Here is a 72089-nt window from a genome sequence, read left to right on the forward strand (position 1 = left end):
GAGCCCAGTGCCGGCAACTGGAATGGAATCCCAAACCTCAGAGGCTGGAGGGTGCCAGTGCCACCACTTGGGGAAACTGGGGCCTGAGGCCAGCTCTGGTGCACACTGAGTAGCTAATGCCAGCTACCAGAGAGACTCATTTTCCATGTGTGAGTACAGATTTCACTGGTGGAGGCCAATGCTGATCAGCAGGAAAGGAATCATACTGTTCATGTGTGTGTGAGCACTGTGTGTGTGTGTGTGAGTCTATGCAGGTGTAGGCACAGTGTAAAGGCACTGCTCTCTGTGTTCATCCGTGGCTGGCAATGTGTGTGTGTGTTTGCGTGCGCTCATGTGTGTACCCCCTGGTAACACGTTCTCAGCCTTGCTGCAGGCTGAACCTGGAGCAAGGAGGTGCAGTAACCTTGCATCAGCTGGATGGTGGCAGGAAGAAACCCCCAGGGTGCTGTAGCCATGGGATCTGGCTACCCTTGATAAAACAAGACAAGAAAAATGTACACTGCTACTTGTGCAAGCACAGATTCAAGGTTTAATGCTGTACAACTTTGTCGATGCTGCCATATGGTGGGGACTTGGGTTACTGACAGCAGAAGACTCTCAGGTCATTGAGAGCTGTGTCATCCCTATTTCCCTGGGGCCCCTCCACCTTTGTTTGGAGCCCACAGATAGCCCCAGAGGTGCAGTTGCTGCTCCATGGGCCAAAGTGACCCCCTGAAAGTCCCCAGCCCTCCAGCTTTGTTCCGTTTGAGCAGGCGAACCTCACATTGTTGACTGCTGTGTTGTCACGAAAGAACTGCCACTTTTCCACACGCAGGGAGAAGGAAACCAGCTTGTTGCTGGAGCAGAGCTGGGCCTCAGTCCAGTTTCCCCACCTGCCAGAGAAGAAAACAACTTGCCAAGACTTTGTTCAGCCTCTGCTGTGCTGCAATCAACACCACAACGTGCTTGGGATCCTGGCAGTCCTGGGGCAATCCTGCACCCCCACACAGAGATGGCAGGTTTCTAGGAGCACCTGTTTCTCTCTGCTTCTCCATCATTCCCTGGATGCCCAGACACCATCAACCCCAGGCTGCTCTGTTCCTGCACAACCCCTTGGCAATTTCAGCTGCTTGCTTTGTCCCTGTTACTTGATGCCCTTTTCAAAGTAAGCGTTTGAGGAAAAGGAGAAAGTACAGGTTTAAGAACTGCATCTTTTTGAACTCTCCTTCATCTTTGACAGCACTGTTCCTTTCCCTGGGACCAGATCTTTTCCGTAAGACCTTCACACTTTGTGGTCAAGGGGAACTCACCCACCTCTGCAAGCAGGTGGTGAACCACCTTCACAGGGGAATGTGGGCTACGCAGAAACCACTTGCTGCTTTTCCTTCATGCTTCCCAGAAGCTGCTGCCCTGAAGGAGGATGAGAAAGTGAAGATACTCACCATCCCACGGAGGACTCAATGACTGTGCCATCTGTGCAGAGCAGGCGGATGCCATTTAGAGCCGTGTCGTCGGCAAACAGCCAAAACCCCTGGTAGGGCTGGACCTTAGAAGAGGGGAAGAAAATAGGAGAGGTCAGTACCATCCCCCATTTAAAAGAAGTGATGAGGTGAACCCTCATGACAAGGGTTTGTAGGAGGCTTTGTGTACAGAGCGAGACAATGCAGCTGGGCAGGGCTGTGAGGCAGCTCCACAGCATTTCTCAGGAAGGTCTTTTTGCTGTTGCCCACCTCTTTTTTTCTCCAAATGGTGGGTCAGAGGCTCTGGACACAGGAATGCTGTGTGGCTGCTGTCCCAGGTCATGCCCACACTCTCACCATGTGCTATGATACCCAAAGCTGTTGTGCTGTTAGGTGGGACTTCTTCCACACACCCAGGAACAGGATCTGCTGAACTGACTCCAGGTCTTTTTTTTACCCAGTGGACTCCTCTGCTAAGAAATCATTTACTGGCAGGGAGCCTGGAGAGCTACTCCATGCTGGAGAACTCTTGCTGAGAAACCTGCATGAGAAATGCAAATACAATGCAAACTGCTGCGATGGGACAAAGTGTTGTGGCCAGCCCCGCTAGGACCAGAACAAAATAACATTGTTTCACAGCAGGTTTTTTCCCCCCTGAAGAAGAAGTGAAATCTTACCTTCAATTCAAATCCCCTAGCGTAGCCACTGGGGCAAAACTGTTTGTGCCCCCAGGAGCCCCAGGGGCCTCCGTTTGGCACCATGAGCACTGACTCATATTGTCGTGCCTCTGTGCCCTGAAGGCAGCAGGAGCCCAGCAGGCAGAGGACGGCTGGGACAAGCAGCTGCATTGCAGGGAACCTGCTCAGTGCCTCGCTACACGGAGGTGATGGCACAGGGGAATTTATTTGCCAGGAGAATGGGTGGGAGTCCTTGGGGAGTGTCTACAAAGCTCCTGGGGAGTGCTCCTTGTTGCTATGTACTGCTCCTGGTGACTGCCTGTCCCTCAGTGGTGAGGCCACCTTTGCCAGGTGGAAGGGCTGTCACTGGTATGCACTGGTCATGGGACTTGCAGGGCTGTGAAAACTTGTGGATGTGAGGAAACGGAAGGGGGTCAGAGCTGAGACTATTTCCCAAGGGAGTGCTGTGGTTGGAAGAGGATCCTGACAATGCTACCAGGAGGATGTTGGAGAGAGGGAGGTAGGAAGAGCAGTGGTGGACTGCAAGGGGAAGAAACCTCTGAAGGGGCTGAGGCAAAATTTGAGATGGAGCAGTCTCAGGGTCCTTTGCCTTGTGGAATCCTCACTTGTTTCCTCTTTGCTTTCCTTCTCTCCTCACCATCCCACTGAGACTGAGGAAAGTGCCTGCACAGGAAGCCATTGCATTTTGCTCTGGGACAGGCATTAAGTGTAAGTGACTAAGTGTGTCAAGCCCTACTCAGAGTGAGTGCTTCAGCAACCATCCATCTCATGGAACCTTTGCTGAATTTAATCCAGGTTATTCACATCTTTCTTGCACCAGGGACCAGAGAATGGGAGCAAAACTGCATGCAGTCACACCATCCCATGGAGCTGTGCAGATGCAGCTCCCAGCTGCTCACGTGTATCTTTTGGAGATGTGAGCATCCAGAGAGGTGAGAGTGTCCAGCAGAAGCAGCCCCTACTTCTCCTGTTGTGCCTCTCTCAGGTGTGAGTTCCTGTTGCATTCATTGGTCCTCCAAAGGAACTGGGTAGAGAAGCAGCAATATTGACAGCAATATTCAAGGTATCCTGTGAGTAGTTGCAGAGTAGGATGAGCTGCTCCTAGTCCATTGAAGAGTCAGTGATGATGCCACCTGGAGATTTGTCTTGTGAGGTTTATATCACCATTATATCAGAATATGTGAGTAGTGTATATATATATATATCAGTATATACCAGCACTATAAGTGTAGCTAATACAGGGAGAAAGAGTTATTCCAGGTTTCAGTCAATGAAGAATGGAATAGCCTGCTTCTGTAAGAGCTGTTTTGTGCAGGTGCAGGAGGAAGTGTTGCTTTCAGCTGAAACCCTCTAAAGTTACCTTTTGGGTATAATTGTAAAAGTTCAGATAGTCACAGCATCTCAAAGGAGACAGTGAGAACAGAAATGTGTCATTGTATCTCATACACAGCATGAACATGTCAGGAAGAAGACAACAGCAATGAAAGGCTGGGTCCTGGTCAGGAGAATGGATAGCTCATAGATATTTTGTTACTTCTGGTGACATAGGACTTTTTAAGCTTGAGGTATTGGCTGGATTTCCTCATAGGAGTGGGAGCAACCACAGCAAGAGCAATGGGCCCTTGCCAGGTTCCATGTGCAGTGAAGAACTATGAATAAGTGATATTATCAACCCTCTTCATTAACCATGCTGACTGCAGGGTGAGGCTTTAGGGTATGTGGAAAGTTACAGCTTTGGGGTGGAGCAGTGTCAGAGACACCGTACAAGGATCTTAAAGAGAAGCAGTGAAGAGGAACTAGGTGGAGGAGGACATCCTGAGCTGGCTGATACCAAAAAAGTAGAGATGTTTCACAGTTTGTAGTTACATCCACAGAGCTGAATCTTGCTCTGTTTAAGTCCCTCTTACTGATAGGGCCTGTTTTCTCTGCCTTCCACTTTCACACATCTTTTCCTGTTTCCTCTCTGTTAATCAGTCTGGGTTCCAGCCCCAACAGGCCTGCCACTGCTGGTGGGAGGACAAAGATTCTGGCTGAAAAAAGACCCTGCTCAGCATCTTTCCTCATTTTTGGTTGTTGTTTTTGGCTGCCTGGTTAGGAGGTGGCAGGCAGTGGCACTGGGTCAGTGGTCATGGGATATTCCAGCAGCAAGCAATGAAAACTATTCACACAAGTAATTAACTGCCTGTGGGAGAAAGAGAACATTGTATGCATTTCTATAACTTCACAGTGGGAAGCAAGAAAACAAATAAAGAACTAATCTGAGCTTTATATTTCTCTCTCCTGTCTCATTGATTTTTGACTCTTCCAGAGTGATAAATCTTCTTCTCGAGTCAAAGAATTTCCCCTCCATCCTGCCATCCACCCCCCGCCTTTTCCCTACAGAAAACCTTCCCAGGTCTAGGAGGGGAATAAGGAATGGACTGAAATGAAGACAATGGTATCAGTATCAGCAGTTGAATTTGTGCTGCTGGAGTGCAAGGCCAATGAGTATTTTTGGGTAGATCTGCTCATATGCTGAGCTCCCCTGAGTATCCAGTGATGTTCCTAATATCCCTGTTAATCAGTATTCTGTTGTCTGAGGAAGCTCTCTCTCTTCACCCTGTGCTTGTTTTTCCCTTCAGTTAACCTCTGGTCCTCCAATCGGGTGGGAAAAGTACCAGGCTGCAAGTGCAGAATGGGTGGATTTTTAATTATGTTACATTGAAAAGCTGGAGTTTGAACTCAGTGAGTCTAGCAACTTCTATGCTGGTTAGGTATAGCCGCTAGTTGTAGGGTCATGTTATGTGACATATCCCATCTTCTTTTAATCAAACTATTGGAAGGCAGGATAGCATTAGACTCAACAGAAGCAATAGAAGTGAAGATATGATGGCTAATGCAGACCAAAGATCAGTTCTGTGTTTTTCAAACATATAAATTAAAAGGAAATATTTGGTTTTCTTTTTGGACAACTTGACTCCTTCTCCCTATGACAAAAAAGAGCTGTGAGTTACAATGAAGACAAAATACTTGAGCAGTGCAGGTGATCGAAATAATCAGAAATCAGCAGAATAGAAAAAGGTGATCACAGAGCCAAAACATCAAGATGAAAGAATGAAGTGCTTGCATTGCATGTATACATTTACATTGTAGATGCCTAAGTGCAGATTAGGTGACTCCCACTTTCTGTAGGCCAGAAGGTATTTTGTTATTTACTGCCCATTTATAAGATGAGGGGGCTTTCCAGGAGATGTGTTCTCAGTTGAACTTCTCTAGCAACATAAACCTTCTTAGATGGTGGTGAGAAATAGCTACTTTAAGTTGTGTGTGGGCTGAAAACATTCTTGCAATGGCCCTTGTGCTGTTACTGGAGATAAAGCCAGCTAAATTGTTCCCACAGCTGAAAACTAAAGATAGTTTTTTTGATAAAGGACCTAATATCAAGAACTCTTTGATGCTGCCAAGGGGGTCAGTCAGTCTTTGAAACTGACCAGCATATTACTCCTGTTGTTGTCATGTCAGTTTAAAAACAGATGTGGTGGCTCAAAAGGTATTTGCTCTCCCGTGGTCTCCATGGCTGCAGGGGCACAGCTGCCTCACTACGGTCTGCACAATGGGCTGCAGGGGAATCTCTGCTCCAGTGCCTGGAACACCTCTTCTTCCTCCTTCCTCCTTTCTTGGTGCCTGCAGGGCTGTTTCTTTCACTAGTCTCACTCCTCTCTCCCAGTTTCTGTGCAGCATTTTTACCCTTTCTGAAATATATTATCACAGAGGTGCCACCAGCATCACTGATAGCAGTCACTGGAGCCAGCTGGTGTTGGCCCTGTCTGATATGGGTGGAGTTCCTGGCATCTTCTCACAGAAGCCACCCCTGAAGTTCCCCCACTACAAAGACTTTGCCACATAAATCCGGTACACATCGAGAGACCCCACTGTAGTATCTAAGCTGCAATAAGAGGCCCATAGTTACTCAGATCAATCTTCAAGCAAATTTTTAAAACTGACCACTGTATAGCTTTCCAGTAATTTTAAATGACGTTATCCATCACTGCTATGACCTTAGCTCTTCCATTTTAGAGACATCTTAGACCTCTCGAGTACTTCTTATCAGTTCTACTCATTCCTTGCTATTCACTCTGTGATTTTTTTATCTCTCCTCCAAAGTAATTTTGATTTCTACCTAATCTTTCTTATGACCCCTATCCCCTAAGAATGACTGGAACTGTCTAAACACGAAGTTTCTTCCACTATGAACGTTGAGCAACTAAATAATTTAAAATAGCCATATCTGCTGTAATCTTCTTTTATACTGTCAGCTGGTTCTACAGATTTTCTGATAGTCTCCTGAATCTTTGATGTGAAGAAACATTGATAGTGTTAATTCCCTTTGCCATTTGTTCCTCAAAGTGCTTTTTGTCTACTGTGTTTTCACATGCAGCCTGTCACCAGATATGTTACTTCTATTTTTTCCATCTGGCCACAATTTTAGCACTCACTGTCTCCGGCAGCCTCTCTTGCCTTGTGGTTTGACATTGCCTATTTCCTTTTACCCTTACTCAAGTACATGTTAATAACTTGTGTTTCATGTTCCTGTACTTCCAGTACCATAACCTTCAGACTCCTGCTGTCAGTCAGTTTACAAGCTCTAGGTTTTCCTTTGAAGACTGCCTTTTGGCAGGAAGAATGGAGAAGGACCCTGTGCAGGGTCTGTATTTATGGTTTGTCAGTGAGCAAAGGGAATAGAGAGCCAGGAGCTACTCTGAGTACTCCTGAGGACTTGCTGACATAGACCTGCAGCATCACCTCAGCCCTGACATGCAGAGAGAAACTGCCATCCTGCAGCTGTGAACACGCTCCGTGCCAGCACCATTCTCCCTTTATTAGATTACACCAATTACCGCTGTTGTCCAAGAAAGCTGGAAGGCAGGTCAGCAGTTTTTTCAAGCATCTTGCCTGCCAGCTGCCCAACTTGTTCCCTCCTGATCAATGAGCAGGAATCCTGGCTGCAGCTGAGGCAGGGAATGACGGGTGATAGTGTCCCACAGCTGCCCTGGAGAGCTTACAAGGAGGGTTTTCTGGAAAATCTGAAGAGAGAGGAGGGTGCAAAAGTGAATTAAAATTAACTTAAGTGCTTCTCTTTGTATATCAAATCTGACAAGGAATTTCTTACAGGTGGTGAGCCCTGGTGACTTTAGCACTAGCAAAGTTTTGTTGGTATTTCATACAAGCAAAGCAATAGCTATGCTGGCACGATGTACTGCTGCCAGCTCTTGCTCACTTTGAAGAGTGAAAATAAACAAATTTATCAAAAGAATTTGTTGTGGGGGGAAAAAAAGCCTTCAAAACTTGACTGGGTATGACCCTCAGAAACTTGATTTTTCTTTGAAGTTGTCCCTCCTTTAAGCAGGATGCTCAAGTTCTGTGAAAAAGCCATGTCTGCTGAGATGCTGTCTGGGACTGAACTGGTATAAAACTAGATATATGGCAGTGTCACTGACATAACTGTGACAGAAAAATGCTTCTCTTCTTCTTGTCCTCTGAGTTAATTCTGAACACATTTCTTTCCTGATTTATGCTCTTCTTCCCAGTTTACACAGTCACTTCTCTAATCAATTTCCAGACATTATCTCATTCCTTGTCTTTTGTAAACCACACAGATTTATTCTTCTGAGTCCTTCCTTTGCACTCAATTCTGATATTTTCTGTGTTGTCTGGAAACTTTGGACATTTGAATAGTTAAATCTCTGTTACTGTTGTCTGCAAAGTCTCAAAATTCTTCTTTAATAACATCCCTCCAGTCGCAAAAGTCTTCTTTAATAACATCCCTGCAGTCTAAAACTTGAGTTTTAGCTATTCCTTTAGCTTTTATACTCCAAGGGCCTGTTTGCTGATTGCAATCAGAGGGGGGGAAAAAACCCAACAAACCACCTCATAAGGAAAATACCTCAATGAGAAATTAATTCACCTTGTGAAACTGGATATTGAAAGTACAAGCGCAGAAGGGGAGATCATGGAAAAGGAGAGTTTTTTAATGTCATTGCAAATCCCTTGGTATAGCCCCAGGACAAAAAAAATACAGAATCCCTTCGTTAGCCCAGGAGCCTCCACAGGCATAGCAGGGACAGTGCTGTGCTGCTGAGCTCCATTGTCCTGATCATGCAGGAACAGAGCAGGGAGAGAACAGCTGCAACAGGTTTGCATGTCAACAGTTCATCTTGAGCCTAGCTTTGCAAATGGATGAATTTATACTCCAGCAACATAGAGTAATGCAACCTTTATAACCACCACTACTATATGCTCCTGTGTCATCTGAGAGCAGCTGTCAGGGTGAGGAGAGCCACTGCTCAGTATAGGAACAAGACAGGAAAACTGGCCATGTTTACTGAGGAGCTGGGACAGTTGGGCAACATTCTGAAGTTCATCGATGGGAGAAGCAGACATTAGAGTGGATGTAAATTAGGTCCTCAGTTGTCCAAGCAAAGGAGCAGTCGGGGAGCTTTTCTGTTTTTACAGTCCCACTTGCAGGATTGATGGCTTTTTCCTTTTGACCCCTGACATCAGCAGTGTCCCCTTTAATGAGCTACCCCAGGCTTGTTGATAATCTTTGCCCCAGATACTGCATGCAGCAACCTCTTCCATCTTTCAGCTCCTCTTTGGGACATGCTGGCATGTGGGAGGTGGTCTTGATTTGGTGGCTATGTAACATGATCACAGCATAAGAACACATACTTGTGACTTGCTACTGGCTCTGACCACTAAGATGAAGCAGATGACGTGCGTTATGTGTTACTCCTTTTTGCCGTCAGGTGGGAAACAAATAATAACCTGAGTTTAGCTTTGTTTCCTCTTTTCTCTTGCCTGTCCAAATCCAATTTCCACAGAAAAGCTTCATGAAGACTGAACAGGGTGGCCTGTGGGAAGAAAGTCAGGAGTAGGGAAATGCCAGGCCAGGTCATTATTAATGGTTGTCTATAAAATAAATAACAAGCTTATTAACTTTACAAACCACAAACAGCTGTAATAGGCTGCAAGTGCTTTGGAGGACACAGCTTGAGTCTGATAAGTGATCTTGTCAAATTGGAGAAACAGTTTGAGAAAAATAGGATGCAATTCTGCAGGGACAGGAGTGAGCTCCCACCTTATGCAGAAATAAGCAGCTGCATGAGGTAAAATACCTGCATTAACATCACTCTGCAGAGAAGGTCTGGGGGTCATAATGGATCAAAGGCAGCACATGAGTCAGCGGCACCAGGTCGTCTCCATGCTGAGATATATGAACCAAATTACAGACTACAAGACAAATGGAGTGATTTTTCTTCTCAGCATGTGTGAGTCCCCAGTGGGGATGCTCTGCTCAGCTGAGGACACTGAGCTTCCAGAAGGAAGCCCAGTTGGATAGAGTCCAATGGAAAGTAACAAAAATGGTCAGCAGTCTGGAAAACATGACCTGTACATAACGAGCGTGAGAGCTGGGACAGTGTAATCGAGACTGGGAGAACAGGGGAGAGGGAGTCGTGGGAAGAGTAGTTCAGTAAGGAGTCTGTAGCTAGTGCTGCTGTGGGAGGATGTGGGGAGGACAATGCAGGGAGCTCAGGAGAGAAAATCTACCCCAAATTTTTCTGTCTTCTTCCTGATTGGGCTGCCTCCATGCCAGGTAGACCCAGGCTGGGAGCCAGCTGTAAGGGGCCAAGGTGGGCTTCGAGGAGAGTTAGTGTGGGAGGGAGGCTGGTGGCTGTATGGGAGTCCCCACTCAAGTGGGAGAGGTAAGGAGTTCATTGGGGAGGTAGGCATTGGTTCAGGGACTTATCAAAGTAGGAGTGCAATCACCGAGGGTCTGAAGGGAATGAGAAGGTCAGCAAGTCTCTGTGCCCAGCATTACAAACAGCTCACAGCCGCTGCGGGTGGTTGGCAGGATAAGAACCTGCAATGGTACAGAATATTGCTGCAAAGTGGAAGGCAATGACCTGGCCCCTGTCTGGCTGAGGCAAAGAATAATGGATGAGAACTGCAGCAGGCTGAGATTGGCCAAAGGAGTTCTCTCGATAACGATAGTTAAACCTAGGGAGGTTGCAAGATCTCTATCACTGGAGGATTTTTGGCAAAGTCTGAGCAGACATGCATCAGTGGTGATTAGCATACAATGATTGCTTTGGGGTAGGAATGCACTAGAAGACCTCCTAAACATCTTTCCAGACCTGTTTCCTCTAATTGAATGATTTTGCAAGTCAAGAGCCCATCCTGACCTTCAGCTGCTGAGCTGTGGCAGAGCCCCCAGGAGCTATTTTCTCCTCTGGAGACTCATTGGACATGTAGTTGTGCCTGGGGCTGGAGGGGACCCAGGTGGAAAGAGGCTCATGGGGAGCAGTGCAGCTACCATGGGCATGGTTCAGTGTTCACCACAGGCACTCTGCAGCCACAGACTCCTTGCTGAAGTATCAGTCGCTGGAGGTGTGACCAAATGGACTGGGGTGGGAGGGAGATGCCACACATGATCATGTCATGTTTGTCTGTAGGCTTGCTGGAGATAGCTTTCTCTGGGGCCTTGCCTGGCTGCTTGCCCTGGCCCTTGCACCACTGTGCTCACGGGCAGCAAAGCCTCCATCGGTGCAGCAGAAAGGGGAGTGTGAAATGTCGAGGGACAGGTGTCTACAGGAGCTTCGCACTGGTAAATGGGTGAAGATTCCTGCCCAAAGCATTGTTACATTGTGTTTATTTTCTCTGTATTTGCAGAGTAAAATTGGGAGAAAATCCAGAATACAAGCAAGGGCAGTTGAGCAGCTGGGATCTTGATGTTTATACAAACTGTTGATGAAGATTGTAAGTAACCAGGGTCATATATCCATTACAGCATGTGCTGCATTTATCAGATTAAGTATATGAAAATATTTATTAAACCATATATTGTTGCATGTATTATGTTTTACTGTGAGTGTAGGCCTGTCCTGAATTTCCAAACCCCTCTGCAGCTGGCCAGAAGACTGGAAGTACTAAATAATCTTCAAACTTTATTAATACAAATTGGACTAGAGTTGCAGATAAACTGTTGGACATCGAATTCCTGCTGCCTGGGGAGTCCTTTTCCTGACCAGCAATGTGAGCCTAACAAAGGGTAAATATCCCCTAAGCAGCAGTGAAGAAAACAAACAAGGAAATAAATTCTTCTTAGCACTTACATGCAAGAAATGCCATAGAGCAAATTTTCTGGGATACTTGGCACTTCCCTCTAGCTACAGCATTGTTCGTGGAGCTGGGTGAGTCCAAGCACGCCTGCCTGAGCACTGACACAGGTCTGGCTTGGGTTATGCTTAGGAAACACCCTTTCAGACGGGCATCAGCTCTTTCTCAAGGTAGAGATGGGAGGTGAAAGGACATTTTTGGCTCAAACAGGGAAGAGTAGAAACAGTGGTTTAATTGAGTAAACTCTCTCTCAAAAAGACACCCCCCCCCCAAAAAAAAACCCCCTCTGAGTTTCTCTGCTATTGCCAGAACTGGACTAATTATTTAAGTCAACAAGGACAAAGGAGCAGGACTTGCACTGTTTGTGTGTCCTGTAATATATTCACTTTTTTGCAACACTTCTGTGGGGTTGTAAAGCCTCCCCAGTCTGGGTACCCACTGGTGCAGCATCAGTGAAAACCGGATATGGGAGCAGGGGCAGCAGATCTCCAATGCATCAGTAGCAGCCAGCGCCGTGGCAGTAGCTGGTTGACTCATCACCACTACTCTCCTCTGCAGTGGTTAGGATTGTCTGAGGTAAGTGCCAAGTAATAACAAGCCTCATGGGAAATCCTGCTTCCACCAGCTTCAAGGACTTGAACACTGTGTGTGACTGCTCAATGGGAATGACAGACAGCAAATGGGAAAAAGCTTCTTCAGACCCTGTAGGGAAGGACAAAGAGTCTACTAGTACTTTGAACACTGTAGGGTCATTTGCCACACTACCAGAACAGGACCTGTTTGCAGGACCTGGTTGCAGGACATGTCAAGCCAAAGTAAAATAAGTCATTGTCAAGAGCCACAATGGGCAAAATAGCTGTGGCCCCAGGCTGGAAAGCTAGGCTGGGAGCACTGTGGTTGCTGCAGGGAGAAGATTGGAGTGGCTGCATTGTGGCTGTTGCAGAGGGAAGTCTTTTTGCAGTCACTGCCTCCAACATTCCCAACTCCTCAGAAGACTCCAGTCTCTCCCAACTGGAGAACTGTGCTGCCCCATGCCTGTCCAATCTTGTCACCTCTTTACCAGTAGTAGGGTATGGGGAAGTGACCATTACTGTGGGGAGAAGTGTGGCCACAGACAATGCTTCCAAATGTCTCTCTGCCCTGGCACCAGCAAGAATAACAGGTCTTCATCCATTTCTTTCACAGTTCTGTGAAAGAACTTCCTACTGGTCTTCTTTTCCAAGGGTAAACATCAATGCACGCTATATCTTCCTTTTTGGCAACTCTGAGCTGAACATTGCTATGCTGCTAAGAAGATTTGAGCCATCCCCAATTTGGTTTATCTGCTCATTTCCTGACATGTCTGAAGTAGGCATTTTCAGGGGGCTAGCACTTGAATTCTGTGTTACTTCCAAGTGAAACTGAACGCCTTGAAATACCCTGCACAGTCTTGTTGATGCTGAAGGCTCAGACTAAATCCTGGTGGTGTGAGCAAGGTCTCTTGGACTGAAGGTGAAACAAGAAAGGAGAGGCGTCTCTGTGCAAACACCACTTAACCCAGTGTCCTGGGGTAAAAAGTTTTTTCCCCTGGAGTTAGAAAAGTGGTAACCCCTGAGGTTGGTGGTCTTGGTGTAGGGCCCAATCAGAAGCTACATTTTGCTCCTTTGAAATCAACATATTGCAACAGGATGGAAAAAAAGGGAGATGACGTAGCTGGAAGAAGAGAGGCAGCCATGGTTTGAGACCACGAGGAGAGAGGGGCCAGGGAGCCCTGCTGGGGGCCAAGGCCCCTCAGCCCCCGGCTGGGGCTACAGAAAACCAGAACGGTGTTAAAACTGGATTGGGTGCTGTGTTCAAAGGCTGGGCTGTGAATGGGCAGCAGAAGATGGAAAAGCGTTGGCAGAGGCAGTGCTGAGTGGAGAGCTGTGGCTGAAAGCCAAGAAGATAGCCTGCAACCAGCAACATGGCACATAGCCAGGCTGAGAGACACAGAGATGTCCTGCAAGGAGCAAAAGCTGGCAACAGAGCAGAGAAAACTCAGCAGAGCTGTTTTGGGGTAAGACTGAATTACTTTCCCAAAACCCTGAGACCTCCTAGAAAGGAGGGGTGGGCTTCCAAACTCTTAGGGAGTCCTGAAATGCAGCAGCAGCTAGAGAGAGAGAGAGAAGAGCTGAGAACTCGGAGTTGTCCTGAGAGCTGGACCAGGATGGAATGTGGGGGAAGTGGCCTTGCCCCACCCCGCTGCCACGTTGGCAATTGAGGCAGAGCAAAGGAGCTCTGGTAGAACGCTTGCGGCAAAGACTGAACTGAGAGCTGCCCTAAACGTTCTGACTCAGGAGGAGCTTGAATTCCCTGATGAAGGGATTTTCACGAAGATGCCCTGCACTTCGTGATATGGCATGGTGAGGTGAGCCTTTGACCCGGCTATCACAGTCCACAGGAGAGAGACCTTTGGCTGGAGCCAAAGGGCCGAGGGGTGAGAGGAGACCCCTTGCATTGTAATGCAGAGAGAGAGAAAGATATTTTCCAGCTACAACAACTCCAGCTATGACTGCTGCCTTGAAGAGGAGAGACACTGCTGCTCTTCTGAACTTTTATTGGAGGGAAAGGAGGGACTTGATCCAATGTAAATATATTGCTTTACCATAGGAGAGATAGTTAGAATTGTGTATATAATGTATTATAGTATTTATTTGTGTAAGTAATAAACAGTAATATAATCCCCTCCCCCCATACTGAGTTGTGTTATATGTGGAAAACCCTCTCACACTGAAACAAATTGTGGGAGGGGGGCTAGGATTTGGAAATTGGATTTTTGGGGCTCTCAAACCACCACACCCAGGGACACAGATCTACACTAGGGACATTTTCCCATTTCCTCTCTCTTGAACTCTTGTAGCATCCTTCCAAAATACTGTCTTTGTTTTCCTGGTAACCCAGCCTGTTTGTTGGTGCAAATCCTCCTCCTGCTTTTCCACCCACTGTTTCCCTGAAGAAATCAACCTTCGTGCCTCCTGTAGAGAGGTGAGGGTTGTCAACCTCTGCACGGGTACACCACTCACAGGTAAGTGCCTATGACTGTGTTTGAGGTGCTGCATGGCAGAAGAGAAGAAAATCAATTGCCACTCATGGGAATGACTTAATGACTTTGATACCTGTATAATAAAGCAGGTGCTCTTCAGAGCTGTGTCATCACCTCTACTTCTGGCAGACTGCACCTGGAACGAAACAAAGATCTAGTGATAGGAAAAAAGACTGGAACACAACAAAAAGTCACATCAGTTTTATTCAGGGATCAAATAAAATTCTGTACAAAAAAATTTCGTTTTACATGAGTCTCTTAAAAAAATTTCATTAAAACTGAAGTTGACACACCACATGGTTCCAATACCAATCCACAAACCAGACTATTTTCTGAATATTTCCTTCTCATCTGGACTGTAAAGATGAGGTCTTGGACCTTGTCTTCTGCCTTGCCCTTGTCTCCCCTCTCATCAACTTGTTGTCCCCAGGCTTCAGCAGAACATTAATTTTTTACAGCAACACAGAGATCATAACAGTTCCAAACATCATGGGAGGGAAGAGCCCAGGCTTGATTTGCATTAATTTATGCACTAAGGCTTCCCTTTTTCTGAGGAGCTTTTAGCTAATAGATCTCTCATTGGCAGGAGCCAAGGTATAATTACATGATAAAATTGTGCAGATGTGGCCACAGAAGAGACACACTCTGTTAATATTTTTCCACAGTGACTTGCCTCAGTTTGGAATGAAAACTGCCTCTTTTTTTTTTTTTGGGGGGGGGGGAACTGTGAACCACTGCAGCCACTGCAGATGGTTGTGCAGTGGAAAATCATGTTCTGGAATCAAGCAGGGTTTTCAGAGGGAGTTAATGACATGTGGATAGCTGGCATGGAACACTACTGGGAGTGGAGGAGACTTTTACCTGTAGTGCAAATCCAAGGTAGCCACTTGAAGTGATAGTGGAGATTCCCCTGGTTGCCCCAGGAACCTCCTCATTAGGAACAGGGAGGATGAAAATGTGCTTTTGTGCTCCTGCTCCTTGGAAGCAACAGGAGAAAAGGAGACCAAGCCTCTGGGTGAGTGACCTGTTGAGTATCTGAGTGATAGCACAGCCAGTGCTCCTTAACATATAATCTGAGCGGGTCTTCAATGGCCTGTCCTGGCTGTCACTGTCACAAGGCTGTGGAAGGGTGGGTAGTTTGCATATCAGCATTTGTCATTAGCAGCTTCCTTTTGCTCACCCCACTACCTGGCAGCCCTAATAGGGAACCCTGGGGGGTGGGTCCTGCAGTTCAGAGTAGAGGGGTGAAACCTGGGTTAACCTCAAATGAAAGGAGAATTAAGTACTTGGTGAACAAAACCTTCTACCAAGGAATGCTTCTGTGGTTGCAAACGCCAGAGCAGTGAACACAGGCAGGTCCTGGAGGCAAGGCAAGCTCAGTTTCACAGTAAGGAGTGTATAGCTGTATTTTTCTCCCTTTGAGAGAAGGGCAAGAAGTCCTTGTGATAGTATGTTTTCCCTCTTAAAATTGTACCTACATTTTGTCATCACAGCAGTATCTCTCCTAGCTTCAGTAAAGGACATGCAATCTCTAAATTTTCTAACCTTACCTGACACTTAAGGCTTGCTCTGGGCAAATATATTTTTAGATTCAAACTTTCCTCTCTGATATTGCTTATAATTATACACCACTATGAACAAGTTCAGAATTCTGCAGATAGTCATTCCATCTTCCCTCCAAGCATCAGTTATCTAGACCATAGTGTTTTGTCTCTTTTAAACTCTTCCACCAAGCATGATGCTGGGGGATTTCCAGCTCTGAGGGCCTTGGGACCCCGACTCTAAACCTAACCTCACCTTAACTCTGCCATGGGGAAGAAGAATGGTGCTTCTCAAAGGTACATTAAGAGTAAAGGGCTTAGTTGTTTGTTTACAGAGTATATTTCTCTTTCTTACTTATATCTTGTTTTCTTGTCTTTTTGCATGCACAGCCTGAGTGTTTTTGTGCACAGCAAAGGCTGTTAGATGTCTTTTTCAAGGTAGTAATTTCTTTTTTTTTTTTTTAAACAAAATTATCTTCTAGGGTTCCACCTGAAATAAATTTCAATTTTGAAGAGGAACTGCAAGATATCCGGACTCAGCATGATGCCAACATTTTCTTCTAGGAAGAGTTATATGCATTGTTACTACATACAGCCTTGCTAGAAATGCCTGTTGATTTTCTACTGTTGCTTGTCTAGACTGATTTCATTTTCTTGTAGCTTTTCCAGTCTACAGCCATTTGTGCAGAAATTTCCCATTTGTGGTTGCAGTGCCTGACATAATGCAAAAGTTTCTCTGGAAAGTTTTCTGGAACAATAATAAGACTATGGTTTGAGAGAGACGGATAGAAAAAAAATGTACTAAAATGGCATCTTATTTCTTCTACAGTAGTGAGCCCCACTCACTAGGATGGTGGAAGTTTATGCCATGAATTTGCAAATTTAAATACTACTGATGCCACAGTGTGCATTGCTTGAGGGATAGAGCTCCTTTTTACTTAGAAAATTAAACACTATAAACGGTACATTGGAAACTCAAGAACTAGTGTAGCATGTGTAACCAATTATTTGTTTGATTTAATATTTTTATATAGTTAATTTAACACTGAGGACAAGATGGACTCAGCAAAGTGATGCAAGATGTTTTTTGAAGGGACCAAAGGCAGCAGGACTGGAACCCAAAGACCCACTTCGAAAGGAGCTGGTACACAGGAGTTTTATCCGAGCGCAAAAAAAGAAAGGACCACAATATAGCAAATAGCTGAGAAAGGGATATTTTTCACCAAGACACTCTTTTTTGCCTGAAATATGAAAGCAAGCAAGAACCCCGGAGAGTAGCTGAAGGACCAGGTGTGTTTGCTCAGGCAGGGTGACACAGTGGCAGCCAGGGACACCCAGACCTGCCATTTGGCTGCAACCCATATAAACCTGAAGAAGTGAAGAAAACCACTTCACTCTGGGCTTTGACCTGCAGGCGATCCATAAAAATAAAGAAAGAAGATGTCTGCTTTCTTCTCTCTGCTGTTTCAGAGATCCTTCCTCAAGGTGGCAAGGCCCACACTGCAGGCACTCTCCCTGGTATTCCCTTTACAGCTGTGCTGAACATGAGGGTCTCTCACATGTCTAATGTGAGTGTGCTATGAGAGATGAACACTGTCATGAGGGATGAACACTGGGGGGAAGAAATGGAAACAACAGTGTTAAGGTTTCAAGGACATGCCAAAAGCAGCATGGCTGGCAAGTGCTTATAGGTAGACTCTTTAGAGCAGTAAGATAAAGCAGAGCCTGGCATGGTCACAATGAGTCTTTCATGAGAAGAAGCTCTTGGGCTGTCTGAAAACCTGTGTGTGGCAGCAAAGAGAAGGAGTTAGGTGGGCTTCCTGTAGGGCTGCTGTAAGAGACATGCCATGGGCAAGACCCTCTTCAGATCATCAGTTGTCTGTTAATGTTTCACTGCCAGCTACAGTGGCAGGCCTTGGTGTGGACTAAACTCCCTTCCCAGAAGCTGGCTGCAAGCATGCCCTCCAGGTCAGGAAACATGGGAAATACAGAAAGGCACTGGAAGAGAAGTTTCCTCTTACCAGCAAGCGCTGTCCCAGACAACATTGCCTTCTCCAGGTGGGCTTCCATGAATGCACAAGGCTGGAGGAAGAGGTGGGAGTGAGTCCTGTGGCTGCACAGAGTGCTGTGGGGCATGTGGATGATACTCTCCCCCTGAGCCACAAGCAGTGTCTCCCTTGCCTTGTATCCATAGCTGTTCTGGCCTACCCTTGCTTCTCTCCATGTTAATGGTCAGTACCCGAGTGCAAGGAGAGAGACATCTGCCTCCTCTGTTTCCCTCTCCACTACTCTTTCTATCTCCTCAGGACTTTCCTACTGCCTGCAGCTCTCAGCATCACCTATGACAGCACAAACTAGTGGAATGTGGCATATATACCCCATTTAATGCTACAATTTTAATGATGTTGGGATAATTGTTCCTCTTTTCCTTTGCAGGTTTTTGGGCAAGGGGCAAAGCAGAAAATGTTGCAAAGTGGACTGGATCTTAGCACCAGGGTCCTGTCCAGGGAACCAGGGTCTAGATATGCTAGTCTGGGGTGACTGACGGCAAGATAGAGCCGGGGGACTCCATCCTGAGCCTTGACTGAGTGTGAATCCTGCCTAGGGCACCTCTGTCATGCCTTCCTTGGTGGTTCAAGGTGGATCATTTCACTCATTCATAGATGGATTCCCAATCATTTGGTGTTTTTTGAGTTGTTTGCAATGAGGCACTAGGGTCTCAACTTTAGAACGAAGTTTTCTACAAGCAGTTGTAGCTTTGCCTTGAATTATTATATCCTGTGTAATACCTGAAACTTTGAAATCTAATCAAGGAAATCTGGCAGTCAGAGTAAATGCGTTCTTTTTTGCCTGGACTACTGCATGGAGAAATGTGAAACAAGGGAGTGTTGTGGAGCCCTTGGATACCTCAGGGAAGAACACTATGGAAACTCACCAGGTAAACTGGACCTTTCTAGATGAGGTTTTTAACCGAGTGTAAATAATAAATAGGTTATGCCCCAAACAGCTACCATTGTTTGCAAGTGGTGACCAATTCTTGCACTTGATGTCTATGACAGAGGTGAAGCAAGAAATGGACATTTGGATCAGTGCATGTGCAGCAGTTAAGTCAAGCATATAGCAGGTTCAAACCACAGAAGAAATATCTATTCATAACTCTGAAGGACTAGCCTTCATGTTTTCATTCCAAACTACTCCCAGGTACAGAATATCTTGGGTTAATCTGTGTCTAACTAGTACTTCCCCTAGTCATCTGTTCCTGACAGAGGCCCCAGGATAACACACCAGCAAAGTTGCTGATCACTTGATTTATCTTCTGGTTAATCACACATGGGTGAGTCCAGATCCCCAGGCAAAGCCACTGGGTCCAGGTCATTGAGGTTCACAGAATTTTGTGACAAAGGAGAACTGTATCAGGACCAGGGCTGCCTCCCAGGTCGTTGGTTCTCTGATCAGTGGTGAGGACTTTGGGACCTTGATTTGAAGGCTGCTAACTGAAGAGCTTTTAAGGTGTTGCAAGCTCAAGTACAGCAAAGCCCTTTAGCACTTGTTGAACTTTAGGAATATAAATGAACTCTGGAAGATTAATACTGTGCTTAAAGGCTTTGCTGAATCAGCATCAATTCCAGAGCTGGATGGCTAACTGAAGTAGACAGGGTCTGTTCCACAGTCAATTCTCTGGGTCATCATGACTGAGGAGTTCCTGAGAGGGAGAGGACTTTTCTTGTGTTGCCCCATCACGACAAACATTCAGACTGCAGTGGCCAGCAGTAATTGCACATGGTAGTTCCAAACGATCATAGATTATTTCTGCCTTACTCTGGACTGGAAAGGGATTGTAATTCCCCACGTGGGTTTCCTGGAAAACACAGACTCTATTCCGTGGATCCTTGTCTTAGGGTGATGGCCTCAAGACTCTCTACAAAAACGTGGTATAGTATAGACCATCATATTGCCTGGCTCTGGGCATAGATCAGGGTGTAATCTGTTCTACTTATGAGCGTGCACCTTGCAGTCATGGCTAAAGTCTTTGCAACCAACATCTGAATCACCTTAGGAGATGTGAAATTTTAATATAAGAAAAAAACCTTTAATATATATTAAACACTTTTAGACATTTTGATGACAAAGAAAGACATACCCTCTCCTTTCTTTTCATCCTTCTCTTCATCTGTGTTCAAGATCTGTTAATTGAGTCCTTTTTTAAAAAATAAAGGTAACTTTGACTGATCTAGTATTTATCAAAATAATCTACAAATATTCAATTTTATTTTCAGACCTTTTTGCAGAGTTTCTTTCTTTCCCTTCTTCCTTCCTCCTTCCCTCCCCAACCCTGAGTAGACTCCAGTCTGTTCTCTTTGTCTTGGTGTTCTTGAACCAGCACACATAGCTACCCCGCCACTGCAGGCATGGCCAAACCCCAGCCACAGCACATGCTGCCATTTTCTGCAGGGCAGTTAAAGAGGGGGGAAAGGAGCTGCGGAGGATGGTCAAGATCCACCAGTAGGAGCTTGGGGAAAGTGACATCAGTGACAAGAGCAGTTGAGAGGTCCCAGCTCTCTGCAGGTGACTGGGGGAGCTGTGGGACACTCTGGGACTGAAGTACCCCTGCTGGCATTGCTGTTAGCACCAGACAGCTTTCCATGACCAAGTGGTGGGAACTGGCTTGTTTCTGAAGTGCTGATCAATCTGCATCCCAAGGCAATGTATGCTGTAGCTGGTGGCAGCCTGACCCCACTTGGTTTACTGAAGCTGGAAACTCAGGTATGCACTAGTGTGTACACAGAACATAAAGCCAGGGAAGTGTGACTCTGACATGGAGCAGGGGATGGATCACTTTGGATACACCACAACACTCATTTTCAGGGAACTGAACAGTCTTGTGGCTGTGGTTAAGGCTAGGTTTCCTGAGAAATTTTCGCAGTGAATTTTCAGAATAAGTTGCTAGAGTTTTCATATGTGAAGTGGTCTTTAGTTGAAGATTTCCAGTGGGTGTAAATTGGCATTTGATCTCTGGCTGTCAGCAAATCTGCTCTACGGGAGAGTCTCTCTCCTTTTTGGTTCTTTTTTTTTTTTTTTTTTTTAAATTAAATTAAATTGAATCAATGGTGAAAAACGTCGAAAGCCTGATCCAATTGCAGAAACACATATCGAGCCATGTTCCACAGGAGACTGTTCTACATCTGAAATTACTCGATATTTTTATTAATGACTTGCACAGTAGAATACAGAGTTTGCTTATTAAATTTATAGATGTCATCAACCCAGAAGATGCTGGAGACAGTAGAAGATGGGGATAGAATTCAAAATAAAAACAGGTGCAAAGTATTACATTAACATAAGAATAGACACCTTTAAAGAGAGTTGAGAGAGAATGACTGGTGAGGCAGCATTTCTACAGGAAGAGAGATGCCAGTCTCACCCTTGCTATCTAATTGGGCATTTTAACTAAATGAACAAGTAGAAAGCTTTCACCTTTCAAGCATCATGCTGCAGTGGCAAGGTCTCTGTTGAAATACTGTTCAAAATCACATTTGACTAGTTGAGTACAGTCCAGAAGAGATCAACAAAAATGATGAGAGGTCTAGAAAACAGCATATGTGGGATTAAACCTTTAGAAAGAGGCAAATATCAATACCAAATGAGATATTGCCTCGTTTTCTGTTCTTACCCAGTGATGTCCTGTACCCTGGGCAGAAATGAATGGAGTTGTCTGCTCTGGCTTTATCTACAGGTCCCAGCTACTGTCTTCACAGCTTCCCTCCACCTCCTTCTAGCACACCTGGACTACAGCCAGACAGCGCCTCTCTCTGTCCCCATCTGCCCTTGTACAATCCTGCTTGAGCAGATACCCCTACTTTTTTAGCTACTATTATCTGGTGCTAATTTGTGAACTTCCTTTCCTGCCAATTCTGGCCCCTAACACAGCCTTGAAAAGAAATAAATGTCTCAGTGCAAAGAATGTATACAACCATGAGACATAAGCAAAGCAATTTCTTTGGTACTGGCTATTGTTTCTCCTTGCTTTCTGCTCAGCAGGTTTCTTAAGGATATTTGATTTGCTTGCTGGTCATCCTATGCAGGTGGAAATCACAGTGAGATCTCTATGACAAATGGACCCTTTATGTGTTTTCTGTTCTTGTGTGGGAAGGTAGTGCTGAAATTAATTTAGTCTGAAGGAAAAAGGAAGGATCCTCTGTCAGTATAGCAGGTCATAACCTGAGTGTGAGACAACAGTACCACATCATTGTGGAAATGACAGGAATTGTACTGGAGTACTTAAACAAAAGTACAATCTTCAAACCACACAGAATAATCCTTCTCTCAACATTTTGGTTCATCTAGGCTGGGATTAGGTACAGTTCTGGAAGAAGAAATTCAAGGAAGCCCCAGACCTGCTGATAGAGGAGAGAAAAAAAAATCCAGACCAGCCCCACAAACACCTGATATCCAAAATGATATAAGCAGTAGGACTGAAAGAACTGAGGTTCTTTAGTAAGAAGATAAGACTGAAGAGGGAGATGAAAATAGTCTTTAAGTGTGTAAATAGTAGTGTAGGGAAGAAAAGAATAAACTATACTATTATAATAATGAAAAAAACAGTAGTCTTACATTTCAGGAGCTGTTAGGAGGGCCAGCTCAACAGTAAAGACAGCTGAGCACTAGACTGTCTTTCTTAAGGGTTCTGTGTGTTTATAAATGCAAGTTTCTAAGCACATGTTGGGGAATCATCCTTCATCCTTCAGGAGCACTTAGTTGTGGAGTGATTCTGCCTTAGGGCTGAAGGCACAGACAACCTGTCTTGTTGTCTTATTGTGTTTCTTCATGTTCTCTACTTCAGATTCATTTATAGAGAGGATTGTTCTGTGGCAGTCTCTGGAAAAAAATAAGCAGTTTTGGCATGCTGGCTCCTAGACAGGAACTGAAAACTGAAAGAAATTGAGGTCCCGCACCAGGGCAGTAAGTGTTTCACAAGAACGTGCTAAAACAATATTAGCAATAGTAAACAAAAATTACAATGAGCAAATGAAGAATAAGGCTATAGAAAGATGACATAATTATAGATGAAGGAAATTAGTCCTATTAATAATACAGAAAAAAAAATGAAAGAAACTGTAAAGATTGTAATTTCTGTGTTAAAAACATTAGTGGATAAATAGTAAATAAGTAAAATGTCTAATTTTCCAAGGAAAAGTTTTATATGAAAACTGGGGATTACAGGCAGGTAGGAAACTTCCTGAAAATAAGTTCACAACAAGAGGAGCATCACCTTGTCATGGAGGTCTTCTTTATATCCAATCACTAATGTAAAACTGTCTCCTATCTGACAGATGGCTATACTTAGTCTGTTGTTTGCTGAAAGCTTCTTTCTCAGCTCATGTGTCTAGAAAATCCTGGCTCTTGTATCACTTCTGGCATCTCTCACTTGCATTTTTCCTGCTATTCTATTTTCTATTAATCTGAGTCAATTTAGCAAATGAGAAAATGAGGACCACACAGCACATAATTTGATTACTCATTTTCTCTTAAACATTTACCCATATTACTGAAAACTAATTCTCATTCAGCACTACTGGTTTTAGCCTACAAAAACGTAAAAAGAATCTGAGGTTCTAAGACTAGTCCAGATGGGGATAATGCCTCCCTGCAGTCAGCAGGCAAGAGGGGGTATTTTTAGGGAGAGGTTCATGTGGAAGTATCTGTTCCTCTCTATTGTTGTCCTGTTGTCTCTCTCAGCAGCTATAAAGGAACCTCACTGTGATTATTTCAAATGTAGACATCTGCACTATAGATGTCTATGTTCATTCAGAATCTCACCTCTTGTTTCTAAATAGTACTTTGCTTATTCATACTTTAATAGAATAGAATATAATAGATTCTTTATTGCCCTTTCATATTTCTTTGGCAATAGGTGTGATTTCTGGGTTTGCTGATATACTGTTTCCATGAGATAGTGTGTTCTTCTGCAGGATGCAGTTAGCTGTGGAGCATCTTATCTACATCCCAAGCTGCAGGTGAGGAAGGTTTGACAAAGCCAGGCTGTGTGATTTATAGCTGGTTTATACCTAATTGTAATGGTCAGTTTGACATTAGAGCTGCTCAGGAACATGGCTACTGAGAGCTGATGGGTGGCAACCAGTATCTTGGTAATAGTGTGGAAGGAGTACAAAATGGCCTCATGGCCAGGCTTCGTGAACGAAGATTTGGGAAGGGCTCTACCCACGTTTGTTGCAAGTGTGTTGGTGGCTGAAAAGGCCAATACGAGATAGACAAGTCCGGTTGCAAAAGGCACAGCAGAAAGACTCCTTAGGTGGTATATTCTGCAAGGCACGATTCTTTCTGCGTTGTCTTTTCTCCTCAAGGGTGATACTGTGTGCTTTCTCAAAGGAAGCAGCAGTGTTATAGATGGTGTGTCTCCAGGCTTCCCGACTAGAGGCCAGAGTAGACCAGTTATGTTGATCAATATGGCCAAGGTTGAGATGTTGTTTCAGGGAGTCCTTGTATCTTTTCTTCGGGGCTCCTCTCATGCGGCAGCCAGGGGCAAGTTCACCATAAAGCAAGATCTTAGGGAGGTGGTGGTCCTTCATCCTGGAGACATGCCCTGCCCAGCACAACTGTGTTCTCAGCAAAAAAAATGGCCTAGAGCACACAGAAATACACAGTCAGTCAGCCAAAACCATCTTTCTGTACTTACTTACTTTGATGGATGCTGTTTACCTCCACTCCTCTTCTGAGTTCCTGGGCACTTATTGCCTTCAACCCTTCCTACAACTCACTCAAAATACACCACTGAGATTATCTTCATGAGCATTTATCATGCCTCGTTCCTGTTGATTTCTCCCTTCCAGCTCACAGAACCACAGAGTCAGAGAATGGCTGAGGCTGAAGAGAGGTCAACAGGTCCAACCACCTCCTCGAGCAGGGCCACCTAGAGCTGGTTGCCCAGGACCCTGTTGAGATAGCTTTTGAATTTCTCCAAGGTCAGAGAGTCCACAACCTCCCTGAACAACCTGTGTCAGTGCTCAGTCACTCTCACTACAAAAAACTTTTTCCTGATCTTCAAAGGGAACCTCCTGTGTTTCAATTTTTATCCATTGCCCCTGGGCCTGTCACTGGGCACCACTGAAAGAACCTGACTCTGTCCTCACTTCAGGTATTTATAGATATTGATAAGATCCCATCTGAGTCTTCTTTTCTCCAGGCTGACAGTCTCAGTTGTCTTGGGCTTTCCTCATAGAGGAGGTGTTCCAGTGTCTTAATTATGTTTTTACCCTTCATTGGACTCTCTCCAGCATGTCTGTGTTTCTTTTGTACCAGGCAGTGCTTATTTCTACTTCTGTGTTTTGTTGATAAAAATTCAAACTTTTTCTAGATTACTATATTTAATCTTGTGCAGGGTATTCTATGAAACACATAGTAGAAAAGGTGATAGGAGCTGATTTTCTCTGTCCACCACAAAAAATAATATTGCTTACTAGGTTTTAAAAGTGTCCAGTCCTTACAATACTAAGGAAATAAAAACCAGAAATTGCCGTAGTACATGACCTTCTTCTGAACACAGACAAAGAGAACCGTGCTGAAATAATCAGGATTTCCACATGCACAGCTCCTGACAGACCACCAGGAGCAAGGTGGAGGTACATGGGCAATGAATGGAGAGCTGAACCATGAAGACTGAAAAGGGAGTGAGAAAATCGAAGTAGGTGTGGTCTTGCACATCTTCACAGTCTATTCCATGCTTTCCCAAAGCTATAAGAAATGGTCGGGCAGTCCAATGTCTCAAACGATCACTGCTTTGGGAAGCAGAAGGTATACATGAATACAAGAAACTGAGAATATGAGAAAGACAACACACAACAGTGCCAAATGAAGCTTGCATTCCTAGGTGTGGTATTTTCAAGGGTAAAAATAAGAAATTAATAATTTTTCAAAAGCTTCTAATGTAATTTTTTTTAATAACATCATAAAATAAGCTAATTGTGTATAGTATATGTTTTTATGTATTATAGACATAAATTTATTTTCCATGTTCCATATAGATTGTAAATGTGTTGTAGCATCAAAATAATAATTTTATAAAGTCAATACACTGCTTAGTATTATATTTACCTTATTATTAAAAAATTTAGAGGTTTATATAAAAGCTGAAAAGCAGTGGCATAATTTTTATTCTCCTCTGCCTGCAAAAATAATTGTATTAAACTGGATGAATAATGAAGGGATGAAACACTCTGTATCATCATCATTTTTCTATAGTCATGTTTTATTAATCAAATTCATCACTTTTCCTGTTTTCTTTAAAAATATTCTGACATTTTCAAGGATATTAAAATACAGGAGAGGGAGTGAGAAAGCAGGGCATGTGTCAGTAAGAGATCAGGATCTTACCATTGTAGAGTTTTTTTGATTTTGATAGTTTACGTAAGCTGATCTTAGGAAACTTGTTGAGGCATCCAAGCAAAATTGGCATAATTACATGGTAGCAAAAATCAATATCTGGTCTGCTTTGTACTTATTAAGTGCTATATCTAAGCCATGTAGTGTGAAATCAAATCCAAGGCAGCTCACTTTTGGCACCCCAGGTCACCAGGTTGTTTTGTTACAAATACAAAAAATGATACTTCCCAAGTCCAAGAGTGACAGTTCTTGTCCTAGGCTTGAGTTTTCTTATGGGCCTCTGAAGTGTGCATGAGAGTCACTTAGGGCCAAATCCCTGAAAGTGGCCTCATCCACCTCCCCTGTACACTGTGGGCTCACTGTGTTTTGGGATCCTACCTCTGGGGCTGGGAAAAGACAGGAATCTCATGACTTGAACAGAGTCTGAGGGGAGGTGGATCCTGCCAGGCTGCACATCTATATCATTGCTACCAGAGGTGAAGTGGCCAAGGGTGACTGTTTGGGCTAGCAAAGGAGAAATTAATGTGGGGATCTTCTTTTGCAGTCTTAACCAGGTCCCAGACTTTTTTTTTCTGACTCCTGCTCCTTTTCATTCACGTGCAACCAAGGGCAGGTCTAAGTGTCCCTGGCTACCGTACTGTGACCCTGTCTGAGCAAACACACCTGGTTTGACAGATGTGATTGCACAGTCCTTGTGAGGGAAAACGTCTCCTCTGGATTTTGACACCCCTTGGGAAAAGTAAAATTAAACTTCTGGTTTAAAAAGGAAAGAAGGCTGTGCTTCCATCACATGTTGTGCTCTTTTGGTGCCATCCACCAAAGGCTCATTCAACTTCCCATCATCTCAATTTGCGGATGTTGTACATACCTATACAAAGCACTGACAAGAATAAGGAAGTCAAGGGTGGGAAAAGCATCATCACCTCTTAATGGTTAAGAAACAGAGGGAGCAGAGCAAATGTTGGAAGAGAAAGTTAAAAGAGGGAAATTCTTTACCTTCTGATAGTTCCAAGTTTGGCACTACTCCTTGCTATAAAATTCTGAGGCTCAAGATACTTTTCTAAAATATATTTTCCTCTTTGCCTATTGAATAGAGAAACAGTTTCTGTCAGATGCTGCAAGTCTGACCAAAGGCCCTGGGGAGCATTGGTTAACTCTATGTTAAGAGAGTCTCAACTCCAGTGGTCCAAATTCACCTCTCCTTTTGTTGTGACTTCCTCTAAGATCGTGCCCTGAGGTTCAGTATCACCTTTCTGGAAAACCTGCCTTCTATGCCTCCCAATGGCAGAATCACTGTGGGCATCCCAGCATGTCTGACTTCGGTTAAGCTTGTTGCAAAGCAAAGCATACTGTTTTTTGTTGAGCTAAAATGACAGCTGAAAAAAAAAGGACATGTAAACTATAAATTACTGACACATTTGTTGAGCTCACCAGGAATCCTGTTCAACAGAAGGTACTGGGAAACACAAGGCTTGAGTTTACTTATCCTTTGTTTCAGATCAGGTCCTTTATGTTTCTTTATGTAGTTTGACCCACCTTTCCAGACATCCAGCAATAGGTAAAATGATTATGACAGTTACTCTCAGAAGGCAAACATTCCCATGGCCAAATATCTGCATAGCCAGCAGCAGAAATCGATATTAAGCTTGTACCACAATCACAGCAAGGAGCACATAGATATTCTTATAGCCCTTCAGTGATGGTGGATACCCCTATGGTCACAGCATCTGCTGCTTGTTGGCTGTTGAACTCCCAGAGGAGCTCCTCATGGGCACTGTGAGCAGGTCAGCAAGTGCTGTGTCACTGCCTGGGTAGTAACTGTTCCCATGGTGTTTGTCAATGGACTGGTGGGGAAAAGCAAGCTGCCTTGGCAGGGTATAAATTCCCCTGTCCATATACCAGCTCTCCTTCAGCAGATGCAGAGCACAAGACATGAAGTTCCCTACGCCAGCTACATTCACCCTGCTCCTCCTCTGCACCCCAGGCACAGGGGAGCGTGAATACACCTCTGTGCTTGCCGTGCCCAATGGAGGCCACTGGGGCAAGTGGGGCAGTCGGCAGTTTTGCCGCTACAGCTATGCCAATGGATTTGCACTGAAGGTAAAATTCTCTCAGTTTCCTACCATCTCCTGTTCCTCCACCCTGGTCTAAAGCTCTCCAGCTCCCAGTACAGTCTTCTCCAGAGTCTAAGGACTTTCTGCAGAGTTTTTCTTTTTCTTGAGTATGGTAATATGTACATAAAACTATGAGTCTTCTGGAACATATTGCCACTGTAGGTACACCAGAAAGGAAAAATACAATTTTTTTTTTCTTCTTAGGCCAAGAGTTCTCCCATTAGATACAGCAAAAACAGAGCTACTGCCAGAATTCTTTTGCTGTCAGATAGGATAGAGGTGTGCTGGCAGTTGCATAGTCTGCATGTGGCGGATGTTGCTGAGAGAAGTCACGTCAGTGCTAAAATCTGCTGCTGGATTCAGGGAAAGAGTCATCCTCCACCAGTGTCTCTCCTGGAGCTCTGAGACTCTGCCTTACCCGTTGGGTCAGAAATAGAAAGCACAAAGAGCATGTTACAAGGGTTGTATAGGTTTCCAGTAACAGGCATCTTTTCCATGTGCTTCCCAAAACATTTTCTCTTTCTCATTACAGAAAGGAGTGGGGACTGTTTATGACAGGCATATCAAGGACTTTTCCTGGCTCTTCTCCCTCTTACCTTTACCTCTGCCTCTGTGTGACTTCTATTGCAGGTGGAACCTGCCCAGTTTGGAAGAGATGACACCGCTCTGAATGGCATACGCCTGCATTGTCAAGATGATTCAATAACTGAGTCCTTGGTGGGGGAGTAAGTAACACTGTGTTTTCTCTCCTGTTTGTCATGTACCAGCTCACCAAACACCCATGGGTGTTACCATTTACAGGAGTCTCGTCTCTGACTTGCTTTGTATGTACAGTGCTGTAACATAGTGAATTAAAACAGGTGGTTGGGGCTTGTGTTCATTAATTTTTATGGTAATTAAACACAGTTACCTCACATTACTGCTTTTTGTTTGCTCTTGAAATTTCTGCAGAGCACTGTAAACACCTTAAATATGGTCCCAGGCATAGAGTATTTCTTTGGAAATCTGCAATGTATGGGGCAAATATGAGAAAAGGGGTTTCTAACCACACATTTTGAAACTGCTTAGGTGGCCCTGCTGCAAGGAACAGTACTGCACCTCTGGACAGCAGAGTGTCTGCCCTCCCTGGTGTCTGGTGTGTACTTGTTACATGTGTCAGGGATGAATCATACAACATGTGCTCAGGCTGCCCTTGAAGTTTCCACCAGAACTGTAACTATCCCCGTGTTTTTCTGATGAGATATCAATGAAGAAAAAATACACCCTTGGAAGACAAGGAAAAAAAAAGGAGAAAATAAAGACCCCAAACTGCAACAGGATGCTGAGCTGGTCATGGCTGTGAGCAAGGAATTGTTAAGCTTCAGAGTAGCATGGCAAGGAGAAGGAGCCCTTTTCAGCAGTTTGCAGAGCCCAGACATTCTTCCATTTGCTTTTTGTCAGGTGGGGTACCTGGACCATCTTCCAAGTTTGCCCTGGAGGCTACTTGACCTCCTTTTCGCTGAGAACAGAGAAATCCCAAGGAGGAGGTGATGACACAGCAGCCAACAACATTCAGTTCAGATGCTCAGATGAAACTGTGCTAGTAGGTGATGGACTGTCATGGGGAAGCTTTGGCCCATGGAGCACAAACTGCAAGATATGCGGTCTCCAGACCAAGGTAGAGCCACCACAGGGGCTTAAGGATGACACAGCACTCAACAATGTGAAGTTCTTCTGCTGTAAATGAGCACTTACTCCATGTTCATCACTGCCTACACATTGCATATCCCACAGCAAATGAATTATCAGTAAAGCTTTGCTCTAGCTTCCTACTGGGACATGTCTGTGATGTTTTGACTGCTTGCATCTTGCCATACTGGCCCATGTCTTAGATAATGATGTGTTTTACAGCTACTGCTATATTAGCATGGCTGTTCATAGTTACAAAAGTATATTGTGTTCACAAGAATCATTGCATCATGTACTGCTGGTATGTTGCTGTGAAAATGCCCAATCTCTGACAATTGCTCAGAGCTGACAGATTTCTTAACTTCTTTTTTTTTCTGACTGGCAAATTTTTTTGAGGTTTGCTTTGCCCATTTGACCAAAGTGAAAATGACCAGTGAGAGCTAAATGGGTCAAAACACAATTTTTAGTGGGCTTATGAGAAGCATCAACCATTTGCTGTCATTGCCCACTCTGAGCTTTAATTGTCTCAAAATTTGTACATTTTTTTACAAGCAATCTGTTAGCTCATACCTGAGTTCCTGCCTTCGGAAACACTTTCAGCTAGAAAGTGTGTTTACACTGTGCATTCATCTAAGTGTGGTACTGTATCATCTAGGTGGGCTGTATCTCCCCAAAGGGAGTGTGCTCTGCTGGCCCACCTAGCTGTTAGAGTAAACCATTTTCATGGGACTTGCGTTTTTTTGTTTGTTGCCTCTGGGCGTCATGCTCTAAATAGAATGGGGAGAATCCAAATCAAAAATAAACTCTATGTCATTAATCCATTTTATTTATGCTCCAATTTACTGGGTAAGCTGGAAATTATTATCTTGTCCTGATGTGCTAGATGTAAAAAAATGTACTCTTCATCTGGGGAAAAATCATGCCTGGAGATCACTACTGTGCATTGATGTCTTAGCCACATGGAACAGTACAGAGATGATGGATGTTCCTTCTGCCAGTTCACATCCTCTCTCTCCTCAGCTCATACATAGCAACCATCACCACTCTGTCTCTTCATCCATGTAAATATTTCTTCCCATCGTTTACCTCAAAAAGTACTCAAATAATAACTATATTTTCTTTTACGAGAAATACTATACAACAGGCAAAGCAAGAACAAATTTGATAAATACTTTGGTTAAAAGAGTTTTGATAGAAATGTCAGGGGTTTGCTTTTGAGTAGATCACTGCTCTCTCTATCCTGCGTACTGTCTCTGGTGGCAATGATCCATAGCTAATTCTTGCTGCAATAAAAGGTTTCTCTGCATCAGGGAAGTGATGAGTAGGAATTTTATTGGCAAAGCCAACAGCAATCACTGGATGTTTGGTGCTTGGTAATGTTGTCTAGTGCTGGCCCTTGGAGCACACAGTAATTTCTCATAATGCTTGTGTCATTTTGCCTTCCAGTCCCCATTCTGACCTCACAGGAATTTTCTTAGTGGTGGGTGATGAGTGGAGAAGCCAACCATATGGAACTCAGGACTGATTGCACCTGCTGCAACCAAGTGGAGAATAAAACATTTCTCTTGGCTCTGTCTGTACTGCACAGGGTATTGCTTCCTGTCTTTTGCCTCCTGAGGCACAACTGGGATAAACTGATGCATCTCTAATGACATTATCCAAAGTTACTTCAAGTGAAGCACTTACCAAAGCCTCGGTAGTGCAAGAAGATATCTTAGAAAGATTTCTGGATTTGAATGATTTTATTTTAAAGAAATTAATACGAAATTTTCCAGTCAGACCTTCTGCTGCAACTTTCCACAGGTCTGATTTGTTTCATCTCAGGATCTGATTTATTTCTTAACATTTTAAGTTGGTTTTCTATAATTTGATATTTCTAAGTGAGCCTTTAACTGCTTTCTGTCCTCCTCTTGACTGCAGACACTTTAAGTGTGCAACTGCTTTATCAAAGAAAAGCTTGTTTCGAAAAAACAACATAGTCAGCACTTGAAATACAAGGGATTATTAACTTCAAGGGAGCATTTTGTAACTTCCATCTCAACTTAGAAGTTTCTGAAAAAACTCTTATTTGTCATATATCCAGCTGTCTGTTAACATAGAAATCCCTCAAATCCCTCAGCTCTAGCATTTAGTTGCAAGAAAAAAAACCAACAACAAAAAAACCCCAAACCACAAAAAACAAAATCCCAACAAAAAACCCAACAACACCAAAACACCCCGCCCAACAAAATAAAAGAAAAAAGTTGGAATCTTCTTCTAACAAGTTGAACTAAACTAAATTAAATCTAAATTCTGATGCTATCGGAGTTAGCTGGGGTTAACAGTGACCACACAGAAACTTACTTTCCAAAATGACTCTTTTCAAACCTTACACATGGAGATATCTTAATTTGAATCTAGTTGCTTGGCTTCCGTTTTCTTATGAAATAGGAATAATTTAATCTTGCAAACTGACATCCAGTATAATTAGTGAGATGATATTTGAGGGCATAGAAAAAAATAGCTGTACCGATGTAAACAAAATAGGCTTCATTTGATGAAAGTGAACAGGAATCATGGTGACATGATTATCTGGATTATCTGCATTATCTTCCAAAACCTGGGGAATCCCTTTGCTCAGGCAGTAGCTGCATGCACTCCACAGAAGTCTTGGAGGGCCAACTACTGATCACCTTCCTCCAGAATATGTAGGACAAAACTCATCAATTATTTTATACTACGATACTCTATGATCATGTCACCAGCAAATGTGGTAACATGACATTTCAAGTGCTTTTTTTCCTCACTGTGTGAGTAAGTTGTATCTCTTGGAAAGATATGCTGTGTGAATCCAAGTTGTGTGTGGAGCCAGTTACGTGTGGGAAAAGAAGTCTGTTAGTTTCTCAGTTCTCCAGGTGGAGCTAATTCTTGGAATGATCATTACCACTGCGCTAAAGTGCTTAAAAGAAGGAATTATTTTCTTTTTGAGTGATTTGCTCAAGAAGCAGTGCCTGTTTTCTTATGTGTGTATATGTGTGTGTATATGTAGACAATTGAAAAACTTGAACTTCGTATTGCACATTTCTTCTCCAGAGGGTAGGCCAGGCTGGAAGACTCTGAACATCTGATACTTCTCTGCAAATGATTGACTCAGTTAAATTTTGAGGTTTCACTTGCAAAGAATTATTCACAGCACCAGCAAAACTGAGCTGTTATGCTTCTGTGTAGTACCAGGTGTAACGTAGCTTCCTACCAGTGCGTGAATGGACACTCCAAATAAGAACTGTTGCAAGAAATGTTTGGAAGACAGAATACCACCTCCTCTTAACGTACTTTCTTCTGTACTAATCGGCAACTTCAAAATCAAATGGGTATGTTTTTGTGATCTGAATATAGATGAAAAATTTCCAGATTGGTCTCTACTGAATAGTCCACTCACAAAACAGGAGTCATACACAGAAAAGATGGAGTGGGACCTGAAAGCAGGTGTCAGCCACTTGTTTCATTCAGAGTGGAGGAATCAGAATTTTTCAACAGAAATAAAGGTATAAAAACATTACCAAAGTGTGCTGTAACTGGAATCTGTGAGTAGCTACATCTTCATCACTTCAAAAAGCCACTGTGTGTCTCTGGCACATCTAGGAGTCGGGAACATGTTGCCAAAGAAACAAACATACAACTCCTGTGTAATATTAATGGGACTAGTGCCAAGACCAAGGACCAAGCAAGAATTATCCCTGAATCTACTGTTAATGTGGCAATTTTGGATCTGACGTATGAGTAGGCTTGGGGAAGGCAAAGAGGAGTTTTCCACCAACCTATGCATATGTGGCACAGCTCCCAGGGAGGCTGGCAGAAGCAGCAAGTCTGGAGCTTTCCAAAGTGATTTTTTCAAAGCCAATCCTATTGAATAAGCCTGAATCAGACCCAGAACAGACATGCTGTTAGTGGTGCTCCAGTGAACCTAACTTTGAGTCTGCTTCTAGAAAGCTGACCTTAGAAATCTTAGCCTTTATGGCTGCATTGTTCCTGTTGCAAGGAAAATAGATATCCCATCCATCACAGGTGTTCTGAAGCTTAAGATATTAGTTTTTGCGAGATGTAGAGAAAACATCTGAAGATGCCTTAGCTACATGCAATTTTTAATGCTATATATGAAGAAGATTTGCACCACGCAGCTCATGCTCAATGTCATAGTTAGCAAGTGTTGCAACCCCATAAAGCCAGCCCTAATTAACTAGTGTGATTGCCAGTGAGGAAACAACTGAAAACATCCATTCTAGAATTTTCTGAGTCTAATTATTTAGAAATCTTGTACAGAACGTGAGCAGCAGAGAACATTAACCTATGGGTCATGAACAGAAAAACAGCAGGGCTTGAGAGTGGTGATTAATGAAGAATTAAATTCTAGCTTCCATTCTCCCTCACAAACACTGAACCTGTGGACATGCCTTTGTCCCACAGGACTGAATATCTATGGTATTGTGTTTGAATACTAACATTTTGTATGAGAAGTTGTTGCACGGTTTGTACCTGCCTGCTTTGTCTTCTTCTCTGTAGAAAGGGAGCTTACCCAAGGCAATCCAAGCTCCTGCAAATAATGCTGGAAACTGTTGTCCTAGCAGGAATGAGGTAGAAACTACCTCCTAGTCTCAGTGAAAGCTGGGGGAAATGAATGGGCTGTTGGGCAATTCAGAAGCACAATTAGTAGAAAGGTGGCAACACCACATGTATAGAAATCATATTTCTCTTGGAATCCTTCCTAGGGAATTTTGGTTTTGGTGCATGTTTCCTTAGCTTTCCATATCCTACCAGAGCAAAACTTGGAAGACGTCAGTCACCTCTCATAAACCCTTAAAACACAGACTGACTCTGTATATCTTGATGTCTTCTGCAACAGGTCACGTAGCTGGGTGACATTTGACTGCACCAGCAACTGGGCCTCTCCAGCCAAGAGTAACAACTATTCCTTTTTGATCACTCAAAACTGCTTCAACAGCAGTGGTGGGGTAGTGGTAGTTTGGTGCACTTCTTAATGAACATAAACTGTCAAAATGGACATCAATGGCATCTTCAGTGCCTGTGTAGCAAAGAAAAAAGTGAAGGTACTGCAAGAACACACGCATGAGTTTATTAACTCAGTCTGTGGAAAAGGATGTTTTCAGAGGTACCATGACAGCACGAGAAATCAGGTTACTGCTTGAGTCTTTTCAGGATCAGGCCCCCAACAGATCTGAGATAGTCCCTTTGTGTTGCTGCTGCTCTCTTTTTCAGGGGGAGGATTCTACAGCGGTTTGTGAATGACTTAGAAGTTCATGGACAAAAATGTACATGACTGGCTTCGTTTAAATCCAGAAAGGGCCACTCATACCCTGAAAAACATTGTATCTCTATGCAATCAAAAATAATTTAACCCATTGCACTTTTTCAACAGTAGGAGCAGATTAAAAAAATCAATCCCCCAATCCAATGTTGTGCCTAGAATGCCCTTCAATCCCTGCTCCAGCAATTTTTTTTCATGTCAGTGGAATTTTTATATTGAAGTAACTAGAAGTAATTTAGAAAACAACTTTCCATCTCAGCTTTTGTCACTTATCAAATAAGACCAGCTTTATTATTTCTGGTTTATTGCCATAGCATCCTCAACATGGTTAGAATGGCTGTCAAAGGGAAAACCTGAAATAGATTCTAAAAGTTTATTTGAACATCTTTTCTGAGGAGAAAATAAAAAAATAAATTCTGACTCCTTCTAGCTACAGTGTTTGTGCTTCTTTGCAACAAAAAAGTGTGAAGCAGTGTTAAGGGGACAAAGCTCCTTTAATTTTAAAGGAGACTTCCATCTCAGATAAAGTAGTAACTAAGTGAAAAAAATATAACTTCTATTCTAGGTGTTTGCAAGTAAACACTTTGGAACACTTCACTGTTTTATGGAAAAAAACATAAAAAAAGTTTATCCTCTGGGTCACACTGGAGTCAGTGAAGTCACAAATGTATAAAGTAGGGGATAAGTTAGAAAAACAAAAACTTAGGAATCATTACTGTATAATCTACCTGATGAAAAATTTCCTTTCAAGTCTAGCCAAATGACTGTAACTTTCCACGTGAGATTATAACACCCAGGCTACCCTGCTAAGTAGTTATCCAGCAGAACCTGCTGAGTCTCACTCTTATTAGAGGTGTAAGAAATCCACTGGTGTCCTCCCAGACTTTAAAACCCTGTTGGAAGTTTATCAATGAGTTATCTCAGAGGTGGCTCACCTTGAATGAGATACAGTGTCACACTCTTGCTTGTTAAACAGGCTTTTATGTAAGTGTTATGGTTTCCATAGAAACATAACTAAATATTTTCTCCAGCATAATCCCAAAGGCTTTCACAGACCTGGAAAATACACAGTGAATAGTCAAATAATTTTTCTGTGCTGACAAAAAGAATGCCACAGTTGTCACCCAGCCAAATTACTCACATGGGGTAAAATAAGTTTAAATAGCACATGGCAGAATTGCCCTGCAACATTCAGACATTTTCTGGAATCCCATTTCACTGAAAGTTAAGTTTTAAAAAGTTCTAGTACAACCTTACAGAACTGTGTGAGTTATAGATGGGAAAGACCTTAATTGCCTTCCCAAAGCATGTTGGCAAAACTCATGGGAATAGAAACAACAATTATGCTGATGATCTCTTCCCCCAGGCCTGTAGTGTTTCCCGTTGTGCATTTTCTAGTGTTCTTTGTGTCGAATTTTAAATGTTCCTCTTAATGGCTGGGACTACCAGCATGTCACAGAGATTTTCTAGGCAGAAGAATTTCCCCTAACAGCCCGTTTACAGTATTCTCTTGGGTAATTTCACCCCATTTCTCTTAGCAGTTTAGGAACCCATTCACTTTTCTAGGTCATGGCTGAAAATACTTCTTGATAGTTTTTTATAACAAAGATGGGAATGATCTGTACTAATTCTTTAATATTTTATAGGCATTTTAATGCTTTCAACTAAAGGAAAGGGAGGAAATAAGCTTGATATCTGGGCCCTGACTGTTAGCTCCTACTTGGCTCCTTGGGTGAGTTTTCCCAGTCATCTTTACTTTTTTTTCTCTTTCTCCTTCTTTTTCTGTCTTTATCTTTTTTCCTTTTTTCTATTTTTTTTTTTAGTGTTATAGACTTGGATAATATGAAAGAGTTTTGGGGCTGTTTGTGGGCTGTATGTTTTGCTCTTTCAGTGCTCAGTTGTGTTGGTTTTATGTCAACTGAACAGACAAAAGGAAACCAAAACTGTTCAAGTTTTTTATTAACTTTGTACTCCCCAATTAATTTTTAATCTCTGTGATACTTAGAGAGGTCCTCTATAGACTTTTTGCTACCTCTCTGTCTCCCCAGTTAGTTTTACTGTCTCCTGCTTTATGACACTACAAAGTTAAAGAAATTCCCTTTATAATTTTTCCTGACATTGCTAATACAGCACACAGAATCATTTTTTTCTCACCATTAGAGCACAAATCCACTAAACACATTGGAATTAATATTTAGGGTAAGATTTGTTGGATGCTTTAACAAGGCAGTTTGAGTGAACATTGAGATCCTGAGCCATTTACCATGAAGCCTTCCCGTTCTCCTTGTAGTTCTCTATGTTTTTTATTGAGTCACTGTATGTTCAGTAACTAATCTGTCACGAGGCTTCAAATGCAGAGTTCATGACCAACAGAGTTTCCACAGATGGTCTACAAATATGCAAGGCCAAGACATGTTGGGCTTGATGCTGCCTGTAGCAAGAAGCATGCAGCAACTTTCCTTACTCAGGCAATTCCTATCCTATGGGTAAAACCTGGTTTAAAAATAAGGAAAGTCTACAGCATAAAATACTGGAAAAAAAAATAAAATCTAAGTACTGTCTATAAGAATAAGGGATTTTAGAAAACAGATCAGGCTGTGCAGCGTGATGTCTGATATGTCATCCAGTGGTCAAGATGTTGTGTTGGTGCTGAGGAAATATCATCTCTCTGGGTTTATGCTTTCAAACCAAGGAATGTGCTGAACATGAGCCGGCAGTGTGTCCAGGTGGCCAAGAATCCTGGTCGGTATAAAAAATAGTGTGGCCACCAGGACCAGGGCAGAGATCATCCCCCTGTACTCGCCACTGGTGAGACCACACCTCAAATCCTGCATTCAGTTTTGGGCTCCTCACTACCAGAAAGACATTGAGGTGCCGGAGTGTGTCCAGAGAAGGGCAATGGAGCTGGGACGGGTCTGGAGCACAAATCAGAGGAGTAGTATCTGAGGGAGCTGGGGTTGTTTAGCCTGGAGAAAACGAGGCTCAGGGAGGACCTTATCTGTCTCTACAACTACCTGAAATGAGGTTGTAGCCAGGTGAGGATCAGTCTTTTTTCCCAGGCAACAAGGGACAGGACAGGAGGAAATGACCTCAATCTGCACCAGGGGAGGTTTAGTTGGACATCAGTGAGAATTTTTTCACTGAAGGGGTTGTTAGGCAATGGAAAGGGCTGCTCAGGGAGGTGGTGAAATCAACAGCCCTGGAGGTGTTCAAGAAACAACTGGACATAGCACTTAGTGCTGTGGTTTAGATGGCGCGGTGGTGTTTTGTCAAAGGTTGGACTTGATGACCTTGGAGGTTTTTTTCAATGTTAACTACACTATAATTTTAGGAGGATGATGTCTTTCAGGTCTGTGTTTAACCTTGCCTACTGTTTACTCTGTTCAGGAATGTGAGCAGAGCAAGCTGAAACAAAATCCAGATGAAACTACAATGAGTCATCTAATCAACACTGTATGAAGTTCTTTTTTTTTGGGAAGTTTAAATATACAATGCTGCTGCAATTCAGTTAAGCAGTTGAAAATAGGCTTAATGTAGGTGCACGGATAGTTCTGTCACTTAAAATTAAACAGAAGCAAGTGCTTTATTAGATTGGGGCTAAATTTGCTTGCTAAAATTATTTATTGTGAATGACAGATATCTGAACAGCAGTGCCCTCCGGTGGAATATACCTGAGTGAATATGTAATCTATAGTCCATCAGTGACAACGTCCTTGTCTTCTGGTTCTGTTATAGGAATAAATCTGAGATTTATCAATGACCTAACCCTGTTCATTCTCTCTTTAAAGGGGAAAATGCAGTTCTTTCAGCTTGGATTAAGGTGATACATTTCAGTGAGAGAGAGAAAAATCTTCTGAGGAGCTGATTAGCTACTGGCCGTGAATGACCAGTGGGTGTTGATGGGAAATAATGGCTTGGTTGCAGCTCTCCAGACACGGAGTTCTTACTGTGCATGCAGTCCCTTCTACAAAACAGATGGTCTAGTCCACAGCAAAGAGTCAGGTGAGTATCAAGAGCTGGACACAAATCTCCCAGACTCCACATAAGCTCCACTTCATGTGGGAGCATGGCACAGTCAGCTCTCATTACATCCCTGTGAGTGAACTCGATGCCTTCCCAGCTGGGCTGAAGCCAGATTGGCTGGTGGAGACCCAAGGAATGGCAGCTGCTCTGGGGACTCTCTGCTTCCATGAGGGAAAATCCCTCCCCAGTTCTCTGACTCTCCTGCATGCTTTCCTCGAGGCAGAAGGGGGGGGGGGGGGGGAAGTAGGTCTGTCCCTTATGTGCTCCTGCATGGGAGAGGAGGAGAGGGGTGAGCTGTCCTCTGTCATCCTGGGAATGACACCCAGCCCATCAGGAGGGCTGAGCTGCAGCTTTGAGTTGCTGCAACAATCATCAGGGAAGTTACCTGGGCTTGAGAGGGGACACAAATATTGTCTTGAAGCTAAAACAGATTGAGAAGCATCTATGAGCTTGAAAGCCAGGGGACTAGTTTAGGCTCTGCCTGTAGACAAAGGAAACACTGTCTAGACTAGTGGGACTGAACCATTGCATGGAGACAACAGTGTCTCAATGAAGGAGAGGGAAACCTAGACACCTGGCTTTGACTGGGCATCATCTGCAGTTGGAGTAGATGATCATTGTAGGTCACTTCAAATTGAACTATTCTAGTCTAGTCTAGTCTAGTCTAATTTAGTCTATTCAGTTGCATGTGGCTATGGTTAGGTGAAATTAATCCTGCAGCACTCTAGGTGAGCTTGAGTCTGCTTTAGCCTAACTAGCTGTTGACACATCAAAATATTCAAGCAGTCAATACACCTGCTTGACAGTGGCTGGGGAGCCAAGTGTTTGCCCAGCTTTGGAGGTGGGCTGAGGGGAAGTGCATCTGAGACAGTGTGAGCTTCTGAAGTGATGTTTATCACTTCCAATAAGCTTTCTGCATCTGTGACTTTGCTCCTTTGAACTTTCCTAAAAAGAAGCTAACCCGGATACATCTCTTTGAACTGCAGATATCGTAAGGAACCTGCAGGTAGCGCTGTTATGTATGTTATATGTATTCCCACTGTGAGAAACCATCCTGACCTCAAATAGCCTAGAGTCAATAGAGAAAAAACATGAACAGGCAATGGGGGGTAGTGAGACAATGTCTTTGATGGTGTCCAACAAATCAGTGGAAGAAATGATGGCATAAAAGCTGAAGGAAAAACAGGAGTGAACAGGTTATTATAGTTTAACTTCTTCCCAAGGAGAACCTGGGGTATTTTTGCATAGGTATTTGTAATATTCAGTCTGCATTATAATTGTCCTTTGAAGGACTAAGCTTCATGAGATGAATAAAGAACAGTAATGCAATGACATAATTTAATTTCAGAGTATATTTCATATAACAACATAAGTGTCTTGTTCCCATTAGCCTTGGAGGCTGTGTCCTTGATTTCAACACTGCATTGATGCTGTGGGAGCATCATCAAACTGGTAGTGATATGGAGTGCCAGACTATCTGTTGTACTGAGAGGGATGCACCAGTTTAGAATGGTGCTGCCTGCCAGCATTGCCTCTGAATGCAGGTAAATGCAGGCCACAATCATGGATTTTAATGGTTCTGTGAGATGTCTGATGAAAAGCGTTTCTCTGAGACATGTTCTTATGAACATTTCTCCCAGTTTCTGTTAGAGAACATTAAATAAGAGGAGTCACTGTCATATATGATATATATCCAAATTAAATAAGGAACAAAGAGCTCAGCAGAAAGAAAGTGCTTCTCTAGTGTCACTGCAAGTACATGCCACCTCCTAGAATGTGAGAGAAAGGAAAAAGCATTGTAAAGTTCTATAAACAGTAGTTAAATCCTTGCTAAAGACCAGAGACATGCAAATGCCACTGTATCCCTTCCAAATTTTAGAGTTACCTCCTAAGAAAAAGCTATTAATCAGAGTAAGCTGCAAGTTGGTTTTCATCCTTTGGTTGATCCAAAAGGCCAAAACTGGATGACAATTTCATTTGGAGGTGAGGGGATGCCACCAGCTTTCCCAAGACATAGGACTGCAGACACTGCAGATCTGGTGACGAGTGCTGGTCAGAATTTTCAGATGTGAAAAGAGTGGAACAACAAGGGAAAATCTTGATCCACCTTAGAAAGGAAGATCACTGTCCCTACGACTGATATCAAAACAGACCCATCACTGCCAGTGGCACTTTTCAGCTTCCTTAAAATCTCTAGGCACTGGGGGGGACCTAACATATCAAGAATCTCCAGAGCACTAAGAATGTATATTTTCCTTCTTTGTAGCAGTGACAACCACGAATAAGTACAATTTCTGCTTAGATTAAAGGACAAAGACCCCTAGGAGTCCAGCATCTTGGGAAAGAGATGTTCAGAGCTACATATCAGCAGCCTAGATGATTATTTACCATGATGTTGCAGCTTGAAGTGAGTGTTGCTTTTATGAACAACTTTTGATTTGGCACCATGTGCCTGTCTGATGAATGCCTGTGAGCCAAGAGCCAGCTTTGGGTTAGGGCTTGGTTTGGGAATGCTTTAAAACCTGAATACTTTTTCTGGACACCTATTAAGGAGACTCCTAGAGCTATTTTATCAATAACCGTGAGGGTACAAAGTACTGTGTCAAACTCATCAGAGTTTTCCTACAGCATTTTTCTCCCGTAGTCCCTGAGAACCATCTCCAGGTGATCTTCAAAAGAAGTACTGCTTTTAAGCACTCACAGGAAAGGAATTATTTACTCATCACTGGAGTTGAGATATGCCATCCATGTGCTCACTCACCCTGCACTCTCTTTACTCTCCCTCCAAGCCCTGGGTCATCCAGATGACTGCTGTGTGCCAACTGAGGCAACAGCCCAGCCATTAGTCACTCTGTGGAGCACTGGGGCTGTAAGATACATCTGTACTCACCCAGGTACAGCAAAGGCAAAACGTTTCCAAGTTTTCTGCAGGCTGTTACTGGGAAGGAGAAGAAACCTCCTGAAAATTGGCCTTACCTGCAGGAGGATCTCTCTGATGCGTTGGCTCTGCCAGGTTGTTGTCTTCACCACCATGCAGTGGAATTTTGAGGAGAGGTGCATTGGATCCCTGATGGCAACAGCTGTCTCCTTGCACACTGATTCCTTTGTCATCAGTGACTCTGACTAGAGAGCACATTGTGACCTGTGAGTTGTCTTGTTAATGTGCAAGTACTGGCTGTTAAAATCGGCAGAAGAAAAACAGGAAATATCTAAGTTTCCAGCCCAGAGAGAGATTCCTCTCTGTTGAGCTTCTGGCTGGGGCTAGGGGATCATGAAATAGGGTGTACAAACACAGTGTGCAAACAGTCTCTGACTTATGTTGAAATGGTTTGTTTTGTTTTAACTGATAGCACGAGCCATGTGACAGACACTGACAATGCACATGGTGCATAATCCCTGCAAACAGCTATCCTGTCAGGCTCACCAGTTAAACAATACCTAGGGAACTATTGCAACAATTTCTCCTAAATGTTTGCCACAGACACAATTCATATCACTGGTAGCTTCAGGGTAATTTCAAGGGTCTGTATTTAGAGGACTGGAAAATTTTGTCCAGACTAAAAAGCCAGAGAGCATGATCTAGTAACTCTTCTCAGGAAATATGCATCTTTAGATCCTATTTCTTTTTGGGTTTTACTTGGGCTTATTGAATCAAGTGAAAACAAACTACAGCTTTTTATTTCTATTTGTGATGGAGGGGTTTGGGTTATGTTGTGTTCACCCGGACAAGAAGCTCCAGTGCTACTAAGGTACAGTCACAAGAAGAAGACGTAATAAAGAGTTTGAAATGTGAAACCAAACAGGACATCAGCATCAATCCTATTCAGCAGCTGATTCTGATCAGTGGTGACATACTGCAGACTGCTATTGCTGTCTGCCTACCAATACTGAGTGTCTCTGTAGAAGGATGCTAATGTGAAGTAGGCCTGTAACATAGAACTGGAGCAAAAAGGTCAAAGGAATGCAAATTGTATGGAGATATATAATTTAGACATGATGGGGCCTGATAAGCACTAAGCAGGGATTTTATAGACTATGCTTCACACTCAGCTCTGCAAAACGCACTGTCACTTACCTGCCATTCGTATGCAGACTGTCCTTTTCCATGCTACACTTCTCATCCCTTTCTACCTTAAATGAAGATCCATCTTCTCTTCTTGCCATTTCAACCAAAAACAATAATGAGGGAGATCTGCATTAACTCAGTATCTGCTGTTGGTCTCCACTGAGTGTATGAGTATGCATGAGCCCCCTCCTGCTCTTCCAGACAGCTCTGACTGAGGTACCATACTCCTTCCCTGAGAGCCTGAGAGGAGGCTTCTCTTCTGTCCTGCTGCAGGGCTGCCTGCTACAGGGCTGCCATTCTTCACCTTTACTCTTCATCTTTTCTGCCATCTACGCTGCTCAGACCTCCCTGTACACTGAGGCCAATAGGAAAATCCCTGCCATCAGTTAGATGGCATAGCCCCCATATCAGACATGAAGATGTGGAGCAACCAAAACATTCTGTAATACTCTGTCTCATAGCTCTGCTCCTCAGCTGTGGGTGTTTTATCAGCCATTACCCTGTCCACAGATTGTAATAGCATGTAGGAATGTGTGTCCTTTAACAGCTCGTTGTTTAATTTGTCTTAGTAATTATGCTCATCTTGTTTTAAATTAAAAATTTGGCTCAAAAAAGTTAATTCCACATATATGGCAAAATCTCGCAAGAAAGCTGGGGAGGGACTTTCTACAAGGGCATGTAGTGATAGGACAAGGGGTGATGGCTTTAAATTGAAAGAGGATAGGTTTAGATTAGATATTAGGAAGAAATTCTTCACTATGAAGGTCGGTGATCCACTGGAACAGGTTGCCCAGAGAAGCTGTGGATGTCAAATCCCTGAAAGTGTTCAAGGCCAGGTGGGCTGGAACTCTGAGCAACCTGGTCTAGTGGAAGGTGTCCCTGTCCACAGCAGGAGGTTTGGAACTAGATGATTTTTAAGGTCCCTTCCAACTCAAACCTTTCTACGATTCTGTGATTTCAGAGCTCTGTGGTATCCCGTCTGCAGCATGAAGGTCAAACAGTGTTCATGAAAAGTGTGTGCATTAAATGGAAAAAACACTGGCTCACCGGCACGCTGTGAGGGGCAGCAGGGAATGGGGAGCCATCAGGGTGTGGGCTGCACCCACTGAAATGCTCCATGGATTGGCACAGCACTCAGTGTGCAGCAATAGTTTTACCAGTGTTCTCAAAGCAAGTCTAAAGCCACTGAAAACAGAAAATCTGCAGATGATGCTGGTGCAATATCAAGCAGTGGCAAGAGCTGGGCAGCCATTCAGAGCTGGAGAATTTGCATATGACCAGGAAAAAGCCATTTTCCCTGGTGCTGTACTGGCCTTTGAGGCTGGCCACATGGTCAAAAGTGTGGTCAGCCCATGTGGCTGGGATAGCTGTGGGTGCTTGGGGCAGGCTTGGGAGGACATGGTGGGCAATGTCATGTAGATGCTGTCAAGCAGGTGGGGTGGCCTGGGATTCTTACCACAAGGTCCCATCAAGGAAAAACTTTTGCTGAGTTGCTGCAGGAGCAGATAGGATTTTCATAAAATCACCATTTGGGTTGTTCATGAAGGAAACATGAAGGGAGGGTTCATCATGAAGGGAGGTGGTGGTGCTTTAGAGTACTTCTCCTCTGAGTAGGGCCAAGGTTTTCACACCAGATCCACGGGACAGGGGACTGCAGCCTAGGAAGTAGATGCTTGAGAAAGGATTATGGTGACACAGTGTCAGCCCCCTCTGAGACACTTTGAGAAAAATGCATTTTCTGTGTGCCTCAAGAGAGGGGTAACAAATAAGTCGGGACTGATCTGTATGCACAGCATTGGGAGACCATACTGAGAATCTCTGAGTGGTTCAGAGGATTCAGAGGATTAGAAGCAGATGTGAGCTAGGTTATTCTGCTTTCCTTTTAGTCACTGAAGGTACTTTTGGAGAGGGGCATGTTGCATCCTATCTTGGGCTTTATAAAGGATGTAGAAGCGCTGCTGAAGACACAGAAAAGACAAAGAAAAAGGATGTATGTAGAGGAAATGCTGAAATGTGGGAGCTTCAAAGGTTTTGGGATGTTCAGACTGCTGGAAATAAAAATGAAACATTGTTTGATTGTGACCTGGAAAACCTTGACAAGAAGAAAATACCAGTTAGTGAATGGCTCATAGCTCAGGTCAGAGAAAGGTATAGTGAGTTCCAGTGGTTGGACACTGGAGATGGAAAATTTGAGTAAGAAAAAATAAGGCGTTGACATGAACTTGACATGAGTAGCTACTAGAGTAGGCAGTCAGGGAAGGAGCAGGGTCTCCACTTCCTGAGGACTGCCAGCATCAGCAGGATACTTCTCTGGAAGACTCTCGTCAAACACATTGCTAGGCTCAAGGAGGAGAACAAGAATATCACATAGTAGCTGTAACATGTGTGGTGAGGTGAGGGAAACTGCTGTTCCCTAAAGGGCTTAAACTCTCTGGATCAGTGAGTGAAAGGAGTAGAATCTCATTTCATCTTGCTGCAGTCATCAATTGTTTTGTTGAAAGTCCCCAATTTAGACATATGGGTCAAGCAGAAGGACATATAAAAAGGCTTGTGGGGTATACTGTCTGTCACTGCACTGAGCTGGACTCCTATGGGAATTACAGAAATGCAAAATCTACTTATTAAATTAAATTAGTACCACTAAGGTGTCAATAGATAGACTCATCTGGTTTTCCAGAAGGAAGACTTGCTGCTAGAGCTGCCATTTTCCAGTAAAAATAACTATTATGTACCATGTATGCTTTTTACAGTCACCCATCAAATACCAGCTTATACCAAGAAATGGTTTGAATGGGAGATGCAGAAAATAGGACAGCCTAATCAGAGGCAGGCTGAAATCAAGGTCACCATACCATATTCCATGTTGAGATACAAACCAGCTATTCTCTGGGACAAGAATGCAAAAGTTTTTCAGCATGCAAATTATGCCACAAACATTTGTATCGTGTTTTTGTGGTGCTTCCCCTACCCCTGCCTGCTGTCCCCAGCCTAGACGCTCTCTGTGCTGATCTCTGTGTCAGGTAAAGGCAAGTCACTTCCCTTGCTTGTGCCTTACAAGGAAGGTCATCAGGGATTTACTGGAATGACATGAGAGCATTTGAGACCTTGTATGTGCGTTCTCAGCTTCACCCCAGCATTAACCTGTATCCTAGTAGAATAAACTAGTTTCAGCTTTATGCCATTGGTTCCCCTGCAATACCAAATCCAGGAAAAAAGGTTGAATTGATTTCCCAAAAAAACAAGTCAGACATTCAGACATTCATTTGGTGCTCGCCTTAATTTTCACACTGACAAGATATATGCGATGGTTTTAGAATAAAAAGTAAATAGCAAAATTTATGAATGAACAAACCCATTTGAAATGGTCTGACTTTCTCTGGAGAAAAGCTTTTTTTGTTTATTTTTTTAAAGAAAATCAGACAAGAATTTTGGGTGACCAACAAGTTCAGAAAACAAACTGCTGGTGTTATGCTGAACTGGTCTATTAGTATGGATACCAAGAGGCACTCTACTCATCATTTACACTGAGAAGGAACGGTTTCACATGCTAATGCCCTCTCTCAATCAGTGTCCTACAAATGGAATATAACAGCATCTTGCAGTTTTGCCTGGATGCTTGCAATCATACAAGAAATTCACACTAAATTCTCACCTTTGTGACCTGAGAAGAAGGTAGGTTTTTAAAAAAGACCCCAAACTACCTCTGAGCATAGCAGCCCCTGGAAGATGTCTTATCTTGGTGTTGAATCATATTATTTTCAATAGGGTTCATGTCAATTTGAAAGAACGTTTTAAAAAGACAGAACAGTTCCTCAGTAATTATAGCTATGCCAGCTTAATTTACAAACTCCCATAAGTCTGTTGACACATGGTAATAGTGGTATTTAATCATTGTTCTAATATCAGATTTCTACTGCTTTGGTACCTTTGGTGTCTTTCATTGCCAATTTCATCCTAAGCGCCCTTTATTTTTCAAAAATGGGAAAAGGAAAAATTTCTCCAAGACATGAGTGTCTGGAAATGCACCATGGTACAGGTTTCATTCTCCTAGGAGAGTCAAATGTTTGTGTCAAAACCTTTGTATTTTCCAATACAAATAGAAAGGGGAAAGGGAAAAGGGGAAAGGGGAGTGGGAAAGGGAAAAGGGGAAAAGGGGAAAAAGGGAAGGGGAAAGGGAAAGAGAAGGGAAGGAAAGGGGAAGGGAAGTGGAAGGAGAAAGGATGATACTTAATTGACAACTGCTCAGGAACTTAGACTGGTCACAAAAATATAGATTCCCTGTCCGCAGTGATCCAGAATGAAGTCAGTCATTCTTAGATACCCTTGAGAAAGTCTGAAAGTCTGATTTAAGAAACAAAAAACTGAAAACTTACTTTCTTTTGCATCACAGTTTGCCCATGGGGGAACCACCAGATGCACTATTGAGAGCAACAGAGGGCAGACAGATCTCTTGGTACTAAGTGAGAGCCATAAGTCAAACACTTCTGTTCTTGATGCTGCAGTTATTCACCACATTCTTTAAACTATGCGTCAGTTTTTCCAAAACAGATCAAATTAAAATCTCTAAAATTCAATCCCTAAATATGCTTATTTTAAAAGAACCAACAACCATCACCACATAGAGTTGGTGCCCCTCTTGCAAGCAACAATCCTTTTATCAAGAGGAGTAATAAGGCAAAGTATACATAGCTTTTCTACCCATGGTGAAATTCTTAGTTAGCTCAGAGCACGCACAGAGCTCTGCTGGGGCCATGGGCAATGCTGGGGTTCAGACTGGTGAGCCTGATTCTCAGATGAGTTTTGCTCCCCAGGACATGCAGAGAGCCCCAGGACCAGTAGGAAGGCAGGAGCAGAGCTGGGTGGTTGGATGTGCAGCATAGCCCTGGGGTGCTTCTTGCCCCTGGACCTGCTCCAGACAAACCTGGCCCTGGTGAAGTGTCAAAGGGAGGCTGGGTGCAGCCATATATTTGCATGGGTTCTGCACTCACTGTCAGTTGCCGGAGTCAGAGTTCTCTGTCCACACCCTTGGGCTGAAGCAGAGTTAGTGAAACCTAACAGGAACAAGAAAGGAAAACAAAGAAAAAAAATCATACATCTAAGAAATTAAATACGTGGTTTGAAATATTTTTAGTAGAATTAAATTGCATTTGGAGCTTTCCCTCGCATCAAGCAAGACAGCTATTAAATATCTTTTATGTGAACTGTAGGAAGATTTGATGCTATACACCATTAAAACCAAATATTATAATTAATTTCCCCCCATGGCCAGTATGAACATCTTATTAATCATGCAGCACCCACTGCAAGCTATTTCTAACATACTGTTTTTGTCCAGTCCCCCAAACTATTGCAATCCATCTACTACTTAAATTTCCTGTAATGGATTGTAAGAAGTCCTCTGTGCAGCATACTGAGTGATCAGAACTGGATTTTTTCCTGCTTTTTCAACATTTTCACGCATTATTTTAATGATTCATGTTCTTCAGTTTTTTCCACGTGTGCTTTAGGGAAAAATGAAAATAACCCACCTTCAGCATAGGCTCAGACTCTCAGGAGAAACTGCAACTTTTTGTTGTTATTCTAAACAAGATTTTTTATTGAAGAAGATCCAGTTAGAGTCATTCCTGTTCCCTGTATCCTCTGGGCAGGAAGTCTCTTCTCAGGCTATTAATCATTTCCTATTTTTTTCCTATGGAAAAGGAATAAACAAACAAACAAAGGATCATCATCAGTAGTGCTATTCATATTACAGACTCAATTGCCAGAGGAAATATATAGATTTTCATAAGAAAATTTATAAATCTTTATCTAAATATATAAATTTTCATTCCTGTTAGCATAGCCATTTGCAGGTCTGCACTCAACAATGAATTTCAATGCCAGTGCTGTAAAAATGTCACTCAGCAGCTCTGTTTCTTCTGCTTCTTACTGGTAATAGATCGTCTAAGAAATCTGGACACGTTCATTTTGCCAAGGGATCGTGTGTTGCTGGAGGTAATGCACATCAGATGAGATGTCACACTCTCAGAAGTAGTGCAGAGGCGTTAAGACAAGTCAAATTCTGGGCTGCCTATATTCTCCTTTACCAATCAGGGTGTCAGGATGGGGACTGAATTTATAAATAGTGTAACAGGATTTGTTGCATGACAGAAGCTCTTGGAGAAGAGATATAGGTTAGACTTCTTGCCTTATTACACCCCAAAGAAAACTGATTATGTATGTTCACAGTTCAAATTAAAGAAATATGTTTCGATGTGGAATGATAGGGAGATTTCAGAAAAAGAGCGCTTCAAACAGCACATGCTGAGGATTGTAATGAGGGAAGCAGAGAACAGCAGCTGCCTGTGTTTTGTGCTGCACAGGTTTCAGAATGCCCTGCAAAACTTTACAAGTGTTTTAGAAACAACTGTCTCCAACTAGCACTAGTTCTTGGTTCCCATTTGAAAACCATTTTCTTGTCAGTGGTAACTTCCCCTAAGAAGGATTGAGAAGAAAAAGCTCTACTGGGGAATTAATGAGAGCCAGAGACATGGCTGTGATTTCATTGCAGCTCTAGAGGCACTAGTGGAGCAGGGAGGGAGGGCTGTGGTGGGATGTTGTATTGGGTTTAGCTGGGGAGGGCAAGTGTAGCAGCAAGAAGACAGAGTCTAATGTGTATCTCTTTAGCTTTCTGCCTTTTGATCTTTTTGCCTATCATGATTTGACTAATCCTTTAAATATATTTTGCGTTCATTTCTCAAATAACCAGCAGACATATGGTGCTAATGAGAAGTAGAGAGGGTTTGTTTTTTTAATGATCAAGAGCAGCTGGTAAGCAGAACGTAAAATTAAAAATGGAGGGGAAAAAATAAGCCCGAGGGGATAGATAAGGTTATTAATCACAGCAGAATTCCTCAGTTCTCTCTTCTGATGAGAAAGATCAAGTGGAGTGGGACAGCAGCGACCTTGAGACAAGTATGTGACAGCCTATTGCACTAGGTGAAAAATAAATGACTGTCTGATACATTTGACTGTGTCACAGCTCTCCGTGGCACCAGAGGTGCTCTGCCCTGTCCCCATGCAGGCAGCCTTGCTGGCAGCAGCCCCTCCAGCTGTCATGGTCCTTCAATGAGGAGGGAAGCCTGAGACCCCATGTGGGTGCAACATGCAGAGGCGCAGGTGAGCTCAGAGCAGCAGTGATACATCTGAGAGGAAAATCATTTGAAAGTGGAAAAAATTGCTCCAGTACACCAGGGGTAAATTTGCCGTTTCTGAGTGGTGCTGCATTGCTGGGAGGGTTTGTGGCAGATGCTCACAGCTTTCTTTAAATGAAACCCACTTCATTTTCTGCTATTTAACCATGTCATCTTAAACAACACAGAACAATAAGAGAGCATTCCCAGGATGCACCTCTTTCTGACCAAACTAACACAGTCTGCCCAGCAACCCAGAGTTTCTGCTGCACTACACTGCTATTTTTTAAAATCAAGCCTGTTTCATTAAATGACTTGGGGCCCACCTAACCGTTTCAGTGCTAACTTACCTTCACCAGGACATACATACCTTTCAAGACTGCTGCGAATCCATCTGCCCCTTCCACTCAACAGGACTTGTGTGCATTGTCTTGAAGCCTGTTCCTGCTACAAGCCTCCTGCTCACATGGTTACTGTTAACCTGCCATTGAGTACCTCATACACCCTTCTAGACAACACCTGAGTCAGGATGGAAGTTACTACAGGCATTACCTGTCCTCTGATGTGGGGAACCCCAGGTTCTCAGGGACCCTGAGCGCCTTTGGCTGCATTGGCTCCACGGTTGAAACGGTCACTGTCTATCAGACCCTGCGCTCTTTGCCAGAGAAACATATGTTGTTTGTAGACACAGCTAACTATTAAGGGAAGTCAAGTTGTCCTCTGGTCTTTGCGCATATCTGGCCAGAAAAGATAGAAATTATCTGACCTAGTTTTAGATGTGTATATGTGAGCCAGTCCTTAGGTTTTTCCTGTAGACCAAGGACAGAGAAAGAAGGTGGGACTTTTCTCCTCCTGATACAGATATGATAGGTTAACAGTTTTAGAAACTTTTCCCTACTGTGACCATTTCAAGGACAAAGGATAGTCTCACCCCTCTATGTGCTTACTGGAATACCTTTTGATCCCAGTAATTTTTAGGTAGAAATACAATTGTTATTCCAATTCCTTGCTCCTATCAGCAGGCTAAGAATATTTATGGACATCAGTGTTGCTTTCAGAAAACCGATGGTCCTTTTGGTGCTGGAAATGGTGGGGAGGGACAGGCACGGCCCAGTGAATCCTTTAGCTAACATTTATTTGAAAGGATCCAGTTTGCATCCCCTGAGATCCGCTTTATGATGTGCAGAAAAAAGTGGGTGGCTGCAGTGTGTGTTCTTGATCTGAACTACAGCACTGGTGTGGACATACCTTAAGAGCATTTAACAGACTGCAGCATGAACATTACTGTGGACAGCAGGAGTTCTGGAACACACGCAGACGATCAATATGATCAGTATGATTTATTATTTAAATGAGTTAGTTTTTATACAGTTAGTTTTTTCTGGGTACGTGATTACAACAAGGTGATTGGATAGCTCAGTCTGTGCATGTGTCTCATGCCTTTAGCTTATTGGTTCTGAGGCTCTGTCCACGCGGCCTGACATCATTCGTGCCACCCAAAGTCCCTCCCATCGATCCGCCTTTAGGGACTTTCCCGAGATTTTCCAGGTGCCCCTTTATCTCCAATTTGCCACAACTTTCAACTATAAACACACTATTTTCTCATACCTTACAACTATAAACATACAGTATTCACACAGCTAACAACTATAAACATGCATAGTTTCACACAGTTTGCAAGTATAAACAGAATTTTCACACAGCTTGCAACCTCCAAAGTTATGTCAAGTGAGACCTAGTGCTTCTTAGAAATATCAAATATGGATTGTTCATAATGTGTCCATTTTCCTGAAAATACTCCACACATTACCCACTGCCTGTTCCTGTGGCACTATTGGTCTCACAATTATTACGCTGAGAGATGATGATGATTTACAAAAAACAAAAGCGTACTCTTTTCCAAAAAGCATCTTTGGCAAATTATATCATGCCCTTGATTTCCAGAGTCAAATGGATGCTGCAGTAAAGCGACTGCTCCAAGCAGGAGTCTGTGCCATGTCTTTTCCTCCTTGAGCTGTGTGGGCACCTTTCATTCCTCTGAGGTGTACTGGAGGTTGCTTTTTGTTATAATTGAATAAAATGTAAACTGTTATAGCTACCAGGGTAGCAAACCAACCATTGCAACAAAGTATTATGACTTCTTTACTAGGTGAAATCACAAGAATCTGGCTATAAGGGAGAAAGCTCTTGTTTGAACATGTAATTTGCACCAGTGGTAGAGAGAATCCCCACAGTTGAATGACAGTAACAGGCTTTTTCTGTTTAACGAAATATAAAAAATATCTGTCTAGATCAGCTGGGTGAATAATGGAAGCACTCAAGCTCCCTAGGGACACTGTCACTGTCTTGCAGGATTGGACTTCTTTTGCATCTGGGATAGGAAGAATGGAAAAGGCAACAGTGGAAGATGATTGTGGTGCTAGCAACAGTGAAGAATGGGTGCAGACATATTGGGTTTTGCCCCCTGCACAGTAACAACCTCTCTAGGAACAAAGAGATGTTTTGTGCTATGGGATTTTGTGGAAAAGAGGGATGTGAAACTTCAGGGACATAGCTGAAGATGCTGGGTTCAGAGGGAGAGGAAATCATTCCAAATCCATTTGCTTCTTATATCAACCTGTAAAGCCTTTGGTGGACATAAACATCAGGCATGCTGTGGCAGCCCCAGCTCTCTGCCTGTAAAATGCTCTCCTGTTGTATGCTCAGTCCCAGCAATCTCTCCAGGAAAAGGCTCCACGTGGACATTCTCACCAGGACTGAAAAGTGCTATTTGAGCTGTTTGCGCTGTGGGATTCCCAGCAGCCCATTGTGGGGGATGCACATTTTCAAGATCTGGCTAAGGCAGCTCTCTCTTATTCACTCCCCTATGGTGATTATAGTGATACTTTTTGCTACATACTGTGCAGAAAGATCCCTTGGTGTGCCTGAATGTTGCACAGTGTACTGCAACACAGTGCTTCCTTCTGCCGCTCCCAGGCCCTCTCCTCAGTCTCTCAGAAGGGAGAAAAATGCTCACGTAAAAGGGATGTTTATGGTGATGTTATTCAAATGAGCAACATACAAATAAAATGATATTTAGGCATTGCCTTTGCTTCTCAATAAATTTCTCCAGGAAAAATTACCCACAGTGGTACTGAAGCCTCCTTGGGGGTCTCTAGCTGTTGGCAGTATTTTCTTTCCTGCCTGCTACAGTTTGAAGAGAAAAAACAATGTTCTTTATTGTACTAGCACAGCCCACAAACTTGCTGAGGCCCAGATGTGAAACACTTCTCTTAAGAGCCAGGAGGAGAAAGGAATCTGAAAAATGGCAAAAAAACATGTAAAGGGAGACATTTACAATTATATGAAGTTCCTCCCTCTGATTTAAATGTTTCTCTAACTTATTATGAAATTCAGCATTTGTAAGTGAGAATAAAAACTTGTTATATTGAGCAGTTGCAGGACAACATGTTTGTGTAGAACAGAAATATTCCAGGGCCAAAAATCAATACTCAGAGGGGACTGAATGGCTCAAACTATGGGTAAGCATATAGAGGCTGCTATCAAGTGCTTAGCACTTTGAAATTCACCCAGGTCAGTAGAAATGGAAACTAATTTCCAGCTAACACCTTTTCTAAGGCCATTTGTTAGAACCTGTCGAGCTGATATGACCTCTCTTTGCAATCTCAAGAGGGCAAATACTTCTATTTCCTACTTACAAGGTGTTTGTCACTGGGGCAAAAAGCAGTCAGCAGTTATAGTGGAAAAAATCCCCACCTAGCCACAGAAATAGATATAGTTCCTCCAAGGCAGGGGAATAGGATATTGTAGAAAATTTGCACAGCCATGGATCATGCATTGGAGAACAGTGTCGACTGTAGTCAAACTCACATGAGCTTGTGCAAATACAGGGTTTGACTGACTTTGTGTGAGAGTCAAATCAGTAAATGAAAGGTGTCACAAAGTACAATCAGGAGAGGGATTGCCTATTTGGCTTTTGAATCCCCTTTGGTGTTAGGGACTCAGGAAAGGCATTGAGACTCATCACCTGAGCAAAGCACAGAGCAGTCATCAAGAGCAGGTGACTGATTTGATTGATTACAGGATAGAAAGGCAGGAGAATAGTATTGTCTCTTTCAGGAGAGCTTTGCTTTTACTGATTAAGAACCCAAGGGCTGCTGAGCATGGACTTATCTCAGTCACATTCATTTCTCCAGCACAGTGGACTTGTTGAACTCATTAAAGAAAAAAGCCCACCACTAAACTCAGACTAGAGTTGATGACAATTGTAATCTATCAGCCACTGATAATTCCAGCATATGCTGGAGCTGGGGAATTTTATCTAACTCTAACCGGGAACTGATAGTTGGTGAGCAGGTCTGTCTTTGCCTATGGAGAAAACTCCCTTCTCTAGTGCTGAAGCATGATTAATTTACCTCCCAAATTATATCTTCCCCTAAGAAGATCAGTTGGAAAATGTTGTCTGGGAGCAAATCCGTAGACCTGGAGGTCAGCTGTGCTATTGACTGTGCAAGTCAGAAGTGCCAGAAAGGGCAGAATTACAGCTGTGACTCAGCTGGTGATGGTATGGAAGGAAGCACATTGTGAGATGGCTGGCTGGCTGCCAGGCCCCATGACCTGCAGTACCACTGGGAGTGGGAAGGGTGAAAGATCCCTCTTTGAGTTCATAGAATCATAGAATATGCTAGTTGGAAGTGACCCATCAGGATCATCAAGTCCAACTTTTGGCTTTGCATGGGACACTCCAAGAAGCACATTGTGTGGCTGAGAATGTTGTCCAAACACTTCTTGAACTCTCTTAGGCTTGGTGTTGTGACCACTTCCCTGGGGACCCTGTTCCAGTGCCCAGCCATCCTCTGGGTGAAAAATCTTTTCCTGATGTTTAACCTAAGCCTCCCCTGACTCAGCTTCATGCTGCTTCTTTGAGCCCTGTCACTGGTCACGAGACAGATCAGTACCTGTCCCTTCCTCTTCCCCTTGTGAGGATGTTGAAGAACACAATGAGGTCTCCTCTCAGTCTCTTCTTCTCCAGGATAAACAAACCAAGTGACCTCAACCACTCCTCATATGGCTTCTCCTCCAGTCCCTTCACCACCCTCATGGCCTTCCTCTGGATGCTGTCTAATAGCTTAATGTTTTTTTCTGTATTATGGTGTCCAAAACTGCTTATAGGACTCCAGGTGAGGCTGCACTAGTGCAGAGCAGAGTGGGACAATCACCCCCTTTGACCAACTGGCAAAACTGTGCTTAATGCACCCCAGGTCACTGTTGCCACTGCCTAGTTCCAGTGAGAAGACGTCCATGCCATTACAGCTGCACTTGCAAGCAGTGGATATGGTCAATGGCACATCCTGTCTGATGTTAGTGACCATGTTGTTAGTAGTTGTGAGACACATGTAAAGTAATGTAATGTCTCACAGAAACCTGTGAGACTGGACAAGACCTCACTAGAGTGGTTTTCCTCTCCTGTGGAGACTCAAGCTGGTATTTTCAGATCCAACAAGATATTTTTACACTTTGGGTCACTTGGTTTTGCTACAAATAGATGAGTATAAACATATTAAACTCTCTTTGTATGTCCCATTTGGGAGAATACCATAACCAGAAACTTCCAGGATCCATAAAGATTTAGGGATAGTAGTTGCTATTTCTCTTTGCCCACTGAGAAGGTGCTTATGATTCCACAGTGCTCTCATTGCCTCGAGCCTGACCCAACCAAGACTGCGGGCAGTCTATCCTGTACCTCTTACTCCAGCCTTATCATAAGTCATTCTTATTTACTCAGTGACCTATTTTCAGCTCTTTTGACCAGCAACAGATGACAAGTGGCCTGCAGCCATTCCCTGGCTGAGATGAAGCCTTGCATGTGTGCTGGAGGGCAACAGGCTGTGCTCCCTGAGAGACCCCCTGCTAGGTGACTGCTTCCCATCCTCCCTGTGTGCTCCTGGCAGGAGGTGACACGGCAGCCACCACAGCCTGGCAAAGCACAGCCTGCACGGGGTGAGGCTAATATCAGCTGGTTGTATTAGTTTCTTTACTGAGCAAGGAGAAAAAATATCTTCCTTTCTTTGCCAGCTGACTGTATGTGCTGTAGATTATTTCCGTCATACTCTTCGTCTGTATTACCTGCATTAATCTAGTACAGCGTGGGATGAAAATGTACCCCTGAGACTAAGCATGTACGTAACTTTAACTACCAGCTGCCAACATGGATGCAGTTGTCTCTTCAAAATACGCATAAAACCCCATGGATAGTGACATTAAGTAGCTCTCTTTTATGCAATGCAGGCATTACATTTTTGTTAGTGTGTTGACACATCGTTATATTTCTCAACAAGGCAAATTAGAGCAATGATATGAAGTTTTGTCTTGAGAGTTTGAGGATTTTTTATGGTTCTGGGAGCCAGCATTAAGATAGACTGTAAAATGGGGTATAAATATTATAATGATGAGTTATTTCTTCCTGCTTGCTAAGAAGCAGCAGAACTGGTGGTAGAAGCCAGCATATCCCATATGGATTACTTGCATTATATTTTAACAACTGCTGCATATATTAATTGCTTTTAGTTCATAGGGACAAAAGATAACGCTATGAATACTCAAAGGAAAACTTGCCTTTCATACACTACAGCCATGACTAACCATCTCCTCAGCTGCTTCCTTTTTCCTGCTCTTGCTGTGAAGACACCCATGTGGGATCTTCCTTTTTTTTTTTTTTTTTTTTTTTAATTATTTTTATTTTTTCTGTCATCAGTTTTGATGTCACTGTGAACATGTGCAATAATCTTGACACGCTTGTTCCAGGGTCTAGCTGCATGACAACCTTTGCTATAGGTGCCTATAAGAATGTATTCCCCTGTCTTTCTGATTGCTGGGCAGATGATGTGTATTGCTGGAGTCACTGTGGTACAACCTTGGGACTGCACAACCTTTTCTTCTCCTCAACTCCAAGAGCCAGGGGCATCATTTTGTCTGTGGCAACACAGCCTTTATCAAGAAAGAGGACTGGTATTGGGGAGCACTGCAGCCACCATGCCATGTTAACCGTATTGGGCAACACTTCTCCCTGCTAACACTGTTTTCAGCCCGTCTACTCTGACTATCTGACAGGTATCCCAACAGACTGACTTACAACACATCCCATAGAAAGGATATTTCCACATGAAAGCTGAACAAGCAAATGTAGAACTTAATATTCCACAGGACTCATTCCCTGCTTGGTTTCTACCCTTCTTGTTTCAAAGAGGCATAATTAAGCACAAAGATAATCAGGGCTGGACCTCCTGAGATCTACTGCTGCAAATTCACTGCCGCAAAAGCCATAGACATTTGTAGTTTCAGTGACTATGTTTAAACTTCCATGTTGCTGGATGCTGGCATCTGTTCAGGCTGCACCCAACCTCCTTGTCAGGGGAAGGCATGGGTGAGAACGACTGTGCCCTAATTTTTCTGTGGAGGAAGCCTGACTACATCAGCAGGGCACAATGCTGTGTGCTCTTTGTTTACAGGGGAGGCAACTGGAGATTATCTCCTTATATACATTTAATAACACATATGTTTAGCAGTATTTGCTGTTCAATAAACGCTACTGGTATGTCATCTGACCATCTGCAAACTGCAGGACCCATCATTCTGCTTTGCACCCAGCAGTTTGTGTTTCATCTCAATAGGACTTGTATTTTGCCACACATAATTTTACAAAAAACCATCCAGTCTTTATGTGACACTACAAAGCAGGAGAGAACATGCCATTTTCCTTGGTCATTTGTTCTATGTGTTAACTGTCTTTGTTCTTATAATTGTATGCCTTATTTCTAATTTAAACACATCTGACTTCAGTTTCTACCTGCTGCAATTAATTTTTTTTTTCCTGCAGGATGAAGAAGGCATGTGGTACTGAATATCTCTGTAGTCAGGTCACCCTCCAGCCTCCTTTTTGATACAGGAACCACAATGAGTGCTTTAAGCCTTGTGAGGTGTTTTCCACAGCCCTCAAATAATTTTTATTAATGTTTTTAAAAATCTCCAATTTTTTGGTCAGATCCTTCAGTTGAGCAGATTATTCCAGGAGCAATTTTTGTAAACAGGAATGATCTGAGCTGCCAGCTGCTGCCTGCTTCTCTGCACTGCTGCTGCCATCCCCAGTGAGACCTTGCTGCTCCCGCGCTTGTTCACTTTGACCCCTCGTCCTTTGTGCTTCAGAAACAGTGAAGACAGCATCTCTTGCTCCTAGATAGAGAACTTGATGCTTGACTGTTCTCAGCATTACATTTTGTATTTCACTTGCTTCAGTTAAAGGTAAATCCAGATAAACATCACAAGAATAACACCTTGAAATCACGGTTTCTCTCTGTGTTCTCTACCCTCATTACTGGGCTACAAAAGCTCATTTCTGTTCATTTTCTTTCTGATTCTTCAAATCCGCCCTTGGAATTGGGAGGACAGAACCGTAAAGAGGAGTCAAAGGTGATTTTGTGACACCCCTATTACTATCCTAGGGGTTTGGGTACTCCCTTGGCAAAAGGGTGTTCAGCCCCTCATCCAACCTGAGGAAGGCTCATTGTGTCTCCCTCTCCCTGAGTGATTGCTCTGACCACCAGACTTTCCTCTCACTGTCAGCTTAAAAACAAAGAATGAGGCAGTGTTGTGTGCCCAGCAGAAAGGTGACAACCTGGTAGCAGAAGTCTGTTTCAGAGGGTGCATCTCAGGCTCCCTTAGGCACCATGGTAGAGAGGCAATAAACTCAAAATTTGTTTCAGATCATCCCTTAGAATTTGTAAAGAAAACATGGAGTATTTAAAACCCTGTTCTAGGTGCTTTCCCCTCCTCATTCTCTGCAGAGGAATCTCAGAAGATTAGTCCTGGTTTGGAATCCTAAGACAGGTGACCAGACATGCTATTTAAGGCCTTTCATGCAACTGGAATCAAGATCCCCAGTTTAACAACACTCTAAAGAATGTTGTATTAAAGGACCTGAAATGTGCAGATAGGGGGAGTGCCAGTTATGCTTCTTAAAGAGCATTCACTTGGTAAATGGAGAACCTTTCAGCAACGATACTAAGTTACATTTAAATCCCCCCAAATAGTATTTTCTCACTTAATACAATTATTAGTGATAACAAATCCTGGTAAATATAATTGCAAACCCAACACTAAATTCTCCTTTTGCAGGCACCAGTGTCACTCTGGGGAGTAAAATGGTCATTTAGTGCTGTGAATGAATGAAATTTGGCCCATAGCTATTTGATTTTGGGTTTGAAATGTTTTTGATATTTTGTCAGTTATTTCTTTGAGACATAGGCAACTGCTCCAGTGGAGAAAATGGAAGGACACATGAGTGAATAAATAGTGACCAACAGCACACAGAAATCAAGCTCTCATGCACCGAAGTATAATACTATGCACACTGGCATGTCTCATAAACATCTTTGGATAGGACTGCTAAGGCTGATGATAGCAAACTCTGACAGATGAACCATTTGTATTGTGTGCCTTTTGCTGAAAAAAGCTGGAATTTTATAATTTGATTGCATAATGCAACAGAGCTCTGAAATTTAGGATGCTGGTATTTTAGGAAAAATGAAACGAAGAGAATGCAGACCATATTTCTAGATCACAGGATGTAAATACAGAGGGTTTCAGCTGTCGGTGCAAAGTTTTTCTATTGAGAGGTTCAGCAGGAGGATCTTTCCTTTGAGTGCCAGGCAAAATTTGATTTCCCTCCCCTTATAGTTCCATGATTTTTTAAAAATCAAAACAGTTAATATCAAGACAGGAAACACTGGTTTTTCGTCTCTCTTCTGTGAGCATTTTCCAATGTTGTTCACGTTTCTGACTCAGCCAAGGTCTTATCAATGAAAAGCTAAAAGGAGTTTGCATTGAATTAATTAGTTTGAAGCAGCCTGCAATGTGTACCTAGAGTTGTGATGTATCCTGGGATTTGTTACCAAAACCAGGGAAAGGTGTGTCTGTTGTAAATGGGATTGTTTATAAGGACTTGACTGACATGAAGTAAGAAGTTATTTAATCTGGCACTGCAAGCTTTGTACAAGAAAATTTTCTTTCAATCTTAGTTAAATGAAGTGTGTTGCTTGTATAGCTATATTATTGTCCCCTTTGGAAAGTAAAAATTAGATATTCTTGAGTGTTTCCTTTACTTTCCAACTGGACATTTAATGACCTGCGGAATGTGGCACCTGAAAACAGTCACTAATATATAAAATTTATAAGAATGATTCTACCAGAAAGTCAGAACATAAAAAGTTCCATGTTTTACTTCACATGTCTTGTAATTCTGGTATATCAGTCTCACCATTTATGGTCTGTCTGGCTCTTCACTCCTGATAACTTCCTAAGAGCACACAGAGACAGAGGTAAATAAAAATAAAAATAATTCCGAACAAAGAGATATTTGCCTTCAGCATTGCTTTTCTTCCTTCAAAATGAAAGCATTTACTGAAAAATTGTCATTAAAAGCAATGACAATACTAATGTTATCACTTGTTATCCAGAAGGGAAATTCTTCAGTCTGAATTCTTCAATTTCTGCTGAAAGTCAGAAGAGTATATAGGGGTCACTGGATGCATATCACTATTTCTGTCAAGTTAGTGGGAACAGAAGGACCTTTGATCGGACCTTGTGTTTTTATTTAATCAAAAGTTGCATTGAAAAAAGCAAGAATAGAGAATGGGGGTGGGGTTTTGTTATTGTAATTCTGCAGACTAAGAAATATATATCCCAGCTATTATGTCTTTGTAATCTTCTATGAAATAGAAGAAATTGCTGTAGCATACTTTCTAAGAACATATCTGCTTTGTACATTATATAAAAACAAGAAAATCTATTCTTGATCAAGAATATTTGCTTTCTGTATCCATTAGTCCCTATTCACCATTCTTCTTCTTATATCATGCAGAGAGCACATCTGGCATCACCTGCCCTACCCGGTCCATCACACAGTTCAAAGATCCATTGACACGCAACACAAATGATCAGCCAACTAAAAGTGACTCAGAAGTAATGGATTAGATTAATTAATTCACACAACTTCTAAGATAAAGTTCAGGTTCATTAGGAACATTTACTTCTTGGTGATAAAAAATCATCTGGAAAAGTGTCCTCAGCTGCTGCATTTGGGTCACAGCAGACTGGATCCACATTCTCTTTAGGTTTTCATCATTTGAATGAACTGCAGTTTTTTGCTCCTTTCGGCTTCTCAGCCTAGAATAGGCTCTTTGCCTCTCTCCTCATGAGATAAGGGTTTGCAGCCCAGCAGCCCCAGACTGCTTACGTTGAAGCTGTCTCTTCAGATTGTCAGAAGTTTAAATACATTTTTTCCAAGAAATTCTACCAAAAGCAGTCTGAATTTACAATTTTCTCTCCAGGGACAGCCGCCTAAGAGCAAACAATGCCCAGCTTTGTAGACTCTTTCAAAAAAATACTCCTGCTTTTAACTCAGAGCTGTACAGATTGAGACTCAGCTATAGAACACCTGTACACAATTCAATGCCTCATTTACCTCCTCCTTCACAAGTCCTCTGGGGAATACAGTGCACCACTGCAGATGGCTGCTTCTTCAAGTCACACACGTCTCCTGCAACCCATCTCCTCCCTCCTTGGCTGTTTCCGCAGTGAAAATGACCTCATTTCCCAGGCAATCAGCAGCAGGACAAGAGGGCACGGTCTTAAGCTCTTCCACAGGAGGTTTAGGTTGGATATTAGGAAGAAATTTTTTACGAGAGAGTGATCAGACACTGGAATGGGCTGCCCAGGGAGGTGTTGGATACACTGTCCCTGGAGGTTTTTAAGACGAGACTGGATGTGGCACTTAGTGCCATGGTCGCGTAACCGTGGTGGTAGTGGATCAAGGGTTGGACTTGATGATCTTGGAGGTCCTTTCCAACCCAGTTGATTCTAAGATTCTATGATTTCTCCAGAAGTGGATCCATCATCTCTACTATCCTGCTCAATTATCATTTGCTGGGAATTCCTCTTCAAGTGATTAATTCCCTACCAGAACAATCAGTTAGTGACTACTTAGAGAAAAGATAACCCTTAGCAAATTCTATGCTGAACCAAAATATTGGTTTTGTTGTTTGTGTTTTTTTGGTTTTGTTTTTTTCTTGGGGATTGTTTTGCTTTCTGTTTGTTTGGTTGGTTTTTTTGGTTTTGTTTGTTTGTTTTCCTAAGGAAGAGCCTCTTAAATGGGCAGTCTTCAAAGTTCACTCATCCTTATTTGCTAGTCATAACCACGTGCAAGCACTTCTTCCGCCACCTTCTGGGGATTTTCCTATGTGAAGCACCCCATGGAGACACATGCATCCCCTGAAAATAATACTATGTAAAATGGGAAGAATTCAAGAAATTCTTCCTCTTTGGTAACTTTAGTGCTCTGTGTATAGAGCCCAGCGTGTTTTGAGCAGCTGAATCAGACCCAGTCCTTTGAGACTGGTCAAAGTGTCCACTTCTTTAAAGCTTTGTCTTTCTGAGCAGTTTTCATTTTTCCATCTATGTGACAGTTTTCAGTGAAATGAATTGGTTTACTGTGTAGTAAACACATGCTAAAGGCAACGGAGGCTGGGTGTGGCACAACATTTGTTTTTCTTCATTTACCTGCACCAGGACAAACTGCTCATTCTTGATTTGCTAACTTTCATTCTGCAAAAGGCAGGATCTGGCCAAATGACACCCTTGCACCTTCCCACTGGCAAGCTCAGTCACCAAATATCTGCTTGTTTGGTATATGTCAAGTTGTTATATGTGTAAGACTTTGCTTCAAAATTCTGACAAAATACCAGTTCCTTTTACTAAACAGGCATAATTCTCTCAACCTCATCCATAGACAAGCTGCAAAAAAAAAAAAAAAAAAAAAAAGAACTTAGAAAACCATGCAGAAAAGTAAGTAGCATAAGAATGGGTGACATTTCCCAGAAATCTCAGCTTTTTCATACCACACAGACTTTCTTGTCACTTTTTTCCCAAGTGAACTGCCAGAACTATTTCAGACAGACGCCCCAGTAACCTTTGGTGCTCCCTACAGATCTCTCCTTGTCACAGAGATTACAAAAGCAGTACTCTCAAAGAAATCAGAAACCTTGTTTTCTGCAGAAGCTCAGTTCTTGATCTTCTCCAAGGAAACAGAGCATCCTGTAAGTCTCTATTCCAGATATAGCAAAGAGCATCCGCTGCAACTAGAAGGTGCCAGATGAAAGAAATTTATTTCCTCTACCACCTAATTTTATTTCTATATCTATATATTTATAAATCCTTCTTCGTTAGTATCTGCACAATGTAAAAAGTGAATGAAAGTGCTATGAGTTATATCTTGTTCTTCTTAGGTTCAGCTCTGGGAAAAATGCGAGAGAAGTCATGATCACCCAATAAAAGATGAACAAGAGGCTTGGATCCCCTTGGACGTCTGCCAGTGGATATTGGCTGATTCTCTTTGGAGAACTCATTTACCTAAACAACTTCCTTCCTGCAGTAAGTGTTTTGAGGCTGTTGATACCCACAAAGTTGTCATGACCTCAACTATGCACCTCTTCTGAAGGATGGTTCCTTGTGTGGCACTGTAACAAATGCTGTGTGGAAGCATTGGTTCATAGTGTCACTTACAGAATCAACACTTCTACTTGATGATGAATTGGATTGCCTCTCTCTCCTTTATCTTTTAAGACCTATAACTTCATTTAACATTATGAAGAAATTGTGAAACAGGAGCCCCAAAGTTGTTTTCAAAAATGGAAATGCACTTTATATGAATGGAATCTTATTTGTACCAGTTGCTGTACAAATAAGTGTAAAGACATGATATGTACACTTGGAGAACTTCAGTCTAGAGCTACAGCCTAAAGGATATTCATGAGAAAAGCTTCAGAGACCACACTAGTCCTTGAAGGAGGGAGACCTGTTGTTGGCACATAAGACAATGAAAGCTGTAGTTAAGAAAGCTATCCAAACAACATATTGGTATGAAGATATCCTCAGGAACGGTTTATTTTCCTTAAGGCTAACAAATATATATAAATTAAGAGAAGTAGACTGGACAGGAAGGCAAAGTTTGGACTTCAGACATGCCTCTGGACTCCTCTTTATGCTTGCAAAATTGAAGAATCTGTGGGTAACTGCTAGAAACACAAAGATTCATCAGCAGTTTTGGACACCCACTGGCATCACCAAGAGGACAGTCATATTTATCCCTTATGTGATCAGCTGTTTTTGTGTCAAGAGGGAAAGACGTGACTTTTTCCGAAGATCGGGTGATTCATGTTAGAGAATGATTTCAGTTTTGTGCATGTTCCCACAAAGACTGTTTTCCAGGTGCTGGAAAAGAGGCAAGCTGAGGTTTATCTTTATTGGCTCTTCCACAGTGCACACCACATCCTGGAGTTAGTCCTTGTCATGTCTTGAAGTCCTGTGTATCTGTCCCAAGGACGTTTGCCTGCTTCTGATGTCTATGATGACAAAGCCCTGGGAAAACTAATTGACAATCTCTAAAGAGGATTAATTGAAAACAACTACATGTGGAGTCATAGCATAGAGGAGTTTGAGTGTCTTTGTTACACTAAATGTTAGACTTGGAGAACATTTTAAAATGATTGTGGAAGCTCTAGAGGTGAATTAATCAGTGTATGATTCCTTCCCCCACTGAGAGTAGTACTTGAGTGGGAAATTATTTTAAATAGGCAGAATAGAGTAGGTGTTATCAGTCTGACTGTCATTTTGTTCAGTTTGGGGAATCTTACTGGTCCCTAAGGAAAGAGAAATCACATTCCTTTACTCATGCTGTGCTAGTAAGGGATGATATGTTCAAATTACTGGGAACATTTGTTGTATTGGATGCATAGCAGGGAGAAGAAATAGCTCTCTTAATTATCATCCCACTTTCTGAAGTACATGTTGGTACAAGCTGGGCTGAAAATTTATGAAATAGAAAGAAAGAATAATAATTGAGAGAGAACTTTCTCAACCCCTCTGTGAGTAGGTACAGGCTGCCAAACTTTGGGTTAAACTGCTTGGATTAAATGCATGGCAAAGTTTCAAATCAAAACACAAAAGGAAAGGATGAGCTAAAAATACCCTTTTATTGCTATAAAACAGAGAGAAGCTGTATATCTCTTCTCATGTTTGTCGTTTAGATTTTGATGCTCTTTGTGGTGAAGTGCTGAGTGAAAATTATAACTGGGATATAGATACTGGAAAATGGAAATGTTGCTTGTCAGCCTGTGTAATATAAGCTGTCACTCATTCAGTGGAAGCAATTCCAGTTTTAAATGTCCTTTATGATGCTTCTTCTGCCCCTACACCTTTTCTTTCATGCTTCTTTCAGAGACAACAGCTTGCCATGAGATACGTGTTATGTATTTAATTCTATTTCCATTGAAGGGAAGAAAATCTGAGTGCCTGGTAGTAAAGTCTGTCAAGTTTTCTTTTGACTCAACATGTAAACATGCTGTTTGACCTTACACTAAGAATGTCACCTTTCTTTTAATCCAGCTTTCCAGAAATACAATAAGACTTTAAAAGAACCTTTTCATATCAAAAGGTGTTCTAAAGTACACAAAGGGTCTCAATTTTGTCTTGGCTAAAAATATGGCATCGGACTGTGGGAAACATCATCCAAATACATCATATTTCTGAAACCTATCCATCATCCTGTTCTCATCATTACAGATAAACACAAACACATGCAAGTAGTGTATTTTCTACCTGATGGTACATGGGATAGATCAGAGAGAAATTACTGAGCTATTCCATTTGGATTTGGGATTGTAACTTTTTCACTACTTCTTAGCATGTAACCTGACAACTAAAGAGAGAGAAAGATGTAATGGGGATGTTTTTCTTGCCTGCCCATATACTGGATGAGATTCACCTGATCAGAGGTTTATATTTAAGTCTGAGGCATAGATTGCCTTTACCGTCAAGGGAGAAGAATGGACAGCAATTTTGTATAGTTTGAATTTAACTGAGCACAGGAGATATCTAGCATAATTGGAGTTGCCCTAAGTAAATATTCTGGCCTTCCAGGTGCCAGTTCAACAGGATGTGTGTCCCACAAGACTTACAGCTTGCCAGCTTGTCCTGGGATATCTACAATGGTAGTAGGCATCTATGTTTAGGCCTTTATCTCATTTGATTATGGAGGGAGCATGCAGTGGCTAGGTAGAAACAGAAAACTTTAGTGAACATAGTCTTTAGTGTGATTACAACTTCTGTGAAAAATCCAAACACATGGAATTTCTTTCTGGTCATATCAGTGACTGTTTAAAACACTTATCCTTTCTTCTGGTTAACTCTTTCTTCTAGACCTGGTAGCATCTGCTGGCCTTAATACTGAAATGAAAATCTGATTGCTTTTGTTGTGATGGAGCCTGTTATATGAAGTGTGCTGAGAGGGAGATATGAGATGTGCTGGGTTGTGGACAACCGGTAAAGTGAAATAGCTTGTAAAAGCGGTGTGGAAAGGAAGCCAGGAGGGCTAGAGAAGACAACTTTATTCCTGTCAAAAAGTGGTAGAGACCCAACTGCCACAGATCAGAGGAGAGTGACTCAAGCCAAGTGCCTGGGTTAACTAAAGTCTAAACATGGGAACAGCAGTGGTACAGGAATGTAAGTGATACAGGTGATCCTTAGTTTGATTTCCATAAGAGGCTCAGTTTAGCAAGATTCTTAGACCCTGTCATTATAAATCATGTCTATCAAAATTACCAGAATTGCATCCTATATTAAATTCAGCAGCAGGCAATATTTCTTTCTGGATCAAGGAATGCCTTTTACTTATGCAATTGCTTTCTGCACACACCTTTTGCTCACAAGGGATCTCCCTTAGTGGGATCCAATCTGCCTTTTCCCCTTCACAGGAGACTACTCTAACTAGATTATAAGCTTGGTTGTGGAAATTACTTTCCATTGCTCCCTGCAGATGCGTACCTCTCTACAAGAAGACACTATAGCTTAATTGGAATAAAACCTTGGAACATGTAAGCAAGGAAGGCTTTGTTGCTAAATAGTCAGATCATTAACATAGAGAGGTGTGGTTTCTGCACTAAGGATGTGTTTGTATAATTTACCAGGTAAGTGGGTATTTATTATTATTATCCAGTAGCTGGGTAAATGCAAAATGGTGTAGTATAAACTGAGAGCTTCATGGTGCAAAGACCAGGACTCATATTCCTCCAGTCTTAGGTAAAGTCCCATGATGCTTTGAAGTCTTGTAAATTCAATTCAATCATATATCTTGTAGAAATGGAGTGTCCTAGTATGACAAGGATGGCCATGACTTTGAGTGAGGAAGTCTGGGAACAAGTCTTTCTGTTTGAGCTGGAACACAGTTGCAGTGAAAGGCAACCACATCCTTAAGCCATGTCAGAACTGGGGGTGGATTTTTCTCATCTGTCTTGTTGAAACCATTCCAATTTATGTCAGAATGTAAATACTCTGGGGCCAGACTGCAAATGAGAATATCTAACTCACTAAACTTCATACATAGGGCACTCAGACGGGGTAAAGGGAATGATAACTTGTACTCACCCTATTTCCTGACAGATCTGTCTATATACAAGACAGAACGTCCCATAACATCTGTGGTTGAACATTCCATAATGTCTGTGTTCAGAAAGCTGATTCTCAGTGAGACCGTTTCTCACAACTAGTGAAGGAAGAAGTCTGGTGCTAACCTCAGACAATAAAAAAGAGTTGGATCAGTTATGTGGGTTTCAGATGATTGTACCCCGAGCTTCCTGTATATTCTAGATATGAAAGGCCCTGAAATGAGAGGTGTTTGGGGGAAAAAAGGGACTATAAAAAGTTTTGGTTTTTTTTTTTTTTTCCTAAGTATTGAATCTCAACTGGTGCTCAGTTACTTACACACTCCTGGAAACATAAAATGCTTCATTTTAAATTGCCATTTACAAAATATGTACATTTCCAAAGCATTTTCCCTCTCTTGGAGGAAAAGAGGACATACAAGGGAGGGAAATGTGAAGAAAATTTCACCCACACCTCAGTTTGCATATAATTCATAGAATCATAGCATCATAGAATGGTTTGGGTTGGAAAAGACCTTAAAGATCATCTGGTTCCAACCCTACTGTTGTGGGCAGGGACGCTAGACTAAGTTGCTCGGATCCCCACCCAACCTGGTCTTGAACATTCTCAGAGATGGGACATCCACCACTTCCCTGGGCAACTTGTTCCAGTGCCTCACCAGCCTCACAGTAAAGATTTTCTTTCTAAAATAATTCACGTTGATAAGAACAAAAAAGTGCAGTTTTGGTAAGTAACTTACTAGTAGCCCTTCTCCTTTCCTCCCTCCCCTCCAAAGTTAAAGAATTACACAAACTTATACTTAATGTTAGAGGACTATAATCAGGAATGCCAAATTAGACCTAAAAATAATGACATGACTTGCAATTGGTGCTTAATGGGCTGCTTTTATTTGCCTTCAGGTTTTCTTTTGTGAGTTTCTTTATGAAGAATTTTTCTTTGCTGGGACCGATTTGACCAATGGCTCTTCAGCCCAAGAGCAGCCCAAGCACTTAAGCTAATGGAGAATTTTCATTATCTCTCTCTCAAAATACCATAGGGATAAGCACTGGGGAAATGACTATTAATCATTTGTCAGCTGCAGCAGCAATATAATTTATTTTTTATCAGGCATTTAACCATGTGAAGACAAGATCACCAAAGGACAAATTTCACCTGGACAGACTGCTCGGTCTTTCATATTGTTCCTCACACAAAGTCTTGGGTGTTCACTGGTCTGACAGAGGGGAGTTTGCTTTGGGGAGTCACAGGAGATGGCTCTGTATGTGTGCAAGGTGGGTTAGGAGTGCACAATGTTAATGCTGGACCAAGGATGGTGCCTGGGGAATGTGAGTCTTACTGACAGGAGGGTAGCAATGTCTCTTCTTTCCAGTGGAAGGCAGGAGGAGACCAGCTGAGTGACTGAAGGTCAATAAGGGTGGATTGTTTGGAACACAATTGGTCTAAGCAGAGGGCTGAATGTCTTCCAAAGAATAGGAAAAAAAAAAAGGAGCAATTTAGATATCATAGGAACCCAGTAATGAAGACTGATGTTAATGTGTTAACTTAGTAAATATGAAATGGGGATGGGGGTGGTGGATGGGAAGAAAAGATCTGAGAAAAATGACCAATTGTATCATAGAATAGTTATCTTCATGACTCGCAGTTTGGAGAGCTCGTATTCCTACAATCTCCCCCAAATCTGTGTCTGGACTTCTTCTCCTACAGCACACAAAGCTTTCCCCCTTGTTTATGAGATTAGCCAAGTTCCTTGTGATTCATGACCTTCCTGGTCTACCCAAACTTCAGCTGGTGATATTTTCAGGACATTTTTCAAAATGAAGCCACCATAAACGTTCATAATTAACAAGTTTCTTGTGTGACTTGATTTTCATCAAGTCTTGATTGAGCCTTCACAGAGAAGTTTGAGTTAGAGGTATACTGGGTAGAATCACATGTTCTATCCAGGCTACATAATTGTTAGGAGCAGGGATTTCTGCAGCAGTAGTTCACTGAGTTCCTGAGAAGAAGGCAGTATGGCCAAAATGTTCTCCTAAGGTATTTTTGGCCACTTGGAGCATTAAACCGAGACATTTCTTGAAAATAGCCTTTTTGTACAGAAGTCATTATTTCCTACAGGCAGGGTAGCAACTCTTCTTAGTCACTGCCCTTACTGTTATTTCACAGGGATGCTCTTTTGCTCATGTTCCCTTGAGGGCCTGAAGAGCTCTAAGCATCTGCATGGGATATTTCTGAATGGGATGCAATACCACTCATGCTTCCTGAGCAGCAGCACTGTGACACAGTCAGAAAAAGATACTGCTATAAGAAAACCTAGGAGGTTGTCTTCTCCAGTCTCCTGCACCAGTGTGTGCCTATCTGTGCCTAAACCCTGCCTGGCTTCTGGACTTCCAACCTACTCTTAAAAATCTTCCCTGACAGAGACCCTGGCGTCTCCCTAGACAGCCTATTCCAGTGTTTAACTAGAGTTAGGCATTTCTTGCCTTGCTGCAAACAGTGGAGCAGCCCGTGGTCTGGGCACCCAGCCCTGTGTCTCCAGTCACAGCTCCCTTACCAGCCAAGGCTTTGTGATACAGGAAAGTGTCTCTTAAAATTACATTTAAAAGTTCTAATCTTCCTCTCTGAACGAATGAGTTGCTAAGCTGCTGTGCTCTGTCATCTTATTCCAGCACAGATGACTAAGGAATGAGTGTGGCAAAATGATTTTCAGTCTGTGAATAGCTACCCATATTGGGTCAAAGCACACTAGCCCTATTATTAACTGTGGTCCTGTCATTTTTGCATTTGTATGGGAATCATCTGCAGGTTTCATGACAGATCCCCTTTCTCCCATAGGCTGAGTCCACGTTGCTGAGCATCTGAGTAATACAAGGCTTATTGGTGACTGCAAGGTGTTACCTTTTCCCTTTTCTCAGCTGCTCGTTCTCCTTAAACTTGATCCTTACAGCAAAGCATCCCTTTATCCTAAATTACCACTAAATCCATTTATATGCAGACAAAAAAAAAATCACATTTTAAAGTATTTTATTACTCAGTATATTATTAATTATGTTTGAGTTCTTTTATTTCTGAATAGTTTAAATACTTATAAACTAAAATTTAAATAATTATAGCCTTCTCAGAATATTTTAAAGAAAGAGCTATCAAGTATAAAGTTGAATTTTCAATGCCTCATTTAGCATGCTGCAAAGAAGGAAAAGAAGGATATTAAAATATTTTGTATTGGAGGTTTAGAACTGAGAAGAAAGACCTAGCATTCTGATTACTAATTAAGTTCACATTTAACACAAATAAAACATGCAGGTTTGTAAGAAAGTTTGACAAAATGAAAAGCCTACAGAGATATGTACTTTTTGTGCTATAATTATATTGGAATTTTTATATTATTATAGTTATTATCTTGCCAGCACCCATGACAAAAAGCCACTATTAAATCCTCTGAAGTTGATAGTGGCTGCATATGTATGTCTGTATGTGTGTAAAAATGTGGAGAGTTGGAAAAATATTGAATGGGATGCTGAAAATAGTCCCCAATTATGCAACCACTTAACTGCAGCTACTGCAGCACAAATTTCACCTTGTGTCTGTGAGAAATTCAACAGAGACCAACTTGAGAAGAGCCTTGCTTAAGTCATGCATGATTACCTACCCTTCAGTTTGCAGGACTTCCACTGAAGTCACATGCCAAGAGCAGACAGGTGAATTACTGGCTGCAAACCCAAAGCCTGATATAGATGTTGAATACTGTAGTACTTTAAGGATGCTGGCTTGGCTCACAGCACTCCACCCACCGACCGTGAGCAGTGTGTCTCCTGAGAGATTCTTTAGTGTTACTCTTGGCTGCAGGAAATGAATAAGAGCACATGAGGCTGGCAGAACAAAGTCTGATACTGCTCACCTTTCG

The 72089-nt window shown here is 42.6% G+C and overlaps 2 protein-coding genes across 3 annotated transcripts; one reads left to right on the plus strand and one right to left on the minus strand.

The window, feature by feature from the left end:
* Nucleotides 1-568: 568 nt before the first annotated feature.
* LOC127467670 (vitelline membrane outer layer protein 1-like) lies at nt 569-45028 on the minus strand. Of its 2 annotated transcripts, XM_051779879.1 has the most exons (5): nt 44923-45028; nt 42377-42575; nt 14428-14490; nt 1422-1525; nt 569-872 (listed from the first exon to the last, which is right to left on the minus strand). In XM_051779879.1, exons 2-5 carry the CDS (start codon nt 42509-42511, stop codon nt 578-580), a joined length of 597 nt encoding a protein of 198 aa, XP_051635839.1. In that variant the 5' UTR covers nt 42512-42575; nt 44923-45028; the 3' UTR covers nt 569-577. The 2 variants fall into 2 exon arrangements, 1 of the variants encoding a protein (XP_051635839.1); XR_007903243.1 differs by lacking the exons at nt 569-872; nt 1422-1525; nt 14428-14490; nt 44923-45028 and adding an exon at nt 36387-36433 and having other exon boundaries at nt 42377-42433.
* LOC127467725 (vitelline membrane outer layer protein 1-like) lies at nt 28175-30133 on the plus strand (the record flags this gene model as incomplete). The annotated part of the gene is made up of 3 exons (XM_051779980.1): nt 28175-28393; nt 29038-29132; nt 29848-30133. Coding segments are annotated over 3 exons (600 nt in total), but the record flags the coding sequence as incomplete, so codon positions are not given.
* Nucleotides 45029-72089: the final 27061 nt, after the last annotated feature.

Source organism: Manacus candei, unplaced genomic scaffold (assembly GCF_025592945.1).
Source record: "Manacus candei isolate 608988 ecotype Guabito, Panama unplaced genomic scaffold, ASM2559294v1 h1tg000014l, whole genome shotgun sequence".
NCBI lineage: Eukaryota > Metazoa > Chordata > Aves > Passeriformes > Pipridae > Manacus > Manacus candei.

Bases quoted from the DNA above. Each gene is read 5' to 3' on its own strand.
- LOC127467670 (XM_051779879.1), bottom strand. From the start codon at position 42,511: ATGACAAAGGAATCAGTGTGCAAGGAGACAGCTGTTGCCATCAGGGAT. The intron at 14,491-42,376 runs GTAAGGCCAATT...GTTTCGTTCCAG, and splicing joins TCAGAGAGATCCTCCTGCAG to GTGCAGTCTGCCAGAAGTAG. The intron at 1,526-14,427 runs GTATCAAAGTCA...CCCTCTTCTAAG, and splicing joins GCACCTGCTTTATTATACAG to GTCCAGCCCTACCAGGGGTT.